At 36.8% G+C, this 60,948-nt stretch overlaps 3 protein-coding genes and 1 gene segment (V, D, J or C); 2 read left to right on the top strand and 2 right to left on the bottom strand.

The window, feature by feature from the left end:
- The first annotated feature begins 2,447 nt into the window (after nt 1-2,447).
- LOC130560346 (solute carrier family 2, facilitated glucose transporter member 1) lies at nt 2,448-7,455 on the top strand. Its single transcript, XM_057344064.1, has 10 exons — nt 2,448-2,570; nt 3,429-3,527; nt 4,074-4,234; nt 4,965-5,205; nt 5,286-5,448; nt 5,560-5,744; nt 6,286-6,390; nt 6,615-6,716; nt 6,813-7,016; nt 7,276-7,455. Exons 1-10 carry the CDS (start codon nt 2,448-2,450, stop codon nt 7,453-7,455), a joined length of 1,563 nt encoding a protein of 520 aa, XP_057200047.1.
- A 7,524-nt stretch (nt 7,456-14,979) lies between these two features.
- LOC130560345 (T cell receptor beta constant 2-like) lies at nt 14,980-17,098 on the bottom strand. The segment is given in 5 exon segments: nt 14,980-15,217; nt 15,467-15,625; nt 15,749-15,754; nt 15,850-16,249; nt 17,088-17,098. Coding segments are annotated over 5 exon segments (612 nt in total).
- Nucleotides 16,083-22,712, bottom strand: LOC130560619 (T cell receptor beta chain MC.7.G5-like). Of its 5 annotated transcripts, XR_008963722.1 has the most exons (6): nt 22,472-22,712; nt 18,063-18,395; nt 17,910-17,930; nt 17,696-17,799; nt 16,489-17,586; nt 16,083-16,196 (listed from the first exon to the last, which is right to left on the bottom strand). XR_008963722.1 is itself a non-coding variant. In XM_057344525.1 (5 exons), exons 1-5 carry the CDS (start codon nt 22,536-22,538, stop codon nt 17,566-17,568), a joined length of 546 nt encoding a protein of 181 aa, XP_057200508.1. In that variant the 5' UTR covers nt 22,539-22,712; the 3' UTR covers nt 16,139-17,565. The 5 variants fall into 5 exon arrangements, 4 of the variants coding, with proteins under 4 accessions (XP_057200508.1, XP_057200510.1, XP_057200511.1 ...); XM_057344525.1 differs by having other exon boundaries at nt 16,139-17,586; XM_057344527.1 differs by lacking the exon at nt 22,472-22,712 and adding an exon at nt 21,980-22,195 and having other exon boundaries at nt 16,139-17,586.
- Nucleotides 22,713-35,243: 12,531 nt separating this feature from the next.
- LOC130560291 (desmoglein-2.1-like) lies at nt 35,244-46,724 on the top strand. Of its 4 annotated transcripts, none has more exons than XM_057343979.1 (15): nt 35,244-35,476; nt 37,291-37,419; nt 37,777-37,938; nt 38,063-38,204; nt 38,360-38,523; nt 38,864-38,995; nt 39,084-39,269; nt 39,414-39,735; nt 41,411-41,579; nt 41,691-41,833; nt 42,633-42,854; nt 42,979-43,215; nt 44,208-44,335; nt 44,421-44,726; nt 44,824-46,724. In XM_057343979.1, the coding sequence occupies exons 1-15, from the start codon at nt 35,423-35,425 to the stop codon at nt 45,790-45,792; spliced, it is 3,465 nt and encodes a 1,154-aa protein (XP_057199962.1). In that variant the 5' UTR covers nt 35,244-35,422; the 3' UTR covers nt 45,793-46,724. The 4 variants fall into 4 exon arrangements, with proteins under 4 accessions (XP_057199962.1, XP_057199966.1, XP_057199965.1 ...); XM_057343983.1 differs by having other exon boundaries at nt 35,245-35,476; nt 39,414-39,636; XM_057343982.1 differs by having other exon boundaries at nt 35,245-35,476; nt 39,414-39,663.
- Nucleotides 46,725-60,948: the final 14,224 nt, after the last annotated feature.

The raw sequence follows: 60,948 nt of genomic DNA, 5'->3' as shown, positions 1-60,948 counted from the left end.
CTGACCGAGGGACGCCTCGGCACGGATGCCCTAGCGCACAGCTGGCCGCGGGACAAGTGGAAGTACGCCTTCCCCCCCAGTGAGCCTCATTGCACAGACCCTGTGCAAGGTCAGGGAAGAGGAGCATCAAGTGTTACTCGTTGCGCCACACTGGCCCAACCGGACTTGGTTCTCAGAGCTAATGCTCTTGACAACAGCTCCCCCCTGGCCGATTCCCCTGAAGAAGGACCTGCTTTCCCCGGGGAAGGGCACGTTATGGCATCCCAGGCCAGATCTCTGGAACCTCCATGTCTGGCCCCTGGATGGGACGAGGAGACCCTGAGCAGTCCACCCCCGGCGGTGGTAGAGACCATATCTCAGGCTAGGGCACCAGCCACTAGGCGACTGTACGCCTACAAGTGGCGCCTCTTCTCGGCCTGGTGCGCTTCTCGAGGAGAAGACCCACTGAGTTGTGCGATCGGTGCAGCGCTCGTTACAATAATACAGTATGTAAACCAAAGATTCAGCCATAGACTGTAAAAAAAGATGTATGATGTGACCTCTTTCACTTCCATTGTAGAAAATTGTCTGAGTCATGGCCATTGACATACTGTCCCGATGACGTTATTTGAAACCAGAGTCTGCGCAGTAGTGAGCGTGATGTGGAGCCACAGTATCAAAGTCCCGCCCATGTTCCCCAATGACTCAATCGTAAACGGAGAAATTATGTTATCACACCCATTTTTATAACATCTTATATCTAACTAAAACCAAACTTTGTAGAAGTAATTATTGAATTGAATACACACCAGATTGATAAGAACTAACTAAAATGACAGTAACCATCTTTGACCAAATTTATTTGAAGTGTAATTGGATTTTTTAGTTTGGCATGATGCCCATTCATTTACACTGAGAGGTTGGGGTGTATGACCTATACTGCAGCCAGCCATCAGGGGGCGATCAAAGACCCTGCAGCTTCACTTTTCAGGATGTGTGAGGCACACCCAGACTCAACAGCTAGCAGGGTTCATTTATGATAGCATGAGTCTTGTGTTTATCGCTAGTTGGCAAATCAGCTTTTACTCCCACCTATACTGAATCGGTGTTGCATAATGACCAAGGTTTAAAATGAACTTTTCCACTCACCAGCCAACTTCGCTACCAAATTTAACAGCCATTCACAATTTACACTAAAAAAGATTAAAAAAGGTCACAGATTACATATAAATCTATATATAAACTTAAAAATCTGGACTTCATATTATTGGCACATAATAGTCATGTAGCCTATTTACTTCCTTCCTCTTTCATACTTCATCCTTCTTACATTTTTTTTTTCTATTAACCATCTTTAATGTACATGCAGACCGTATAGGTTGCAAGATAAATTAATCCTTGTGTCCTGAATGACATGAATTTACCCAGAAAAGAAAATAGTAAACATAAATAATTTAAATTGAATAGAGATGAACAGCCCTACATGCCACATTTGATTTTTATCTGCATTTGGTGGGTTGATGTTAATTTCTTTACCTGAGTAAACTAACATCGATTTATAGTTTTAGGAGTACAGTAAGTATGCTATGCCTATTGTTTCCCGGGATTAGATTAGGCCAGGTTTAGGCCTTTGTTTAATTAGCACATTTAAGAGATTTCACACAAAAAAAACATTACTTTTGTGCATTTATACATAGTAATGGGACTGATGTTTTTAAGATAAGTCTGTGCAAGACTTTCCCAACGCTGATTGCATACAGTAGTTCAAACCCTCGCACATACACAAACTGAACCACGCAGAGACACATATGAGAAGTTTACCTCACTGTTCTTTTGGTTGTCAATTAAACCCAAAAGGTTGCGAAGTGTTGCATGTCCATGTGAAATGCATGAGACCAAGATACTCACTTAGTCACGTGCTGACATGTAATATATGTAAGCATACACTACAAATCTTTTGTCTGAGTGTCTTGCAATGGTTATAGTAGCATGTTAGAAAAGGCCAGATTCTCTTTGGATTAACCGATACGGACATTTCTGTAGGATAGTTTACCTGAAGCTATGAATTACATTACAGGTTTCAATGCAAATAATGTTCATTTTCTTGCACCGACTCATTGTTTTCCTTTAAAAGTACATTTGCGTTCTTACGCCTTACAGGTCAGGAGAAAACTCAGTTTCTTTTACTCAACAATCAAGAAACAATAACAAAACAAATAAAAAATAACTATTTTAAACATAAGGTTTTGTTGAGTAATATATTGACAAAGTTGTGCTCTAAGGGAAAATATCCACTGCAAATGCACTGGTGAGAGCCCAGTCTTTCCTGAGCTCTGAGGGCTCAGCGCTGCCATTCCATCAGATTCAGCTCAAATTCACCAGGACCGTGTGACTTCATCACGGCGTTCAGGACTCTCAGAGACATTGGTGTGACTCCTGGTAGGTGCAGGGGTTTGAGGGACGGCCCAATGTGGGTGGATGGCAGAGGAAAAAGACAAGCCGTGGGAATGGGTGGGGTGCAGCGAGTACCCGGGGTAGATGGACGCCATTCGATGGAGGACCTGTCTTCAATGGTGCTAGTGAACAGTGAGGTGCAATTTCATGGATGAAGTCAAGACATACACAAGAGGTGCCAGGTAACAGTGAGGACATTTTTGAAACACTGTCAGCCATTTCTGAGCAGAGCTGCTGGCGGTATAACTCCTCCTTGCCTGTTACACACAAGTAAGGGATTTGTTGTATTTTTATTGGAAAGAGATTCATTGGGAACCTGTCATTACATTAACAAATATATAGAGTACTGAACTTAACTAGTGTATTTTAGTCATTATTTCACCCTGCATGTGACTGTACAATGGGTAAAAGCAGTTTATGCTAATGATGCTCTTTATTTAAATTGATAAAGCTTTATGTTTCAGCAAACTGACCAATCACAGCCCAATGGCTGAGGTAAGTGTATATCTGTCTCTCCATTTGTCATTTGCGAAATTGCCACTTCATTACAAGCAAGGCTAATTCATGCATATATATAAAATTAAGGTATACAGCATACAGTACATACAGCCATGTCAGGGTAGATGCCAAATGTATTTATTATTTAATTTAAATACAAATAACTGGAAGTGATGGACATTTAGGCATTATAATTTAGCAGATTCAAAAATATAAAAAAGTCCTTCCAAACAATTAAATGAAATGCTTAATGTGTCACAGGCAATGCACCAATTGAATGTTTTTGCACTATAAAGTTACATTTACATCTTACATTTATGCATTTGGCAGACACTTCTATCCAAAGCGACTTACATTGCATTGTATTATACATTTGTTTCTATGTGCAATCCCCTGGGATCGAACCCATGACCTTGGCGTTGCTAGCGCCATGCTGAGCCACAGGAAAGATAGATTTGTTGATTTGTTGATTTACAACAACTCATATTTACATTCAGAATCAGCTGACTGTTACGTTGTTGATCTCCATCATGGCAGCAGTGCTCGGCTCCCTCCAGATAGGATACCACACAGGCAACATCAATGCCCCAGCCCGAGTAAGTTGACTTTGGGGTCCAGCCTCTGGTTAGCATGGTTTCTCAGTTTACATACAAACTTCTCAGAGCGCTCATAAAACACTGAATAAACTTTACCAACTCGCAGAATATTTCTGTTCAGCCAGTCTTGGATTTGGAACGCTCCATATTTGCACACCGGTAGCTATGATGTCTGGTTTGTGTTGATTTATCGCCTGTGTGTGGATATTGTGCAGTTTCCTCTGGTCGGACTCTCGTTGCGAAAACATTGGGACTGTTCTCAAAATATTAGTCATGTCTTTCAACCAAGTGAAATACACTTTCTGAGTAAAGTATTAAAATGACAGGTTCTTCAAACGTTTTGTGTTTTTCGTCGCAACAGCTGTTATCTGTTTGCATTTACTTGTTTCATACATATTTTGTTAAGTTAGTTAGAAAACTACAAGACTCTGTAACTGTACAGGATATATATCATCATGAAAGAACGTGTACGTATGGAAGTGTAATAAGTATCTTGGAAAGGCCTGCCATATGGTTAATACATTTTCTTTGTAAATCTTTATTGAGGTAATTGAGGAGTTTTTCAACACAACATGGAGATCCAGGCACAATCAGTCAATGCCAGAGCAGAGTCTTACTTTCCTGTGGTCCCTCTCTGTTAGCATGAAGGACTTTGGAGCGCTACTTGGTTCACTGGGGGTCAAAGGTCTTGCTGACACTTTCGGGAGGTGAGAAAATATTGTTTTATAAGTGCCCGCCCCGATTTTAGAGGTAATGCCAGTTGTTCTCTGGATTTTCAGGGCAACTACTGTTAACTTCAAGTAAGCATATTTTTCAGTGTGCCTTACTTTCAACTACCAGGATTTTATCTGCCATAGAAATCGTATGGCCCAATGTTCAGATTAGAGGTCAATAAATGTGGTTATTTAGTAGCTGATTTTTGGAACTTTTTAAGAATCATTCAAATTGGGTTTATGCATATAAAATGGGTGGGAGTTGAACGTGAGAACAGAGAAATGCAAAATGATGAACAAAGGACTTAAAATATCATTGCAACACACCACAAAAATTTCAGTCATCATTTTTGCTTTTTTTTTGTTCCATAAAAGAATTAAAATATTTATCTGACAAGGCTTATTTTAGTGTAATATAAATAAGAAAAACTCACCTGTGTTTGAACTATGTAGTCAAGCAGACTAACTGTTATATAATGTCATTTCCAAATATGATAAAACTTATTTTTAAAGAGGGATAAGTCACAGCATAACAGGGTTGAACATAAAGTCATGGGCAAATACAAACTGTCTGCAAGTCTTTGATATTTTAATTACAGTAAAAGCATTTAGCTAATTTTATAAAAAGCAGATATTTAATTCATCAATAAATTACACAATTGCCCACTAACAGAAGATTTCTATTTTAAATTATTCTAACAATCCATTTCATTGTTTCCCACAGGCGTAATGCCATTCTCATAGTGAATGCCTTATCTGTGGTGGGTGCCTTTCTGATGTCTATGAGCAAAGCCACAGGATCATTTGAAATGCTTATTGTGGGTCGGCTGATCTTTGGTTTGTTCTGCGGCCTGGTGATGAGCCTGAACCCACTGTATATTCAGGGCGTCTCCCCCACAAACCTCCGTGGTGCTTTTGCCACTCTGAACCAGGTCTCCTTCGCCTCGGGCATTCTGCTGGGCATGGTGAGACCACACCAGCTCGTAATTACATGTAAATGTAAGCCAAAAATGTGTTAAAAATGTTTGTTTTGTGTATGCGTCAGGTCGTGGGATTGGAAACAGTATTGGGCACAGAGGAAAACTGGTCCCTCATGTTGTCCCTGTCCCTCATACCTGCAACGCTCCAGTATATGAGCCTTCCTTTCTGCCCCGAGAGTCCCCGCTACCTCTTTATTAACAAGGGAAAAGAAATGGAAGCAGAGGCTGGTGAGTTATCTAGATGACCTAAAAGAAGTAACAACTGTTGAAGTTACTCATGTTTAGTACTCACAAAGCAATATCTTGTTGAATGCTGTATTACTATCATTCTTTTGTCAGCTTTGAAAAGACTTCGGGGAAATCCAGAGATGGTGATGAAAGAAATGGAGGAGATGAGAGAGGAAGCTGCTCATAGTGAAACAAGAGTGACTGTCAGAGAATTCCTCAGGAAGCGACGCTACAGGCAGCCAATAATACTTGTGCTTATCATAAACCTGGGAAGCCAGTTATCTGGGTTTAATGCGGTTGGTGTTACAAAGCATTTCTTCAGCTTAAAATTTTAGATCTTGGCACAATCTTTTTTTAAATAGTTTAGGCACGGGACAAAGCTTGCCCCACACTACCTTTCAATATAAATTAAATATAATACATTTTTATATTTTTCTTTATACCTTTAAAAACATAATATTTGTGTACATTTAACATTACACTTTTTATTGATATTACTTTGGTATATTATTGCACAGTGTTAGCACATACAGAATGAGAATAGCAAAGGAAAATGTTTTTGTTAAAATAAACGAACCCTGCTTGATTTATCCAAAATAATTTATATATACTTTTAAAGTCCTGCGGCCTGTTTTGTCCCATTCCCAGTGAGGATATATTACATACAGCAATTAATATCAAAGTCAGTTCATCTAGAGTTCTTTTCATCAGGAATCTGGCCTCAAATTAGAACAAGATGAATGTGGTTTGTCTTGGATATATGATTGCATTATGACCTTTTTAATATTCTTATGCCAGTATCATGATACATTGTCTGTGTTTCCTATTACTTTCCAGATCATAAATTATTCAACTAAAATGTTTGCCCAGTCCAATTTTGATGAAGCCGAATATTTGACGCTAGGAGTAGGGGCAGTTAATGTGGCATTCACCATAGTAGCAGTAAGTATTCTTTATTTTTTTTTGTAACATTTTTTATTTGGTCTTATGTGTATTGGCAATTTCTGTAATTCATCCAATGGATCCTTATAATTGGGACTCTTTTCTCATATTAATGTAAAGATATTGAATTGGATTTCGATAGACACACCAGTTCAATTTTTGACACACCAGACTTTCGGATCTTCTTAAATCTTAATCTTATATATTTCCATTTTCTTGTAAAGTTTTTCCTGGTGGAAAGAGCTGGCCGCAGAAAGTTGTTGCTTGCTGGATTTCTGTCATTAGCCATCTGCAACCTGCTTATGACTATCACATACTCCATTTTGGTGAGGTTTAAGTTCCGGCAAAACTTCCTGGCGTTAAACTCTAGAAAAGAAGTTTAAAAAAATCTCCTCTACTTATTTTCATATGTCTATCCTCAGAACATAGTTCCAGACATCCGAAATATTCAGGTACTGGTGGTTTTCTTCCTGATCTCAGCTTATGAGGTGGGCCCTGGACCAATTTCATGGTTTATTGCTGCTGAGCTTTTTGACCAGTCGGCCCGTCCCATTGCAATGGCCTTCACCAGCATGCTGAACTGGGGAGGGAAGTTTCTATTAGCACTGCTCTTTCCACCTCTGCTGGTAGGTGCATCTTGCATTTTGAGAACATACACGTCTAATATACATGTTGTGAATAAATAAATAAAATTAATGATGAATAAATTGATTTTGCTACGGCAAGCATTTAGATAGCCTTTGTATACTATAAAAATACTAATGCCAATTTTCTTGATCATACAATGTTATTGTCTGTCTGCTGTCTATACGTGATTTGTAAAGTAATGCTTCATGTTTAAAACATTGTACCCAATTATAATAGTAACACCATTCATGTTTGCAGAATATGTGTGGGGCCTATGTTTATCTTCTCTTTATGTGTATGGCCCTGTTCGCCTTCACCTTCAACATGTTTCGTCTTCCTGAAACCAAGGGACGCACTTTCGATGACATTGCGGCTGAGTTTCGTGGAGCAGAGGGCATTCCACTACATAACAAGATGACCTTTAACACATTCACCTGATCACACAAGTTCCCCTGACATCACAGACTCTTATGTAATGTACACACTATTGTAATGAGTAAACACATTTCACAGAGATCAAATATCTAGCAAGGAAAGGGTGACCTTTGACCCATATCCCAAACAGGAGAAGTGTACTTGTAGAAGTTCATCTGTAAGTATGACTCCCTGGAGCTTGGCTCACCTCAAGCAGAAAACCTTTATAACCTTGGTGGGTTTTTATCACGCCGTGAAATCTAACTACTCTCATGCTTGTATACTCCTGCCAGACATCTATGGTAGAGGCTGCAAGCCAAAGATAACAAACCAAGCAACCCAACTACTTGGCTCTGGGCATATTAACAAATGTACTGAAAGTAAAACCTGAATAAGTTTGACCCAGGCTCATCTTAAAGTGATTATCTGATAATCTTTGTAATTATTTGTCATCCATGGTTCGAGTTAGTTAAGCTGTGAACATTCCGTTCTGTTTGACACTGATAGCTGTTTCCATTGTAAACAAAATTCCCTGTCACGTTTAGAATGTGCTTCACACTGATCCTTAGTTTCTTTGACATGAACACATGAACATATTAAAATAAATGATTACAAGCGTTTCTTTTCAACCTGTTGACAACAAAGTAATACACATGGTTGTAATTTGTCTGGAAGCAGGAATGGCAAGCAGGAAACATGTAAGCAACATCATGTATAGTCCTTAAACAATGGCAAGGTAACAGGGAAAATCTTGTGAACCCATTCAAAAACAAAAATTAGAACAAACACGGTTTTCACTGTGGAACAATGAAATGCACTCAAAAGAAGCAACAGTGGTTTAATAGCTCAGTTAAGTAGACCTGTAAAAATAGCTGCATTTCTTAACAGACCAATAATGAGAACCATTTGAAACTGTCAACTTTTGTGAAGAGAGTGATGTGATTACTTGGCAACTTTATAATAAGGTTGTATTTGTTAACATTAATAAATGCATCAACTAACATTAACTAAAAATGAGCAATAGTTTTTCGGCATGTGTTAATTCTTGTTATTTCATGGCTCGTTGGAATGCTTGATTCTGATTGGCCAGTCGCAACATTTGCTGGTTCGTTATTCCCAGATAACAACCTCTCAAAACTAATAACACACGGTAACCCAGATAGAGCAAATCATTTTTGACAGTTTTTTTGACAAATTAAATATAAATATGTCTTTTAATAACATATATGACAATATTTACAAATTATTGAACCAAATTGCCTGTTCGCGACATTTGAACGTCGTTTCTTACCTTAAAACCGAGAGTAAACGGCTTTTCCTCGCGGAAGGTCTGTATTCGGTAAAAATGAGCTAATAAAATATTTCAAATTCACATTTCATGTCCAGTTTTTTCTCATGTGGCAAGTAGCCGTGGATAATGTACAAGTAGCCAGCTGTTATACGTTATATTTAATGTTAGTTATGTTAATGTTACTAAATACCCATATCACCCATTCCAAATTTCTAGTCATTTCGGGTATTACATGCATACAAAATAGAAAACTGCTTACATACAATTAAGTTAAGAATTGTAATATTAAATGAAACCGATTGGGGGAGCACTTTATTTTATTCTGTTTTCATGAAGCAGCATGTTCTATCAGAGATGAGTAATTATCTACTTTGGGTATTAATCTTGGTATTAAACACAATATATTGTTGGTGTAAATGTAAATATTTAGCAGTGTTTCGCTGAAGAGCAAAAATCAACCTCGTAACATCGTCTCCATCTTTTGTTTTGTTTTCAGTACTGAAGTTCAACAAAACTTAGATCTTGCCAAATTTAAATTCTGTGCAGATGTAATGATTCCAGAAGACTAAATTACAATGTAATACTATGGCACATGACCTGGAATTGCTGGTGTATGGTTCAAAGCTGAAAGCATTAATGTATTTGGTTTGACAAATTTCATCTCTTGTTCATCTGCACATGTGCCCTGGGTTTGACTTTATGCCAACTTTTAATACATCTGAACCTCAATAACTGTAAGTGCGGATACAGCAATAGAAGCTAAATTAAGTTACTGTAAACAGAAATAATCTCTCATAAATAAATTACATATGAAAGAAAGACAATCATGTCATTGTGATGTCATTTCCTGTGCTTCCCCAGTTTATGAAAGCGTAAGATTTTCTTCTGTATATACAGTATTTAAGGTTTTCATAGGCTGAAGAATCCATATGTTTACACTGCTCGTTAAACTAATACTTCTGCCAAGTGCTTCAGGTATAGAGTCACAGCATTTTGAATTTTATCTAAAATTCTGTTTTATTTTTAACATTACTTTGCAGGAACCGGTGATGTTACACAGGAGTCAAACATACTGTCGGTTCCACAGGGGGAATTTGCAAATATGGACTGCAGTCATACTAAGGATACAACCTATTTCTACATGTCCTGGTTCCAACAACGGCAGGGAGAACCAATGAAACTCATTGCATTCACAATGCCCAACTAAGAGCCAGACTTTGGTGAATTTAAGGAGCAATATAAGGAGAAATTCTCAGCCAGTAAAACAGATGTTCAGAGTGGATTTACAGTGAAAAAGCTACAGCCAGATGATAGTGGTGTGTATTTTTGTGCAGCGAGCAAGCACAGTGAGACATACTTACACTGCTGAAAAAGGTTAATACAAAAATACAAAAACCTGAAAAAGAAAGATAACAAAAACTTAAGTAATATTATTTCCAAACCATTTTGATACTGGGCCATGTTCAGTATGTTTATCTTGTGCATACAGCAATCTATTAAAAACATAAAAGCATTATAGGTAACTTATTTAAAATATCACCAAAAAAGAACTGAATGTTGTAAATTATTTCGTAATGATCAATTTTCTACAACTCCATCACTTCTGTAGTGGTCTTATTAATCACTTTATACATGTGACTCCCCCCATTTCAAATAGTTAAACATAAAAATATGTTTAAATGCAATTCCAAATAAAACCGATTGGGGGAGCTAATGGTCTTTTTATGCACTTTGTCTACCAGCCTTTATTTTAAAAGTTTCATTGTTTACCCTGTACTGTCTATTATGTCATATCACAAACTAAAAGTTTTGTAGTATTTAAGTGATTTGCACATGGTGCAATGATCAGTTTTCATCTCAGAATTTTCTCAGTCCCTCCTTTCTGGAACAGTACAATGGTACTGAATATGTTAAGAAAATGGTTAATTTCATTACAATCAAAATTGAACTGGAAAAGCTAACAAAAATGGGATTTGTTAACTTTAGAAACAATTGACAATGCAATGCTTTGAACAGCCATAACTCTAAATAAAAATATTTTTATTGACAAATATCACTCATAACTTGTAACCTGGCTTCTCTGACATACAAACAACTGAATCTCAATATTGTTTTCAGTTGATTTGGTTAACTCCTTTAGAATTTTTTTTATGTTTTAATAAAATCTAATCTAAAATCTAAAATCTTTCTGACATTAAATATTAAAACCCAATGATGTCAAAGTGATGTCACATCCTGTCTCTCCCCCTCAAAACACTCCTGATTTTCCCTCTATGGGCATTTGAGGCATTTCTCATCTACCCAGACATTCAATATGATTATACTAAAAATAATTAAACTCATAATTCTGCAATACACTTTAACAAGTACTATTAGTTTATTTTTTAATGATTATTTTGCAGGAGCTAGTGATGTTACACAGAGTCCTAGCATACTGTGGGTTTGGCAGAAAGAATCTGCAGAAATGAACTGCAGTCATTCAAAGGGTGCAAGCTATTTCCACATGTACTGGTTCCGGCAACAGCAGGGAAAACCGATGGAACTTATCGCATTCACAACGCTTAACCAAGAGCCAGACTTTGGTACATTTTCTAAGGAGAAATACTCAGCCACTAAAACTGTTGCTCAGAATGGATCTTTCACAGTGAAAAAGGTGCAGGCAGATGACAGTGGTGTGTATTTATGTGCAGTGAGTGAGCACAGTGAGTCACACTTAATGCACTGCTGTACAAAAACCTAAAGAAATCTGTCAAATTTAAATAACCCTTCTTGTCATACCGCTTCCTTTAACACTGTATGTTCAGACCGCTTGTCCTGTGTGTCCAATAATATAAAAAGCAGAATCTCGCAAAAGAGAACAAAAGCCAGGTTTTGATTCTTAGATTTATCTAAAGACTGGATGGCCAATATGTCCGAAATGGTGCCAAAATCCAGACACAGCATGAATTCAGTAGATGGCACTAAAATACAAGCTAATAATAGAGTAAAGTGGTGGCTCACAGACCTCAAAACCTTCCTAACCTCCCTAAAGAAAACAGATTCACATAAAAGTTGTCTGACCTCATGGAAACTAACTGTACATGCAGCAAGTGCTGTCTGTTTAATTTTAGGTTTTCTTGAAATTCATACAAAACCAGATACCATTTTGATTTTGTAATCCACTTGTGTCCTAACTGAAGAAAGTTTTGAACTAAGAAATTAGTGGTGGGTAGTGATAAATTATAATTAGGCCTATTTGTATTAGTCTAGTTGTGATTATTTGCAAGTTAATGTTCTTTAGGCATCAACTGCCTAACATGAATGTATTTATGTAAAATATTGATGTCATTTACATATGCTGTAAAACATGATGTAAATAGCATATCAGCTGTAAACGTTCTTCTGAGAAATGTGTTGCTAGTTTGCAGACTTCCGTCAGATGTTTTGCAGCAAACAGTACAAGAAAGAGATTATGACCGACTTTGAACAGTTCCTGGTGAATATGGCTAATGCAAGTTTGCCATTTGCTTCCCCCTCTATCAGCATTATCTGACCCAAAGTTCATCTGTTATTATTATTATTGTTGTAGTAGTAGTAATAATAATAATAATAATAAATAGTGGTACCTTTAACAGAACAGTTGACTCAAAAATGAAAATTTTGTCTTGATTTACTCTCCCTCAAGTTGTTCCAAATCTATATAAATGTATTTGTTCTGATGAACACAATAGTATGAAGAAATGTCTTTGTTAATTTCTTGAGGGTGAGTGAAGGATGAATGAATTTTTATTATCGGGTTAACAGTCCCTTTAAGGGTCCCTTTTTGTGCCTTCACAGGTACAAATGATAAAATTGTGTACATTTTTGGGTATATAACTGTACCCTTATATTGTGTACCTTTAAACAGCTGTTGTTTAAACGTTTTGTTCCACTCGATACAAAAATACATTCACACAGTATGCTTTCGGTAGTCATCATTTTAAAGTAGATTAGGTCAGAATGATTCAAGACTTCCTTACACATTCAGAGAAAAAATAAGAGAACGGTACTCCAATGCATTTGTCCCATATGAGTGGATCAGTCATCAGACCTCATGGGGAGGTTTCCAAATGATATGATTTCACTTTATTCACATATTTTACATTATCATCTCAGACACATCTTTGCCCTAATGTTTGTCAGCAAACAGAATGTTATTCCTTAGCTTATGCTTTTATACAAAGGGGTATAATAGGGTATTTACAATCTTCCTACCAGCCCCACCTTTCTTAAACTATAGGCTGCACCAACCAACCCCACTTCTAGGGGCGCATCATACTTTTTAGTTTATTTAAGCTTCAGGACTTCTGATATGTTCATCTATTCAAGATGCATTTCCATTTGATTTTCTTGTTTGGTGCACTCCATTGGCCTGCTACTATATGTATGCTACAATTTGGTTCATACCCAACTTCACAATAACGTAACTTACTGTAAATGTACTTTAGACATTCTGTCAATCTTTTTATCCCCTTTAGGTCTTCACGTAAGTCAAAACCCACAGGAGATCCTTAGATTTTTTTTTTAGATTTTAGATTCAATTTATTGTCATTGCACATGTACAAGTACAAGGCAACGAAACGTGACCTCTGCATTTAACCCATCCAGAGAGTAGTGAAGACACGTACCCCCGGAGCAGTACGTGTTATTCTACCATATTCCCCGCTGAAAGTCACCTGTACCATTACAGGCACTGATAACCCAAACCTGTACTGGTACCATTGGACCCCAACAGATGGGCTGAAGCTGATATTTAGTTCTTTGGGTGTAGGCACGACGGATCCACAAAACGTGGGGGATTTTACATCTAACAGACAAGGACTTCTTCAGATTGATCTGGAGTCCAAGCATGTGACCCAGATTGGTTCTGCTGTTTGGTACTGTGCAGCCAGTCCCCACAGTATGGCAGACTAGTCTGGATGCTGTACAAAAACCCCGATGGACCAAAAAAAAAAATCCTGGCCATACAATTTCTCAAGCTTCCATATTTATTCGCCTTAAATTGGTAAAGCCTTTAAGTTTGGCTAAAATATACATGATGTGCTTTAAAGAAAGACAATATGCATACATGTATACACATGTTTGTATGCACACTCCAACAATATAGCAATCGTTTTGGTCACATACAATGTATGACCTTTCTCATTGCCACATGTGACCAAAATGTTTTCTGTTTTTCTGCCATTTTCCGGTAAAGCAGTGGCATCTATCTTGAACTTGGTGTTTTTTCATTGTCGGAGTGTGTGGGCTTCCTTTTGCATCTTTGTCTATATCTGTCGTTTTCAGCCTACACACCTCTTATTGCACTTTTTGTGACCGCTCTGTGACGTTTTTTAATAAAAACGTAAGCAACAGCATAATTGCAAAACTTGTGCATTACATATCCACAACAGGGTTTTAATTGCTGTTGCTAGATTAACTGCAGACTTAATGCATGTGACTTCAACAGGACTAAGATTAAGCAGTTAATTTATGATGCATGATGTTCCAGAAAAACAACACAGATGGGGGTGTGCGGTGCACTGTTGAAACAAAAGCCTGCAAACATGCTACACAAATGAATCAGCTCTGCACCAGTTTCCATAAAGCATCTCTTTTTTTCATTCTGTGTAAGCGATTGATGAGCTTTTGAGGCTTGTTTGCAGCAGGTGTGTATGTGGTACAAGATCGAACATGAGCATATTGAACACACTCTTACCACATCCTTCACAACATCTCTGTGCTGAAACCACATCCTGCTTTCAGTTTCTTAATCATTAGTCTACAAATCATTTAAACTAGAATTTGTATTTTATTTTATTCACAATTACCCATTAAAATGACAAGCAAATTTATTCTTGTCTTGTTTGTATCTTGTTTGTATCTTCTTTTGTTTTAGAAAAGATGCTGCTTTTTCTTTTAAAAACCTTTCTTTTAGGATGTGTTTGACAAAGTAGACTTACAAAAATAATTGAATAAATGAAGATAACAGTGCTTTAGTTCATAGATGTTTCCATAAAACTTTATGTATGTAGGTTCTTTAATTTTTACTTTATGCCATATGTTTTGTTCCTGGAATTGTAAAACAATAGTAACATTTATGTTTTAGTGGAAAATCATAAATAACTGAGATAACACACCCACAAGTATTTCAGAATGTTTCTTGCAAAGTGGAAAACTTATTCAAAATGCCATAAATACTTGTAGAAAAAAGTTCTGATTTTCCAAAGATACTTCATGAGTATAAGAATTATTAGTCATTTTCACTATTTTGGGACTTTATTTATTTGTAATATAGTATATTTTTTACAATAATGAAAAAGATAACAATGGAATTTGAAGAAAGCACTGTTACAGACAGTATAATTACAAGAAAGAATAAAAAAATTATCAAATAAAAATTACACAAATCTCACAAGTCAGAAAGACTTAGCCTGTTAATGGCCATAAGAATAGAAAAAGTTAGTCCTCTGGTGATAGTTTCTTCTGTTTTGAAGACTGTCAGGGGAAAAACAGCATGATCATTTATTGATTTCAATCTACGAAGCGACAGAACATTTAATCTCACATAATTATACATAATTATAATGCAGAATTGTCACGTCATTATAGGCTGATTTATTTGCAATGGTGCTACAGTATCGTTTGATATTTGTATTTACATTTGATTCATATAGGCCTTAAGGGCCACTGCATATGATTTAATGAACAGCACAGTTGATTTCTGAGAGGATTACTGTACACTACCTTGAGTTTCCACACAAGACCAGCCACGATGAGAGCATACAGCACACTCTTGGCAAGAAACAGGATATAACCAAAGCCAATTGTTTTTAGCATCTTTGGATTAACTAAAAAACATGAAACCAAAACAGTAAATTGCAATGATTGCCTCAATAAACTATACTTTTATTTCCAAGACAATCTTTGCTTTTATCATGAGTATCATTTAATTTTAAAATATACTATATCAATTAAATATAATATAATTAGAAATTTAATAACAGGAGAAAATGATATAATGCTTACCTCGATCTGGAGGAAAAGAACAAAGAAAATAGGTCATTTAAATTTAAAGTCAAATGTATTTAAGTAAACATGTACATTATAGCAATATAACATTCCCATTACAAACCTTTTTGTCCTCTTATGGTTTTTGTGAAATTCAGATACCTCTCTCCATTAAAGAAGCGGACAATACAGGTAAAGCGATTTTCAGGGTTCTTCCAGTCAGTGCCCCTAACTTTTATTCTGCTGCTGATATAGTAAAGTAATGTGCCCTGGTCTTGTTGGGCTGTGGGGTTAGTGGACACCTTGTCCTTTCTCTCCTCATCATTTTCTTTCCAGGACACACTGACATGATCGGGATAAAAACCAGTGGCTAAACAAACCAAAGTTTTATCTTTCTTTTCCTGGTCACAAATCTCTTTTGGAGCAGGTGGTAGGATGTTGACTCTAGGTGTAGTGATGTTTTTAGCTTGAAGAAAAAAGCGAAATAAATATATATTTGTATTATTTTTATTATGTATTTGTAAACTTTTAACTTAAATTATACTTTAAATGTCATTTCAAGGTGTCATTTAAAATACTAAGAATACAAATTATATATTTTTTAGAAATAGAACTAAATATAACTTGCTAAGAGTCTTGTTTAGTGGTGCGTGCACCTTTTACAATATCACCCATCTTACTTGATTCCAGAGATCAAATAATTGCCTTTTCTCAAACCTTTGAAAATTTGATAATTTAAAAAACTAATTCCGACTTACCCAGAACAGTCAGTTTGGTCCCTTCTCCAAATTCTAGTTTGGCGTAGCTAGTACACGATGATATATCTCGTTACCTAAACCTCAACTAACAGCTAATGATGGGCAATAGTACACTGTTTTTTGCGGGCCCCTTTTCAGTTCGAGACCATAAAAGCCATAGTGGCCTCCCAGATGTTGAGAGGCCTCTTGTGAGTAGAAGAAATAGACGACTGAAACATGCTTGTCTTATGTGTATTGTATAATTTTATTTAATTATTATTCATTCTTAATCATTATTTCTAATTATGTGCAATAAAGTATTACACTTAACCATTCTTAGCAATTATTAGCATCTTAGCAAGTGGCATCTGCAAACAAAGGATGCTAGTTATTTTCTTTGCCATTTTTGCAATTTCTATTTTTTTAGAGGATATATGAAGTCATTTCCTCTCAAGTTCAAAAAGGTGTTTTCGCAGAGTAACCACTCAATAGCAATGTTTTATACAAACATTTGCATATTGTCTTTATATTTCCTTTAGAGGAACACATTTAAAAGAATGACAAATTGAGCATATTATCTGAACCTTCACTAGGGGGCACCCCAGAGAACCAAATATTACGTTAAAGACATGCTCTACTGTATGACCAAGAACAGTTCACTTTTATTCTTAGCGTATCATTAGTTGGGTCAAAAAAGTTGTGTGTGTCTAAGCATTGACATCAAAGAAGAAACCCTATAGTACAAATCATTCTGCTCTGCATATTGATTTAGATTCGATCCCTACTGAAGGATTAGCAATAGATATTCTTACATGCAATATTGTTTATTTTTATATTAAACCAGTTCCGTAAAGTGAGCTACAATAATGAAAAACAAATGGAAAAGGTAATAATACATTTTAAAAGGAAAAAAAGAATATAAAAACAAAAGTGAAAAAGTGTATTATAAGAAAGATTTGCCGCTATAGGATGCTAAATAATAATCCTGAGTTAAATCCTCAAAAAGCATGAAGTACATTAGAAAACATGATACAAGAAGTTGAACAACTGTATCCGGATGATAGTTTCCTTGGTAACTTCTTCAGGTGGCTATTCACTTTATTGCTTGCTTGCTGAACCCTGTGTAACATAAAGCACATGTTTTCACAAAGCAAAACACAAAAATTTTCATCATAAAACCTGTTCTTTACAACTTCTATTATATTTAGGCTAAGTTAAGCTGCCTTACCTGTCTCCATATAAAGAGCAAAATGAAAAGTCCATAAAGTCCACTTTTAGCAATAAACACACCATATGCAAGCTTTACTGTCTGTGCTTTTGTCACGTGTTCATCTGAAATGTAACATATTATTCATTATAACACATTTGCGCATGCTGAATCTAAACCCTGATCACAAAATTATTTTGTCTATATAAACACAATGAAAAGAGTGATTACTTACCTCGGTCAAATCCACCTGCACCTAGAAGAGAAAAACATTTTCTTAGGCAAATAATGCTATAATCAAATTATATAAATAATGCATAGTATACATAGGGCCTTACAGTATTGCTTATTATTCTATTTTTTATCTCACATTGTAAGATATACATACCTACAATTCCATTTACTGTGACTGTGAAATCTGTATAAGTATCATTGAAGAATGTTACTATGCAGGTAAATTTGTTTTTTGCCTTGTTCCAGTCTTTTTTATGTACTTTGAGCCTGCTGGAAATGTAGAACTTTTTATTGGATTTCGGGGTAGCATATTGGTCTGTTGCCACTCCTTTAGCAACTTCTTTGCTGCCAATTTTCCACTTTATTGTCACATGGTCTGGATAGAAATTTTCGGCCACACACACAAGAGTCACAGATTTCTTACAGAGCTCCTTTTTTGAGGGTTTTAGAATTTTCACTTCTGGTCTAGAGATTGGAATATCGCGATCTACGAAAAAAATAAAATAAAATACCATTAGTAACAATTTGTACACACCATCTTTTCTATGACATTCAGTTTGCTAATCCTATAATTAAACCAAAGAAATATGGAGGTCTGTGAACATCACATTTATTATTTCCAAAACATTTTTCTAATTATTTTTGCATAAAATCATACTGTGATATTTTTTTCTGCACATAAACCATTCTGGCAAATAGAAACATGTAAAAAAAGTGAAAATAATGTCTCTTTACGTGCACTAGTATGCAGTCAACAGAGAACGGCATGAATTCATTAATCCTCAAAACAGCAACACATAAACAACATTCATCCAGCAATAAAAGCAAGGTGAAGCAAATAGTTACAATACAATATTCTTACCAAGAACAGTTAGCTTGGTTCCCTCACCGAAATAGGCAGGATATGTGCCAGAGCACACTGAACAGTAACAGTTAAAAAACTGACCTAACTCAAATTCTTCTGCGGATACCTCTTCTTTTAAAACTCTGATTCATTTATGGAGTTATGTAAATAACCAATGTTTTTGGGAGGTCTTACTATTTATTTGTCAATTATGTCTATTGGGTTTGATATAATAGACTCTTAGATTTCAATGAAGTCTTTGTGGTTACTGTTTCAGAGTATAACAGTGCATGCAGTCTATTGCAGATGCAGAGTATTTGGTTGCATTTCTGCAGTTTATGTGCTCAATTCCTTTTTAAACAGGAAAACCACTTGACAACCTCATAAAACAATTTTATCTGTACCTTCCACCTTACAGTAAGACTATAAAAACGATATTAAGCTTATATAATCAGACTTTCTTAACATAAACAGAATCGCAGAATTATTAAAATCCATAGAGTGCAGAGATAATTGCAGAAGTTATTATTGAGCAATTATGTGCAACATTTAGCTGCAGAATAGAACAGTTCTGTACATAAATCAAAGACAATGTTTTTAACTACATGTCCTATAAATTCAACTATTAGCATTGGTTCCTCTGACGATGCAATGCAGCTCAATAATTATAAATGAACCTAAAATATTAACAATGTATTCAGATCTTACCCAAAACAGTGAGTTTTGTCCCCTGGCCAAAGTATGCAGGTCTGTTGTTCACACTATTCAACGGCTACCTTAAAACACTCACTATCGCTTTAACATGATTCTTTGTTAACAACATAAATTACACTTAAATATACAAACGAAAAACCATACATAAACAGCCTTAAGTTGACAATAATTTAATTTTGCATTCTAATAAAGATTCTTACCTAAAACTTGTATGATTTTAAGAGGTTTAACTATCACATTTTCTACTCTTAGGCCAAAATGTCAAATAAATTATTTTAAATGACATACTTTTGTTATTTAAACAGGTATATTTGGATTAAGCACAATTGATGATGTGGTAACCAATGGTAAGCATTTACACATATAAATGCATAGAGCATTCTAACTCACAAACTGAGAAACAAACAAAAGACACGCAAACAAAGATAATATATTCTCACCTAACACTGTCAGTTTTGTGCCATTGCCGAAGAATACAGGGTTGATGTTGTTCACACTGATTCTAAGCTACAGTCAAACCTTCAGCTATAGTACGGTTCATATCTTCATTTTCGCTTATCCCACTGTACAGAATCTAACTTTTAGAAACAAGCACATTATTCTAATTTCGCTGAATGTGTAAATAACACCTTAATCAAATTAAACAGCTTCCTACTAACTTAAATATCACATAGAACAGATAGTACTCACCTAGAACTGTAAGTTTAGTGCCATTGCCAAAATATGCTGCATATCCAGAGTTCACACTGTTCCTGTGCTTCAGTTAAACCCCAGATACAGTTGGGATCATACTTACCCCACTATATAATCTAATCTTACTTAAATAAATAAAACCTATAACACCTTTAAGGTTTCTGAGAACTCTACAAACTACTAGTTTAAAGCAATATCAACTTAGTTAATTACCTCCACAGATACAAACAATGTCTCTTTGTTCTTTAATTCACAGATAAATAAAATAGCATGAACAATATGTTTCTTACCAAGTACAGTTAACTTTGTTCCATTGCCAAAGTAAGCCTGGGCAACACCAGTGTCACAGCACATATATGCACTAACATATTTACCCTAGAAGCTTATAACTAAAGCCCTGTGTTACTTTAATGCTTTTGAACAGTTCTCCTCAACTTTGCATTGTGAATAGAAACTTACAATTCACAACTTTAACACTATAATTTAACACTATTGTTAACACGGTTATTTTAATATTAAAATATAAATACAATATTAACCATCATTGTAAGAATAATATTTACAGGATTTCCGGATTGCAAAGTTAACAAAATAATATACAGTCCTAAAAAATTTTTTCTAAACATTACACATTCCAGAAGATACCGATAAGCTATAAAACATCATTCACTTTACTCACCTAGAACTGTAAATTTAGTACCATTTCCAAAGTATGCAGGATTGGCATTGTTCACACTGACTCAATGCAACAGTTAAAACCTCAGCTCTGAATTCAGATCTTGCCATGTATATAATAGAACATAATCAGAACAGTATATATTTTGATGTTTCTTACCTAGAACGGTTAATTTTGTCCCATTGCCGAAGTAAGCTTGAGAAGTACTAGTGGCACAGTGCACATGTGTACTAACAAATATACTTAATGAAACGAAATGCTAAAGCCCTTACAGTCTTACTGGAATACTCTGATAATGTTGCTTAACTATGTCAATCTCAAGATAACTTTTAGTGCAAAGTAACTTGCCCAAATATGACGAGAACATATAGCACTTACTATATATTTTTTTCTGCTTTATTGTAGTCAACAAATACCATCCTTTAAATCAGTTCATATGGTAACCATCCCAAAAAATTACTTAACTCACCTACAACTGTAAGTTTGGTACCACTGCCAAAGTATGCAGGATTGCCGTAGTTCACGCTGACTCAATGCTACAGTTAAAACCTCAGCTACTGTGTAGTCTGAATCATTCAGACCTTGTCATGTCAGACATGGTTAATATACATTTTTATATTTCTTACCTAAAACAGTTAACTTTGTTCCATTGCCGAAGTAAGCTTGAGAGGCACTAGAGCCACAGTGCACATGTGTACTAACATATGTACTCAAGCGAAATGCAAAAGCCTTTACAGTCTTACTGGAATACTCTGAAAGGTCTGAAAACTTTTTTCAGTGCGTAATTTACCCTATTATAATGAGAACATATAACACTTACAATAATATTTTGCTGCTATATTGTAGTCAGCAAATACCATGCTTTCAAACCAGCTCTAATGGTACCAATTCGATAAGAATTGACTTTACTCACCTAGAACTGTAAGTTTAGTACCATTGCCAAAGTATGCAGGATTGCCCATGGTCACATTGATTATAGGCTACAGTTAAAACATGAGCTATATCAAGACCATGCATCGATGTTACTTGTATAATTTAGTTTTTAAGGTGAGATATTTATAAGCTTGCTCTATTTTGTATGTCCGAGATATTCAGAATGCTAGTCAACGTACTGTAACAGCATTAGGATTTTTAATTTTCTTACCTAGAACAGTTAACTTTGTTCCATTGCCAAAGTAAGCTTGATAACCACCAGTGTCACAACGCATATGTGTACTAACAAATTTATTCAAGAAGCGGAATGCTACAGTCTGTTTTTACTTGAGTACCCAATGAAAATGACTTGACTGTCAACCAATTCTAGCTAAGCAATGCTTTTGCTTAAACCCACCAAAATATTGCCAAATATTTTAATGTCCTGTCTCACAGAATGCCCAAAATTACTCACCTAGAACCGTAAGTTTAGTGCCACTGCCAAAGTATGCAGGATCGTATTGATCACATTGATTCTACGCTACAGAGAAAACCTCTACATCAGTCTAAACTATAGCATGTCCAGCAACTACCATTACACTCCTCATTATTATCAAACAATTGGCAAATTATCCTTTTTTATAAATATATAAATATTATATCAAAATATTCAGCAAACAATGTTTTGGTTTAGTACCGTTAGGATTGGTTTTATAGGTCTTACCAAGAACGGTTAACTTTGTTCCATTGCCGAAGTAAGCTTGACCACCTCCACCAGAGTCACAGCACATATGTGCACTAATAAAATCACTCAGACTTTGAGAACTCAGGCATTGTTCTTAAGATTCTCATGATTGAAAAAAAACACTCATTTGTTTTTATTTCTGCTAATAAAGATAATTTTACCCAACCTTTTTTTACCTATCCTTACGTTCAACATTAGAGAAACATTTTCTAGGCAAAATTACGTCAAATTATTTCTTACCTAGGACTGTGAGTTTGGTTCCACTGCCGAAATATGCTGGGTTGTAGTTATTCACACTGATTCTATGCTACAGAGAAAACCTCCCCTACTCTCAATATAATCTTTATCTTTACCCATTCCCCAAATGTATTTTTAACTCAGATACAGAAGAATATCATCTGCATCTAATTTAAATAAAAGTAATCAGGTTTTACCTTCAAAACAAGTTCTCATATAGATTTTGAATAGGCAATATGTTTTAAACAGTATGAAGTATGTTTCTTACCAAGAACTGTTAACTTTGTTCCTTCACCGAAATAAGCCTGAGCAGTATTGACACAGCACACATGTGCACTACTAAAAAAACGATCTAGTTTGTATATCAGGTCTAAACACTGACGAAAGCTGGTACTGAAGAAGCGTTACTTCAGTGACAAATTTTATACACAAATCAAAACAACGTCTTACCTGTCACTGTAAGTTTAGTTCCACTGCCAAAGGCAGCACTGAACTGATTACACTCCACTAAAATAATGTCCGAGAACTACATCCAGACCACTGGAAACTAACTAATGTTACAGGCTCTGTTACTAAAGCAAGATTTCATTTTTTCATTAGAGTATTTGTACACATTTAAGAATATTATGATCATTATTTTTTCTTACCTAAAACAGTGAGTTTGGTGCCATTTCCAAAATATGCTGGCGTGTTTGAGCACAGAGTATCAAAGCATTATCATAAACCTCTTTCTTAAAGTACGGAAACTTGCATCACCTTAAAGAACTGTTATTCAAATGTTTAGTTTTACGCTGCAAAAGCAATTGTTTTATATTTATAAAAACTTACCTAGAACTGTCAACTTTGTACCTCCACCAAAGTGAGCCTGACTGCTACCAAAAGCACAGCATACAGACTAATAAAATTACGACTATGGTTGTTACATTTACTAAATGCCTTTTTTTATGCTTTTCATGTTTTGGTTCTCTCTTATATATATATTACTTTTTATGTTACTTTAGACTGTCAATTCAAAATATACTCGTACAGTTATTTGTGAAATGTTTTACATGTGAAGCTGAAGTATTACTTACCAAGAACTGTTAATTTAGTGCCGCCACCGAAATAAGCTTGATAATTGGCACAGCATTCAATTGTCATGTCAAAAGGGGTCTCAAGCCGAAAAAGGAACTGTTCTAAACATGGTTCAGATGTTTGCGGTATAAAAGCTTAATAAATAATAATAATTTGGCCAAAGCCTGTGTATTTTAATCTAATCTTAATCAACTAATGACCGAAAATCTGATTTTTTGTTATTTTCCTTAACAGTCTTCCATTGTTGGCCTCCATTAACAAGTTATATAGTTAAATATACAAGTCTCTTACCTAGAACTGTTAATTTTGTTCCAGCTCCAAAGTATGCTTGATAAGTGTTGGCACAGTGAGACAGTATGCAGTAATTGTTTCAAACAGTCTACATTCTATATTATTATTATTTTATTTTTTTGGTGTGATTGCCCAAATGTTTCATTTCAGAACAGGTTGCATGCAAAGTTTTATAATTAACAGAATGATGATAGTCATCAGCCTGACACCAATATTCTATTGAATAGAAGGTATTGCTAGAACGAAAACACTTACCTAAAACAGTTAGTTTTGTTCCATTTCCAAAGTTTGCTTGAGAGCCAGTGGCACATTGTGAATAAGCGCTCCAAAATTCGTATTAGAAATCCTAATTTGTCCACTGCCATATACTCATATAAATAATTCCAGAACATATTTTATAGGGTCTTCAGTGTAAAAGTGCATAACTCATAATACAGTTGATATACAGTATGTCCACAGGAAAATGGTTATATTTATATCTCTTAGTTGCACACATTCATTAACTGCCAACATAATGTTATTTAAATTAAATTAAATGTGTAAAATTACATAAAATAGTATCCACCTGTCCAGAAGATCTGTTATATTTCATTGTTAAAAGTCCTGTAAATTCGTGAAGTTTTTGTATTCATAGTCTGAGGCACTGTACATGGAGGGAGGTTTTTGTACAGCGGTTCTATGGGAATGCATCACCGTGGCCCCCTGTCCCCACGGTGTTAAAACATTATACAAAAACAAATGCACTTTCTCTCTCTCCCCCCTCATCCGTCTTTATCTTTATTTTTCATCATGTTCACATGTTCTTTTTTAATGTCTTTCTGCATACAGCCCATGTTGCTATTTCTGTGATTACTAAGAATTTGGGCAGGTGCAAATGGCTCCCAAAAATGTCTCAATGACAGTTTGTCAACCCCTCCCACATCCTCATCTACAGTACTGTAACAAGCATCGAAGTAAGAGAAGATACAGTTGCTGTATCTGGGACAATTTTATGAAAATCATGAAAGTCATGACATTTATGTGTTATCAATGTACCAATATTCACATACGCATGTGAGTGCAGTGCCCAAAAGTCATTAAAGAAAACTATATTTTTGGTGAAAGTATGTAATTTTGAAGACAAAGGAGAAATGCGCTATTATAAAGGATTATTTTGGTAGCAAAGCCAAGGAAGCAAGTTAAACTAGTACAGTGTAAAGTTTTTCAGTAAAAAAATGCATTTTATACAAAAAACATGTGTCACGTGCTTACACGTTGATGACCACAGGACATGAAACAACTTGACTACTGTTTAACAGTATATTTCTTAAATAGGGGTTTTTCAAAGTGTAGGTCTTGTGATTTGCACAGTGGGTGAATCAGTCATTCGGCCGTCACAGTAAATCACACAAAAGTTCAATTAGTTTAATTAATTACTAACAATAACAATGATTTTGATATCTTACTGCAAGGTATCTTGGTGTTTGCACTTAAATGTTATTTAAGTCATACAATGACAAGTAAAAAAATATAAATACACTCTAATAAAAGAAAAAAAATCAGTTTTTTTTTCTATATTTAAATTTTAAAAATATATTACATTGTTTTCATTCGGTTAAAGCTTTTCATACAAGACAGTATTCCTATGTTTATCTGCGTGATCTGGTACTGAAAAAAAATGTATTGATGGTATACTGTATATGCCTGTTGGTTACTGGGATCTTTGAACAATAGATTATTTACTTCCTTTTTTTTGAGAAAAGAAAGTGCTTTTCATAGTGCTCTTTGCTTTCTAATTCATTTTAACCATGTTACTTTAGTCATGTTACTCATAATCATTACTTATTATATGGTATTTAGATTACAGTAGGCAAACATGAACACTTAAATCAGATGATACAAGTATCAGATGATCATGCCCTCTGGTGCTATAAAACATGATTCACATTACTCAAGTTACTCATATTATCCTGCAGAGGTCAGCATATGATCTTTAATTTAAAGTTCATCAAACCATATCAAAGTGCTTTTCTGAGAGTGACAATGATCCAAACGTTTTGTTGAATTGATACTCTGAAAATTGTAACATGCGTTACTTAATCAATTTGTTACTAACCCATATGATTTCTTTCTTCCACAAACTGGGCACAACACTGTACACTCTCTAAAGGATGTGTTAAATATTAACACATTGTTTGTGTTATGCTTTTTAACACAAAATGTGTCATTTTTTACATGTTATGTGCCATTTTGTTTAAAAGGCACACAACTATAAAACCTCACTCACCATTCACTGTAAGTGTGTTATATGGAAAACGATGCAATCAAAGTAAACACTAAAACCCTGTAATGCAAAGTTTTCTCAAGTAATTATACAAATTTCTCATGTGTAGCTCACTGGTAATGTAACACAATAGGTAATGTCATAAGTAAAATGGGTAACACTTTACAATAAGGTGCTATTAGTTAACATGAGTAAATGCATTAGTAAACATCAACTAACAATGAACAACACCGGAATACATCATTACTTAATGTTTGTTCTTGTTAACTTGTACATCTACTAATGAAGAGAGAGAGGGGGGGTTATATTTTAACAGAGCAGACTTTCACCAGTCGCACCACCTGACTTACTAGACATGATTAATGCATGACAATTTCAATCTCCATCTGTTTGGGTGGAGTGCAGGAGGTATTCATTGGTGTTACACAGACAGTCATCGTCAAATTCACACATTCAGCAAATGAAAGAGATATTTGTTATGCATTGAATTACCCTTTCAGCCCATTCACATGAGGCAAGAGATAATAAAGAACTTCCCACCTTGAAAGCACTGGCAGAGTTCTACATAAGCATGTCTTGAAAACCAACTTTATTCACATGGGATTTTGAGAGTGATTGCCAGGCAAAGTGATTGTGTGGTTGTGTATGTCACAGGCTTCTGGTTTGCACTGCCTGTTATCTGGTGCATTATAGGACTTTAGAGAAAATATGTGACCTTTTGACATAAAGATTCACAGAATGCAGCTTGGCCAGAAGGAATCGGGGAGGAAGGGGTTTAACAATTAGAAAACCAGGAAGACAGAACAGGATATGTTACAGTTCAACCAATGTTAAAAGAGTGAGTCTCTAATGAAAAAACACAGAGCTAAATAAATAGAAAAATTTAAAAAAATTTTTTTATAGAAAAAGGAAAGTCTTTAAAAAAACACTACAGGTACTTTATGCATTAGCGGAACAAGCACTTAACATGTGTATGTATTTTTATTGACTTTTTAATGGTGTAATGGTGGAGCTCCAACCATGGTGGAGTAATGGTTATAATAGCTAGCATTAGCATGCTAAAGTTCAGTCAGCTTTAGGAAGCTGTAAGTTTATCCTGTTGAAAAAACCAGCATATACTGGGTTGGGTATGTTTTGATGCTGGTTTGACCAACTTAAACCCAGCTAAGGACCAGCACATGACCAGCTAAGGACCAGCACAAACCAGCAAACCAGCATCAAAACATACCTAACCAGCTGTTTTTTTCAACAGGGTAAACTATATTTGTTTAAGTAAAAATAATTTTAAAATAATTTTAAATAATATTTTAATGTATATTTTTTATATTAATGGACATTATTATAGACACTTTTGTCTTGAGGTGATTATGCATTTGTAATTGTTCCTTTATGGAAACATTGTAGGTAGTTTTCAGACTGAAACACTGATAAGAAATGAGTAAGAGGCAGTGTGAGAGAGACATGGTGAGTAAAAACAAAGGACAAAAAACAGGTAGTGTTTATTCACAGAAAAGTTACATTTCTTGTTGAATTTTTGAGTTATTTATCAGTTTTTAGGGCTCATTTACTGACACGTGTTGGAATTTTAGACCACACCAGCCTGAAGATGAGCATGTTGCAATATGTTGGTGTGTGTGTGTGTGTGTGTGGTGGGGAGTTGTGGAGGATGGGTTTGGAGGAATGGAATTTGGCAGAGTGATGTTAGTGGGGCTTGAATATGATTTTGCACGCAGCAATGCAGCTTAAAGAACAGCAGATGATCTGTTTAATAAACCTATAGGGACATATAGTTTTGAGGCAGAACATACATTCATGTAATGTAATTGAAGGGCAATATTTATCTTTATAAATGGACAGATCATTGCTGTTAATTAATGGGCTGTTTTGGGTATACAATTATTTGTCATCGACTATTATCTATTTATAACAAGTCAATTGCTATAATATTTATCTTTTAATCACTTTTTTAATTACAAACTATTCGCACAAAAGTACGCAGCATTCAGAGAACAAAGGCTAACAGTATGCATCCCCCGAAAGACCAGTAACATGGTTTCAAGAAAAAATGCATTGAAACAACATTAAAGGAATGCTAGCACATGGAGTCCTGTACTGTACTTTTTTAACAGAGCTCATAGCCTGAGGGTGTCCTATCACCAAGGATACAACTTGTACACAGTTCTTACGACACATGTCCTGAATGGCACAGGCTCAGGTGAACTATAGGATGTTTTACCTTATCTATACACCCCCAACCACACCCCCCCCCTTTTTTTCAAAGATGTTTTTCACTTTTGGCCGAAATGCGTACCTGTCATCTGTACCTGTGTTTATGTCAAGACGTAGCTACAATGTCCTGACACAACACTGCATTGTTATGTTGTGTGTCAACCACATGTTGTCAAATTCTGATTAGCCAGATAAACTAAATAAGCGTAAACATTCAGGAGGTTTATAGTCACCCAAAACGCCTTCTGCTATAGTCACTTCACTTTAACCACACATATAATCACATACAGTTTAATGGCCGTCACTGAAACTCCAAATGTGTTATTCAGAACATATAACAACCCTGATTGATCATGACAATTGCTTTGTGATGTTGGAAACCCAACAGCTTCTGCTCACTATGGGTGTGCACCTGCCACACCTGGTCTTGCCTGTGTGATAAATAAAAATCACATAAAGGCCTGTCATTATGTTAAGACTGAATCATGAGAAATATCTGAGTGTGAAAGAGGGTTGGGTAAGACTCAGAATTTAGGATTTGGCACGCTTTCAGTTTGTGGGTTAGGAATAGCTCTGCAATTCATTGCATTTTTAGTTCCAATTCACAATCCACAATTCTACTGTTTACTACATCCAATGCAGTCGCTGAACTGAAATTTAAAGGCGTTCTCAATTACTTCTGATCGGCACGTGAACAAGAGGGAAAGAAGCAGAAAGAGCAGGTGAAAGAGATACCACTAAACCGAGTGTGAGATGGGATGTGATAACATGTACTACTAGTTGTACATCTGTTATTAATAAATGTCGACCACAAACATTCCAGTTGTCTTTTAACCCCCAAAATGAACCACAAACCACCAAATCACGCCACTCCCAAATAGATCTATAAATCTCCAATGTCACTGCATTATGTGTCCCTCTTTTATTTGTGTTAATGTCCCCACAAGCACTGATGCATGCATGTAATTCTACACCCGAGAGGTATAGAGCTTCCTCTGTTCCACCTTTGTTCAGTTTCTAAACCCAGGTATTTGACTCTCTCGCTCTGTCTCGTGTTCTTTGCTCCATTTTGGAAACCTCTGTGTGCATGAAATGAAACATAAAAGTGAGCTGCATACGCTGCACATTGCATATACAGCATAATTCAAAGAAAGAAGTTAAAGTGATAGTTTACCCAAAAATGAAAATTCTGTCATCATTTACTCACCTTGTTGTCCTTTCAAACCTGTATGACTTTCTTCCGCAGAACACAAAAGAAGATATTTTGAAGAATGTCGTTAACTGGCCACCATTCACAATTGTGTTGTGCGGAAGGAAGAAAGTCACAACGGTTTGAAATTTCAAGAGGGTGAGTAAATGATGACAGAATTTTCAGTTTCGGGTGAACTATCACCATAAGATGCAAAAAATAACACAATTCTGTTTTAAACATTGTGCTTTTGTATTTGCTGCCCTTGTTTTAGAAGTTACATTAGGAGATATCATTATTGAAGTCACATGCCCTCTAGGTGTAACAGTTCAGATGACAGGTATGTGACTGATGAAGAATGGGTACATGCTGCACTGAGTCAATGTTACAATACAGACGTTCATTGTCCTTCTGTCTGCACATCAACACACATTAACATTTTTTTAATGCTCTCTGAGTTTCTGGTCACCGAGTTCTTTAAAAACGTTTTTACTTTTTTTACTTTTATACTAATGCGATGTTTTTGGAGACACACTCTATTGTGCATTTATATCGCTCCCATGTAGTGACCCAAGAGCGCTGATCTTTTTTACTGTTTGTATCACTCTTCCTGTGTTCAGGGCATTCCAGGCAGCCAGTATGTTTATCCCTCAGCGACACACTTTGTTTGATCCTGTGTTGGATGTTTTCGGATTTTTTGGCTGGAAAAACCAAAATGAAGAAACTGGCCACACGTGTCTACAATTTAAACTTCAATACATGATACTGAATGTAAAATGTATAAGTCCTGTCACAGCACCAAGCGAAATTGAAGTCTGTTTGATAGCCCAAATGGGCCGGACACAACAACACGGCCAAAACAATGACATGAGTTGGTGAAACCCTTTCAACATGCATTACAATCTGTGAGCATGACTGAGACAGATTGTATTTACAGTAGGCTATGCGCTGTATGTGCGTAGATTGCGTAAAATAATAACAAATATGCCTGTCTCTAATCTATAAAATCCACACAGTCTGTTTGTACGAGGAATAGTAGACCTGGAAGGATATAAATAGTATTTATGTTTATTAAATATGAATATTAGCTTGTTAATTGCATTTAATAAATCTATTTTTATGAGTAATAGTCAAACCACATGTATTGAGAACGTGTGAAACTCAGTCGTCACAGCCGTTGACGTCTATGTGCTGGGAAACATTGTTTACGTGGGACTATCTAGCCACGCCTCCCGACCGTCTGGCCTTATCTCACAGCTCAGGTTTCAGTTCGTTGCCATGGAGCTGTTTTCCTTTCGACTGAGCTCTTAAAGAGACACAAAGAGCCAAAGAGACAGGGAAAAAAGTGCTGTCATACTGAAAGAGGGGAGTCATGTGGAGAAGGAGCCAGAGATAGTGTGAAACTGAGAAAAAGAATAGTAAAGTTTTAAGAATGAGAACAGAATGCAGTTATGAGACTAACTGAGAGAGAAACGGGACAACAGAAGCGAGATCAGCGAAAGATAGTAATTACAGGGATGAAAAGAGCGAGTCATAAGTGCTGTATGTAGTGAAACACAACTCATGGGTGTGTCAAAGGTCACGCATAGATAAACATTCACACCCAGCACAGAAGTATCGGGTCTTCCTTTGATTGTTAAAGTACAACAGGATATTTATTGTTTGTTTGCTTTAGTGCTGAGAGTCTATTGTTCTATTAATATGACATATTTATACATAGATGTGTTACATGATTTTTAACACCAGCAGGTGGCACTGATGTGTATGTAACCCATACTGCTGACTAATACTGCACATTGTTATGCATAGGAGGCAGTTGTGGCCTAATGGTTAGAGAGTCGGACTCGTGACCAGAAGGTTGCCGGTTCGATTCCCAGGGCCGTCAGGTAACAACTGAGGTGCCCTTGAGCCTTGAGCAAGGCACCTTACCCCTACTTGCTCCCCGGGCGCTGCAGTCATAGCTGCTCCGGGGGTACGTGCTCCGGGGGTACGTGTGTTCACCACTTGCTGTGCGTGTGTTCACTACTCTCTGGATGGGTTAAATGCAGAGGTCACATTTCGTTGCCTTGTACTTGTACATGTGCAATGACAATAAATTGAATCTAAATCTAAATCAGCAGACCTGACTCTGCATTCACTTCCTGTTGTGACCATAAACCAATGTCCTTTAACTCTTTCAATCCACATCCCAATGCAAACATAAATCGTAACCAAATAAACTAATTGTAACCTGACAGAACCAAAACATAACAACGATGTCTAGTAAACTACCTAGGTGCAATTCTTGCAATCTTATCCACACTAACCCTAAGCATATACACAAATAAATAATAATGATGATGTTTAATTAATATTGGTCAGATTTCAGTCGAACTAGAGCCAAACCTAACCAAGCTTAAAGCCTAACGCCAAGTCTAACCCATAACCAACCCTAGCCCACATTACACAACCACTTGATGTTATTTCATTCTCTCTTCCAGGGAATATTACCTCAGTCCGAAATAGCACAGTCACACCTACAATTTAGGTGTGAAACATTTGTGCCTCCACGGCCCCAAGATTTAAAATGTGCTCTTGTATAACCTCTCTTCACTGTGGGTTGGACAAAAAAAAGAAAAGGGATTCTATTGCCATGTGAGAGTTGAAGACTAGGGCGTTGGCTGCTTGCGACACACCCTGCATGAGGCAGTCGACACGCCTAAATGTCGGTGTGAGTCATACACCTATTGTGCATGGGGACAAGCATGTGCATGCGCCAGCTACAGATACAGACCTGTGAGTGTTTATCGTCCAAATGCCAGGGAGTTTCCTGCACGACTGGTTTTTAGTTCATTTTAATTTCTCTTTTAATTCGAAAAACAAAATCAACAGGATTCCTATTGTGACAATTAACCTGATGAATAAATGTTTGCGCAGAGTTTGTTGTAACTTGTTTAAGGTGTTTAATAATGTTATTCCTGTAAGAGAGAGAGAGAGAGAGAGAGAGAGAGAGAAAGAGAGAATGTAGAAAGCGTTCACATTCTCTCTTTCACTCTCTCTCTCCCCTCCCTTTCTCCCTTGTTGTTTAGCAGTTGTGTCTGAAACTGAATTTATGGTGGCTCAGACAGTGGAGGGTTCATCTGAATGGAGGTCACATTCAGGATATTCTCTTAATGTATGCAAATGGCTTGCTATTGAGATCGTCTCTATAGGGTCCCCGTAACCATCCTTGAAAACTTTTAATGTTTGTATTGTTCCTCCCTATACGCACATGCTTTTCTTGATAAAAATACATTTGCCTTTTTAACGTTACTTTTTTAGTATTTTGGGAGAACAAAATACGCAGAGTATTCACAGTAACAAAAAATGTTCAAATAACTGTTCGGCATTTGTTTTCTTTTGCAAATATATAAACATAGATATAGGCCTAAACAAAATGCAGTGCATTTATGCTATCTGTTTCAGAGACATATCACTAAATTTAGAAGTTCCAAGGGGAAAATATGTTTTATTCTATTGGCAAATAGAAAGTCAAAGTCAAAAGTAGATTTTATATAAAAATGATATAATTTCTCATTTAAAAAAACATATATATACATTATCATTGTAAAACAATAATAAAATAATTGTATACATTATCATTGTAAAACATAAAATAATTTGTATTAATTTATATATGTATTAATATTACATTTTATTACAATTTTATTGATTTTAACTTAATTATCTTAATTATCTTTAAATTAATTATCTATATTGATTTGTTTAAAACAATATTTAAGTTGTTGTAACTCAATGTAATTTTCCACACTAATTGAGTTAAATATTTCAAGTTCAAACTTAAAGATTTTTTTATCTAAAAACTTGATCTATTAGAGTTTGTGCTACATGAATGATGCTCAGTGTACAGACAAATATACTGAGCATGTGTCCTATGGTGTGACAGCAAAAATGTCTAAAACAAACTGTTAGTATTTTATAATGAACATTTATAGCATACGATAGATTTATCTTCATTGTTAGTTTTTTTTTCTAAATGTTTGCTGTCACAGGACACATGTGCGGTTTATTTGTCAACTACCCATTTAAGCAACACTGCTGAAACTGGACTGAGGATCTCAACATGAGAAAAGCTGGATACTTATTAATTCATTTAGTTATTATTAATTTAATCTTCTGTTCTTTTGGTTTTTAAAAAAGTTTTCATAATGTTGGTGGGTTTTAAGAAGTTCCCATTGTGCGAAGAATATAGCTTCTGCTTAGGATGATGGGAGGCTCGTTGAGAGATACTTCGGGTGTTGTTTTAGTCAGAATTTCACTGGAACTGCTAGAGGCAAGATCAGTTCTTGTTTATAATCTGAGTACAATGAGTGCTGGGAAGTGGAATATTTATTGGTGTTTTCATTTAACCAGTGTCCATGATTGAGTCAAATTTGAAAAATATAGTCAAAAAACTTGTTGGTACAGCTTAATTTTTATTCAACTCGACTTTATAATTTGTAGCATTAACATGATCTTTTACGTAAGTGTTAAATAAAAATGCACTTGATAGAAGAGGAAAGGTCATCTGTATAACTTTTTGTAGTTTGTTGGATGAACTTAATTTCATAAGAAGTTGTCATAACTCAAAAATGATTGATGCAAACTGTTGTGATTATTTTTTATTTGAAATTATGCAAAAAAGAAGCCTATTTGTATACACATCTATCAGAAAAAGTCACACATCTATCAGAAAAAATGTACAATACTGTAGATAGCCTAAATATTTGATAATTAGTCATTTAGCTGAGCAAACCTCAGACACTTTTCAGTTAAGCTGTCTTAAGTATGACCATCTTTTAATAATCGCATGCTTAAGGCGCCTGACACTGATAAATCCATTCACACCAAGTATCATTGATAATGAAATCAGAGAGCATTTACCTTTGATCTTTAATAAACATTAATGCAGCAAATCCAGGTCAATATGGTTTCATCACATTTACATATTTACTTCTTTAAGTTAAAGCTCTGACGGTTATTTTAAAGGATTTAAAATATCTAAAATTTCTAGTGTTATTCGTGGGGTTTGAAAACAACAACATATCAATAATCCTCAAAGTGTGCTTTTACCATCAGGACAATACCAATTATCCATATGATGTATAAAAAGATACATTATATCCTATATATAATGTTGAACTTGTGATTAAGAACTTTTTACATACAGACTTTGTTCATAAAAGTATGTGTAAACGTGTGCAATGTGCATATTATAAGTATTGCTGTTTATAGACAGAATTGGTCTGCTTACTAGTCAAAATGTATCAATAAATCCATCGCCACCCATTATGATACATATTGTAATTATGCAAAGTACTTCTCTCTCTCTCTCTCTCTCTCTCTCTCTCTCTCTCTCTCTCTCTCACACACACACACGCACACGCACACGCACACGCACACCCATCGGGATTTAGATCCTCCTTTAACCCGCAAGGTAAAGGCGTGGGAGAAATGATGATGAAGGAGTTACTCTAAAGCTTTCCTCATCGATCTCATTCTCACTATCGTTCATCATAAAGCATCGCAAACACATCTTGGCTCTTCTGGATACTATAAAGATTTAATAAGCAGGCGGCGATAGCAGCGGATCTCAGGTGAACAGGAAATAACACGAACCCCCCTGGCCATGGCCCGGCGTATGTCGTCCGCTTTCACTTTTCTGTTTTGCTTCTCATTATCGGTAAGTATTTCACGTTTTATCTATTTTAGTATCATTTTTCTTTATGGAAATCATTTCTAATGTTATCATTAAACTTTTTTGATTTCGGGTTTTGTCTGGTGCGTCTTTTTTTAACATCACTTTTCGAGACGTAATATTTGTTATGGGTCTATTGAAACGGCTCATTTGGCATTTCGCCTGTTTTTTTCTACGCTTGTCTTGTAAAGTAGCCTATGTCGTTTATTTATTTGTTAGTTCGCAAGTTTAATGTGAATGCGAGTTCAATTGAAATGTCGGAGGGAGTCGCCTCAACTGTCCAGCAGCCCTTTTTAAATATTTACCGTGTTTACCACATGGCAGGCTAACTTTAGTGATGTTATACAATGTATTAATTACTAAAGCTTATAGGTGCAGTGTGTAGAACTGTTGTAACATCCCATCGGCCAGTGCGTTCATTAAAAAATCCCTTTTTGTGGCTCACGACATTTTAGTGGAAACTTATCATGGTAACGTTTTGTAAGGGGCATTTCAGAACACAGACTCAGAAAAACAGCCGTCAAGCTGGATCTGCGGGTAGACTGTGTGTGTATAGTCTATTCTTAACAGAAGTGTTAAAATCCCCACCCCCTGGCACCGCAAGCTCATGTTTGTTAATTCACTCGACAACTGTAATTAAAAAACAAACTTTCTATCATCATTTAGTCTACTCACTTATGTTGCGGTTCAATATGTGGCAAGGAAATTAATGTTTGATAAGATTTTGTTTCATTCATTTGAAATCTTCTGACTGACTGTATAATGACAGCCTCGGTCTCCACTCACTGTCATTACGCAGTCTCAACATTGCTGATAATTTCTGCTTTTGTGTTGTATTGAACAAAAGTCATATAGCCTACTGGAATGCATGTAGGATGTTGTACATTGAAGTTTGCATTTAAATAAAGATGTAAAATAATGACATATCGATATGTAAATCTCAGTAAACAATATAATACTTTACTGGAGAAAGATGGTGTTCCGGGTAGAGATGTTGCCTTACAGCATTTCTTCTGCCTTGTGTATTCTTGTTGTGAAGGGCTTCATATTTGCATTATGTCGAAGTTTCACTTTTGTACTTTATTTGTGTCAGTTTCATTGTTTTGTTTTTGTTTTTTATATTCCGGTCTGCATACTATTTTACATTGCTCTGTAGCCTATAGAATGGTGTAGCTAAATATTAGGTTAGAATCTTCATTTTGTGCTAAGTATCTCTAAACCCAAAAATGTTTGCGGGTTTTTTAGTACCTTGGCTTGTATTTGACAGAAATTCAAAGGTTGAATTGGCATTGCTTATAAACTATTTATGTGTGATGTTTCCGTGTGTCACTTTAAAAGTCTACAGCAGCAGGTCTGACATTATATGAAAATGCTTAGAATCTTACTTAAATGTAGAAATTAGTTTTACAAAAATTACAGAAATGTTGTTTAAAATAAAATAAAATAATACCCATGTTTTCCTCACTTTCCCTTGAGTCTTGTGGTTTTGTGTGCCAACAGTCACCATGCGGAGAGTGAGAAAAATGCTTAATGAAAATCTAAAAAATGCAGAAAGGTTTGTGTAAGGGCAAGGTTTAGGGTTGGGTTAGAGATAGAAAATACCATTAACTCGCTGTAAAAACAAAACGTCATTGAGTGAGTTAAACACTGAACTACACAGGTTTCAAGCTGCCTGAAAATGTTCAACAAATATAAGAAAATAAAGAAAAGTCCTGTTGTGTATGAGCAAACTAAGAAAGCTGCCTTAATAAGTCTCTTGTCACAACCTGTTGATCAGTTCAATTTCTGTTTCTCCACAGCATGTGTTTCAAACTAAGGCCAATTCTCAACACAACGTGGCCCTCCACAGGCAAAAGAGAGAATGGATCGTCCCTCCCCAAATCCTAGAAGAGAATGTAGATTACACCAAGAAAGATTTTATTGCAAAAGTAAGAAAGCCTGTAATGAACATTTACATTTTCTAGTTTACTTTAGATTTTTTAACTGTGACCTTATATCTTAAAATGATGTCTGAAAGAGAATTGCAAGTTTAGCTTCACTTGTCATTGCTACTTAACATTTATACGTCATAAAGCATTTATGAAGGCCACAATCTTTTAATATCTGCCGAAAAATATGATGTACATTTAAGAAGTAATGTAGCTCACAAGTCACAATTAAAAGAATAAACGCATAGCAATGGTGTGAGGTCAACATTAAAAACAATCCAGGGCCACAGCTAAAATTGACAGGGCCAGAACAAAATGATTAAAACATGTTAACATGCTTTTTTCTGATCAATATAGATTCGCTCAGATAAGGAAGAATATCAAGGAAGGAATGTGAGATACTCGCTGAGGGGTATCGGAGCAGACCGGGAGCCTTTCAACTTATTTGTGGTGAATCCTGAAACCGGATATGTGAGAATAACAGGAATCCTTGACAGAGAGCATATCGCCCAATATAATGTAAGTGACATGGCCATGACGATAAAATAATAATGAAGCGCTGTAGCTTTAACAAATGGGCTTATTCACAATAGAAATCATCACATTTAACAATTTACAATGAATCCCTCCCTCGCCTCTGCAGCTGTCCGGTGTGGCTACTTTCACAGATAACACGATTGCAGAGAATGACATTGGACTGAGGATAAAAGTGAAGGACCAGAATGATAATTCTCCTGTGTTTGGCTCAATGGAATTTGGGTCTATAGATGAGCTCAGCGACGTAGGTAAGTGACCTGACAGCATCTCCAGAGGAGAGCAACAGTTCTTAAAGCTACCGCGGTCGTTGCATTTTAAGCTCAATGAGACTTGAGGTTTGTACTTCAATGTTGTACAAGCAATGTAACGGTTATTAAATGTCTATAATTGTCCAATTCGACAGGTACTTCAGTGATGAAGATTAATTGCCAGGATGCTGATGAGCCTGGAAACCCAAACTCTCAAATCAAGTATGAGATTATTGGTCAGCAACCCGACGGGCCACAAATGTTTACAATTGGCAGTGATGGGGTAGTTCGTGTTAGCAATCCGAACCTGGATAGAGAGGTGAGAGGTCACGATCAGTGCATCTGTCGATAAGCTGAGCGAATGCATTTTTGATACACGATGAATAATGTGGCATAGATATACACCCTTTTGAAAAAATATATATTGGGAATATACTGGAAACAGTAAGAAAGTGTTTATTTCTATACATTGTAACCATGTGCTTATATTTTTCAATATATGAAAAGCAACAATTTCTTATGTATTATTCAATATATAGTGTAATATATTAACAATGTGTTATTCTATGTTTTTTCAAATATATATATTACACGATTTGATATATTGACAGTTAATATACATTAAAATAAAAATTTTGACCCACTGTGTCTCTCCACAGACCATTGATCAGTATGTGCTGTTGGTCAAGGCCTCTGACCTGAACGGAGCTCCAGGTGGCCGTTCATCCACAGGAACAATGACCATCAAGATCAGCGATGTCAACGATAATGTGCCTGTTTTGGAGGGCCCGGTAAGTTCATCTACGCTATTTAGGTGTCTGTGGCATGTTGTTGTTGTTGCAAAGTTATTTTGATGAAATGATTTTCCTCCCTCTGTAGTCTGAAGGCAGCATAGAGGAGAACACATATGGGGTGGAGGTGATGAGATTTAAAGCAAAAGACCTGGATCTTGAGGGGACGGACAACTGGGTGGCAATGTGCGACATTGTATCAGGCAATGAGGCGGGATACTTCAGCATTAAAATGGACCCAAAGACCAATGAGGCCATACTGATGCTTGACAAGGTTTGCAATGTTTTTCCCAAGTCATTTTTGTCATGATCTCTAATGTTCTTTCATTATTCAGACTTTTGCTTAAGTCTCCAGTTTCTCAGATTTTTCTACCTCTCTTTGACCGAAGAATATATTGTTTGTCTGCTTTTCTTGCAGCCTGTTGATTATGAGGATGTCAAAAACATTAACCTTGGCATCGGTGCAGCCAACAAGGCTGAATTCCACCACTCTATTACTGGTGTACAAAGTGGATTGAATGTAAACGTTGGGGGCGGAGGAGGCGGCGGAGGCGGCGGAGGCGGCGGAGGGGGCGGAGGAGGTGGAGGAGGCGGCGGAGGGGGCGGAGGTGGAGCCGGAGGAGGTGGAGCCGGTTCTGAAGGTGGCGCTACATTTTTGTCGTCATCTGGTACGAACTCTGGAGCAGGTGCTGTTTCAGTTGATGGCGTTTCATTTTTGTCGTCGTCTGGTACGAACTCTGGTATGAAGACTGAAGAAAATTATACGTCAGACAGACTCAGCTAATTTTACTAATTGTACTAACTTTAACAAACTCTAAACTCTCAAATTATATTTATCCTTCAGTGTAAACCTTTATAATTTAAAATTAATCAAAAATTTACCTTTACACAAAGCAAAACGACCTTTTCATTTTGGAATAACCCAACACATAGATCCATCCTAGTATAGTTATGAATAAATTACATTTGTTACAGGCAGCTCAGGTGGGTCAATGCAATGTGTTAGGTTAGGTTAAATGAATTTACTGTAGTATGATTTACTTCATTTCATTTGTTAAAGAAAATGTTTCTTGTTGGATAACATTGAGCTTCATTTTTTTGAACAATGTTCAATGTTATCATATAAAACAACAAACATAGCACTTATCAATATAATGCCTTCTAAGCAACGTTTCAGATAATTATATTGAGTTGACTTCTCCTAAGCAAATGCTGTACTCCTGTACACCATTTGTTTAATAAATGCTTTTATGCAATAAAAAGCAGGGGCGCTGTAAGGTGGTGAAGTTAGAAGGATTCTAAGGGCCCCACGCGTTTACGGACCGACGTAAACAGACCTCCCTACTGGAACGTGATTACGAACAAGGATCCTCGTCCAGAACGTGACTACGATGGGATGGAAGGGCCCAGAGTACAAATTAGAGAGGGGGCTCAGAAACCGCAGTGGCGCCCCTGATAAAAAGCATTTATTTTGACATTTACCAGTCCCATGCAAAGCATACTGGGAAATGGAAATCACCAGTTACTAAAACTCAACACAAATCATTCACGCAGTCCTAACTCGAATGAATTAAAGGGATACTTTACCCAATAAAAAAATCTGTCATTATTTACTCACCTTCAAGATGTTCCAAACCTGTATATATTTATTCTCATGAACACAGAGAAAGATATTTTGAAAAATACTTGTAACCAAACAGTTCTTGGACCCCATTGACTATCATAGTAGGAAAAATGACTTTATATTTTATTTTGTTCTGTTGAACACAAAAGAAGATATTTTGAAAAATGTAGAACAGCAAATAGTTCTGGAGCACTTTTGACTACCATTGTAATTTTTCCTACTATGGTAGTCAATGGGGTCCAAGAACTGTTTGGTTACAAGCATTCATCCAGATATCTTTCTCTGTGCATCTGTACAGGTTTGGAACAACTAGAGAGTGAGTAATTCATGACAGAGTTTTCATTTTTTGGGTGAACCATCCCTTTAAGTTGATTGAACATGTTTTAATCTCATCACTATTTTCATGTCACATATAATTATTACACTTTTTCAACTTGCAAATTAGATTTTTAAAATGAATTTTTTTTTCTTTGTACTTACAGGTGCAAATAGCTCATATGTTAAGTGTAGTGTCATTTAACTGTAAAAATATTTTGTAGTCTTACATTTTTAATTGTAATCAAATTGTCTGTTCAAGTTATTTCAACTTATTATTTCTATAATTGTGTCTCGTGATGACTAGCTCTATTTCACATTAGTGACCAAATCTGATGATATGTGGTCATGTGACATGAAAAACCTCTATGGCCAATCAAAAACGCTACTGTTTCTTAAAAAAAATTCAAAGTGTAAAGTGATATTATCCAAATAATTTGTTAACAAAAGTTAAACATTATAACAATGTTTTTCAGCGTACAATGTAAACATAAAAGTGAAAAACCAACCAGAGGGACCCAAGTTCATTCCCGGAACAAAGGCCATTCCTATCTCAGAGGATGGCAGTGCATTTGACAGGACTAAAATCATTGCAAGATACCCTGCCACTGATTCAGACACGGGAAAAGAAGCTACGAATGTAAGGTAAGTACACAGGGAATCATCTTGGTCAAAAGATGTTCAAAGCGCAATTGTTTTCACTCTTTATTCTTTCAAATAAAGATAGCTTGAACTAACCATGTCGTCTTTTTATAGGTATGCTAAAGGATATGACCCAGATAACTGGCTGACAATCGATGAGAATACAGGTGCTATTAGAATGAATAAGGCTCCTGATCGGGAGTCCAAGCATCTAGTTAATGGAACTTATCATGCTTACATTTACAGCATTACTCAAGGTAAGTTTTTGTATTTTTCAATCCTTTTTCGGTTCTGTGTGTTAGCATTTTAAAAACTGAACAAAAGAGTACTTACTGTCAAAATGTGTAATCACAAAATGAATCGAGTTTTGATGCTAAATGAGTTTTGATGCTAAAAACTAATTTGACATTCACAACAAATGTTTATTCAATTACTAAAAACACTATTCGTACATAAAACCAATTTTAATATAGTAACAGAGTATAAAATAGTGAAAACAGGTCATTGCAGGTACACAACCTGTCCTGCAGGTGGCGACACCACATATATCAATAGACCAATTTTTTGTTTGCAAACAGTGTGACGCGATTCTGTGGGCGGAGCCGAACTGGTGGCAGAAAGCATCTAAATTATCGTTCTTAACTAACGTTGCATAATTTATTTTGCATTTGTTTGTGATAAACAGTATAGAAAACCTTACCTGAAATAAAATAAACACAGAGAAACGAGTATTCCGGATGATTTCTTCAGTCCAGCCTGTTCGTTTAATGGCATGTTTAGCTTAAAATGTCATATTCAACGACGGTATTCCATAGGAAATAACACCATAATTTTTTCCATTCCTATTCTGACATTCAATAACACAAAAACACATTTTTGAAGGAATTGTCTCCTACGTTTCATTCATTGCTACTTTGTTTCCGCTGACTTTTCTGCCACTAGTATGCGCGCGCAACTGGCAGTGACGTAACCGTGACGACGACTCCAAATTGGTCTATAGTCACTAAAACACTGAATTTGTACAAATTTTTTAAAATGTCATCTCTTCTCTCATAGACATGCCTTCTAAGACGGCAACAGGCACCATTGCCATCCAAGTCGAGGATTTTAATGATCATTGCCCCACTTTGACAAGCAAAGTCCAGACGATTTGCACTGAAAAGCAAGCAGTCCTGGTTACTGCAGTGGACGAGGATGCAGAACCCAATGGAGCTCCTTTTACTTTCAATGTCGTCCCAGAAACATCTAAGGGAAAGTGGGTGGTTGAGCATTTGAATGGTATGTGTCCAAATTGTTTGCTGGTCCACACCATGACTTTAGAAATTAAAATGAGAAAAAATGATAGATCTGTTGAACATGTCACCATTGACACTGCTGGTAAACTTGTTTGTGTTCTCATCAGACACCACTGCTATCTTGAGGGCCCACGAGAAGCTGTGGCCAGGAGAGTATGAGGTGACGGTGGAGGTCAAGGACCAGCAAGGACTCGGATGTCCAGCACCAGAGAAGCTGAAGGTGGACGTGTGCACCTGTACAGATCAGGGCACTTGTTCCAGATCAGGCACCGGAGCAGCTAAGGGCTCCAGGTTAGGACCTGCTGGAATCGGGTTGCTCTTTCTTGGTCTCCTCGCTTTGTTGCGTAAGTTACCAAAGTCATTCCGTTTTCACCAGCATGTTAAGAAGGGTCATGCTTCAGTTAGTACAATGTTTATAATATGTTTTTTTTTCTTAAAAATAAATAGGCCAATTTTGCTGCTGCACTGTACAGTTAACTCTTTCCACAACAAAACTTTTTCAACCATCGTTTTTTTTGGGGGGGGGCGGCAGATTGGCAGTGCCAGAATTTTTGATCATTTTCACAAAACACTTGATGGTCACAGAATAATTTTTCTGTATGAACATACACCCTATTAAATATGACATATACTGTATAGAAGTATAACAAGCTTTGTGTACATTTTGTACAAAAGCAGAGCTTTCAGTTTGGTTTACAGTTTTATTGTAGTTTAATATTTAGTGTTTTATGTTAATGAGATACATTTTTAGTCATTTTAAATGTGCTTTCGCCATTTTAGTATTTATTTGTTTATTTTTTAAATTGCCATATGAGCTATGTTGATTTTGATTTCAGTTTTAGTTTAGTTTTATTTGCTTCAGTTAACAGTTTTAGTGCAGTAACAAACGTATTTTAGTTAATTGCTAAGGCGACATTTCAAAAAAATTGTTTTTCGAATAATATGTATAACAGATTGCGACAGAGCAAATGCCATTTTTGGCGTTTAAAAGCTACAGTCTGGATATACTGAAGACATGCAGTGAATGCATTAATTTGCGCTGCTCTTGGTAGATTGCGTCGGTCATAATGGGAATGAGATATTGCGCCTGTGTTTTTTAATGTGAGCTTGTAAGTAATTCACCCACAGAAATTTCCACTCCCATCCGCGGTTTTTGAAAATGCACTCTCGCGCTAATTTGCCCTGTTTAGTAAATCTGGCCTTTATTCTGCTATTTTATTGGATTTCAATTAACAGAAATGTTTTATTAGTTTAATATAATTATAATTATTATATTATTAATTATAACATATTATAATTGTTGGGTGCTGAAATATTTGGTATTTCTCTTCTACAGTAATACCCCTCCTGCTGCTGCTCTGTCAGTGTGGATCTGGTGTCATTGCAGGACCGTTTGCAGAAATGCCCTATGACACTAAAGAGCATCTCATCTCTTACCATACAGAGGGCCAGGGAGAGGACAGAGTAAGAGCTGATTTCTATCCCAATATCAGAATTTCCATTAAACTGGAAATCATTATGATTAAATAAACCCTCTCTCCTCTGATAGGATGTTCCTGTACTGATTGACGATGAGCGTGATTTTGGCTACTCAAAAAAAAGCGTGGGTGGTGTATATGCCCCCCCTGGCATGGGGGCGAGGACGGGGATAGGGATGGGAATTGGTGGAATGGGCGGGACGGGCGGAGGCTACATGGAGTCAACTTCTACAATAGGTGGGCGTGCTTACAATGGACTGGAAATGCACAGCATTAACTCGATAAAAAACAGTAGCGCCTGGGCGGGGAGAGAAATGGCCGGAGATTTCGATGGGATGGCTGCGCCTGAAATGTTCTTAAATGAGTACTATTCACAGGTTTGTGTGTTTACCTATATACGTACACAGCAAACCAATGTATTTGTTTGTATATTCACAGTTTCTCAAACTACAGATGTTTTACTCTTTCTTACAGAAAAGCCGAGGGATAGATGATGGATTTGCTAAGAGCAACATGATGATATACCAGAATGAAGGGATGGGCTCACCTGCTGGCTCCGTAGGCTGCTGTAGTATACTCGAGGATGACAACGATTTAGCGTTTCTCAATGACCTCGGGCCAAAGTTTAACACTCTCGCTGAGATATGTGGAGGTAAAAAGTCCACAGTTGAGCACCATGTACCTCTTCCTTCCCCTCCTAAACCGGTGGAACGCGAGAACATTTCCATCAACAGAGCTGTGTCTTCATCAAACACAGTAAACGTGTCTTCCAACGCTGCCTCCACCACTCGTGTGGAGAACATGCTAGTGGCGGAGAATCGGCCTACTGTGATCGCCAGCATGCAGCCCGCTCCGACACTCCTTGTGCAACAGCAGCCCATGTACTACATGGTTGAGCCTCAGCCGAGCACCCTGCTGATGACCGAAAGACCGGCTGTACAGAATATGTATGTGCTGAACAGCGCCCCCATGGGAGAAGAAGTGGTCTTCCAGGGCAGCAACGTAACGGCGGGTCACGGCGAGAGAATGGTGTTCCTGGAGAGGGGCGGGTCTACCCAGGCTCTCAACACTGGGATGATACGTACAGGAACTCTGTCCGGATCGCAGGTTCTGCTGGTGGACGGGGGTGCCCAGAGCGGTCACATCCTTCAAGGGACCCTACCGAAGGGGGCTACGAGATCTCAGAACGTGATGATTGTGGAAGGAGGACAAGGGGGCGTGGTTCAGGGGTCCTTCAAAACAGGCATCTCCGCTCAGGGAGTATCTCAAGGTGTAGTTTACGGAGGATCGGGGGTCGTCCAGGGGTCCCATCAAAAGGCGGCTTTTACTGCAGGGTCAATTAATGGCAACATGGGATTGAGCGGGTCGACTCTTCGAAATCCAACATCGCACAAGGTTGTAATCCAAGAGAATAAGGTTGTGACATCAAAAACTATCAAGTAACAACGCAACACTGACACGTATACTATTATAGCAGTGTTCCAGAGTTTAGATATAATTTGAATGAAAAAGTTTGTCAGAAAATGTTTTTATGAGTATTTGAGCTCATGCCTGCCATTCTTAACATCATCTTCTCATCAAAACTTAAATTGTTGAAAATATGCAAATGAATGCTTGTTTTTAATGCCCTTAAGTTTTCCTTTCTGTTTGTGTAGTACATACTATACTATACATACATCAACATTGAAATTTCTATTTTTTGCATATAGATGGGATGTGATTCCGTATGTATGTGTGTGTTTTCTCACTTCTGTGTGTTCTGTTAAGGTTATTTGCAGAAATAATATATGAATGCGACAGTTCCGGCAGTCCTGAGGCCATTTGTGGGAAGTTTATGCAAATCAGCCTGAGCCCAAAGCTATTTTAATACCTTATTAAGGACATTAACATAAGTAGAAATCAGTAAAGCAGCACTGGAACAGCAGATCAGTTGGTACTTAGTATCCAGAAAAGTAAAGTTACTGTAAATTAAGATTTATGAATCACATTTGCTATCAAATCAAGTACAATATGGTTCGGGAATTTGCCATAAGATCAGTGTACTTCATTGACTAGCACTGGTAACGTTTTTTATGTGTTATATGAATTTATTAGTTTTCTTGGTCAACACTTGGTGCTGTTTTTAAACACATGATGTAGAAAGTAGGTGTAGATGCTTGGGGTGTTCTTTTGCACTACGCTAGCCTTTAATTCAATACAGAGACCAAACATCCATTCCAAGCAATAATGCTAATATGTATTAAATGAGTGTTTTCTAAAAGAATAATAATCTCGTTTTTAGTAAATTATTATTTTTTTCATACTGCTTGTAATTAATAGCACAATAGCTGCATTGCATTCTGTTTCTTCTAGGAAGTAAATGGCAAAATAATAGAGTTGTGGTGCTGGTCTATTTTTTGTGGTTTTGTTTTGGATTGGCATTGGGGTTCAACTTTTCCATCATGCAGAAGAGTATGAGATGTCTTTAGTTTTTTTTTTAAGAAGCATTATATATATGTAACACCCTCCTTTGATTTCTTGTACACACCATTATAAAAAATCTACTAAAAGGAGTTAAATACATCGTAAGCATAAGGAGGAGATTCTTTTTTGAATGTTTGTTTTATAAATGTTTCATATATTTTGCTGATTGTGGAAAAGGACAATAAAGACTGTTTAAAAAAATATTTGTAAATGTTGCATAACTGTTTATTTGTCTGCAAGTGTCAACCAAACCTGGAATCTGAGAGTCATCAATTCCTGAAACAATTAATAAATGTTTTCGGAAGTTCTTAATTTTGTTCAAACACAAAAACAAATTCCTCTAATATAATAACACTTGAACAGTTTTAGGTTACATTTTTTTGTGTATTCAAGGTACAGGTGATTAGTTTATAATTTTCCTGATAATCAAACCCACTGTGCATGTAACCAAGAAAAATATACACATATTTTCAAATCAAATCCCTTTATTGTCACTCAACCATATACACAAGTGCAACAGTAGGTGAAAAACTTGGGTGCAGTTCCGACCAACATGGCAGTATGACAGATAACAACTAACAAAGAATTACAATACTTTACAGTAGACATTTCTCGTTCACATTTACACAGTAAACATTTCTGTACAAGTGTCAGACCATAATATAACGAATGACACATAATTTACATGTAACTATACAGCAGCAAATGTACACAATGTGCGTAGTGTACACATAATAATGACACATAATTTACATATAACTACACAGCAGCAAATGTACACACAATGTGCATAGTGTACAGTGATTGGTGCGTATTGTTCTGTGTTAGAGTTCTTATTGGTTGTGCATGCTAGTGGGGGGTAAAGTACAGTGCTAATGAGTAGATTGTGGGTGTCAAGAGTTTAAGAGTATGACTGCTTGGGGAAAGAAGCTGTCATGTAGTCTGCTGGTGCAGGTTCTGATGCTGCGGTATCTCTTTCCTGATGGAAGGAGTGAGAACAGACCGTGACTAGGGTGGCTAGTGTCTCTAGTAATCCTCCTCGCTTTTTTCACACACCTCCGACGGTGTGCCTGGCAGTTCGTACCACTCTCTGCAGGGCTTTACAGTTGAGAACTGTTACCGTACCAAGCAGTGATGCAGCCAGTTAGGATACTCTCTATTGTGCCGGTGTAGAATCGAGTGAGGATGTGGTGATTCAGGCCAGACTTCCTCAGCCGTCTCAGGAAGAGACGTTGGTGAGCCTTCTTCAATACGGCTTCGGTGTGAGTGGTCCATGTGAGCTCCTCTGTGATATTGACACCAAGGAACTTGAAACTGTTGACTCTCTCCACTGGTGCTCCATTGATGGTGTCTTTCCTCCTAAAGTCCACCACCAGCTCCTTGGTCTTACTGACGTTGAGAGAGAGGTTGTGTTCTTCACACCAACGTGACAGAGTGTGCACCTCTTCTCTGTAGGCTGTTTCATCAGCGTCAGTGATCAGACCTACCACCGTCGTGTCGTCAGGCAAACTTTATGATGGCGTTGGAGCTGCGTGTTGCCACGCAGTTGTGTGTGTACAGGGTGTACAGGAGTGGGCTGAGAACACATCCTTGTGGCACTCCAGTGTTTAGGGTCAGTGATGAGGAGGTATTGTTGCCAATTCTGACTACCTGGCGTCTGCTAGACAGGAAGTCCAGGATCCAGCTGCACAGCAAGCTGTTTAAGCCCAGCGCCCAGGGGTTTCACATCTAGTTTGGAGGACACAATGGTGTTGAATGCAAAGCTGTAGACTATAAACAGCATTCTTACATATGTGTTCTTTTTTCCAGGTGGGAGAGAGCACAATAAGCATTTTAAGCATTATTTAACATTTCTAGATGTATTGAGGCCAGTGCAGTGACTGTTGAAATTCAACAAAATCAAACATCAGAAGTGACAAAGTCATCCAACAGCAATGTGAAAGACGAAGAAAATATGAAAACTCTGATAAAAATCCAGGTTATCACTTAAATTTTTTTTAATCTTTTCCTAAACATGAATAAATATTATTGCTGTTTTGCTTAAAAGTGAATGTGAACTTGTTTTCTTTGCAGTATTTGTGATCTGAAAAAACACAGAGCATATTTTCTGTTATTTTGACCCGTTTCTCTAGTTTTCCTTTTCTGCAAATGAATGCAGATAGAAACAATATTTTTTTATCAGTATAATATATATTTCTATCTTTAAAATAATATAACAATATTATTTTAAAATTGGGGGAAATATTGTTAGTGGTTCACAAAATGAAGGTGATCATTTTATCTAAATATACACCTATAAATAGTAAATTCAGAAAAACTGAAAATAATTTTGAAAACAGCTGTGGGTCAAAGACAAAAACGGGTTTAAGCATAAAAACAATAAGTTGAATACTGCTTTAAATTGTTGTTGTTGAAAAAAAAGTTTTCTGTTTAATTTAATAGCATTTTTGTTTATTTATTTTCTGAGCAAAAAAGAAATATCATATATTTTTCCCTGATTTACAAAATACGCCCACTAACATTCAGTGTAACAATCTTGTCAGGCATATTTACAACAAAAATCAATTCACGAGTTCGCCTAAGCAAATAATAATAATGGTGGCAGGATAATGCTGATAGCAGGGGCAGGTAAGATATGCGTATTTGGCGAGCTGTCCAGGGGGCGGGTTCCGAGCTCGCCGATTCCTTCCGACCCCGGAACACTCTCCCCCTGATGGGGGCTAGTGCGCCGAGCTCGGAAATGGCCCGAACCCAGAGCTCACCCCCCGGGGTCCTGCTGTGGAAAGCGAGTTCGGGGAGATCGGCCGGGGAGGTGGAGGGATGTAGCATTACTGTAGAGAAGGTGCAGGTAAGAATTCTGGTCTTATTTATGCGGAGGCTCGCTTGAGCTGATAGGGTGAAAATCGTGATTGCTGGTAGCGAACCAGCCGAGTTTGATTATGAGCTCCGGCTTCACCTGAACTTTGTTAACGAAACTCGTTTGGATAGATGACGTGGTTGCCAATGGTGAACCGGCCGAGTTTGATTATGTGCTCCGGCTTCTCCCGAACTTTGTTAATAAAACATCATTTTATGACATATTAAAAGACTAATTACTTTCACCCCAATGCTAATTAGTTTTTATAATATTAGTTTTAAATGAGCCAGCCCATTTGTCAATAGGAATTTTTTACTAATTTAAAGCACAATAAAATGTAATGTGCTCCCTTATTCTTTTATATATTTTAATATGTACAGTCAGAATAAGCATGTTGTTTGAATTTGTACATAAATATTGTGTTACACCGAATGACAATGTAACATTATTTCAACCAAATTTTGACATTTTATTCTCCAAAAACTTAGTTGAAACCATAAAGTAGACATTTTGCTTTCTATGCACTTTCACTTTTCTAAATTTCTTTTGATGGGGACATCTTAAGTCTTTGACCCATATACCAATTTGGCATTGTCATAAAGCGCGGAGGTAGGTATGAGCCTAAATCTGCTGAATAAAATTATTTTTACAGCCACTATCACTTAATAATGCTGATAATACAGTGCGCTTGACAGAGAATCAGAGATGCATTTATTTTTAGTTATATTGGTAGGCTTGTGTGTTTGCATTTCTTTGCTGTCTTCATGTTGTTTAAGCAATCGAACGTTCTGTACAGCATATCAGTAGCCTGAGAAGATGGATCAATTTGTTTACAGTTTTTACTGGATTTACTTTCTTTAATCACTGTTTCCTAATTTGTGGCACTTTTCCTACATTCTAAAAAAGATGGGTTACTTTCAACCCAGAGTTGAGTCAAAGATAGACCAACCCAGCTGTTGGGTAACGCAGAAAATGTTTATACAGTATATTTGACCCAACAATGGGTTAAAATTGCCCAGCATTTTGGGTTGAAACAACACAGCATAGGTTACAAACCAACAGTTGGAATTGTCCCTTTTTGACCAAAAACTGAGCCACCACAATTTTTAGACTGTATGAACTTCATTTCCAATGCAACAGTGTCATGGTACGTGTCAGGATGTCAAAATCTCAACATGACATGTCATTACTTTTGCATAAGTCAAGTTTTAACCTACTCAATACCCTTTACAAAAGCATACCAGGTGGATATTTTGTTAACTTTAACTACTCTTTTGTGTTCTTTTGGATGACATAAAGGTAAATAAATGATGACAGAATTATTTTAGGGTGAACTACCCCCTTAATATGCAGTGATGTTGTTCTTACTGCATAGTACGCAAATTTAAAGTCCGGGTAAAGTGAATTCTGAGAATTGTTTCTGTCTGTTAAGGATTTTTTGGGAGGGGCTAAAATGTGGGATCGATGACGAAACGGAGCGTCTAGCATCAGGGGTGCTTCTCACATCTTATTTGTGCATCCTCGTTTTCTTTCGCGAGGTCTTAGCTCCACCCCTTCAGGATGCGAGGGATGGGAGCAAGGAAAGGAAAGAAGGAATTAAATCAAGTGAAATGGCATATCCTCGGTCCCTTTAGCATCATTTCAAAGCGTCGTCAATTAATGATGACTTTACACATTGAAAATATAAAAAATAAAGTTAAATACATATTTTATCATAGTGGAGATTGACATACCCTAACCCTGCCTAAAGTAAGTTAAAACATGCTTAAAATTAGTCAGTAATGTATACAAGATATGTCAAATACATGTTATACATAAACATTAACTATATTAATGCATTAACTATATGAATATTAACTATACTGTCTGAAATAGGTCTACATTTACAATAATATAATGCTTAATTATCACATTTATGCGTGTTTGAATATGATCTAAATATGTGATGATTTGCAGGGGGAGGGAGGAGAATAATGCGCACGTCAGATTTAGTTGAAAACACTGCCACAAAAGAAACACCTGTGTATCCTCGCTCATGACTCCTCAGAGAACAACACATCCTCACTCCCGACACATAGGGTGCGTTTATATTTGGCATTAACATGCGATCTGTATCTGGATGTTGTCCACATACACATTGAAAAGACAAGTGTAAACGCGCTTCTGATCGGAATGTCATCCGATCATCGTGTCCTGATCCAAAGGTAGTCGGGGACGCATTGTGATCGGATCTCAGTGTAATGTAAACGCAATCCAGACAGTTTATCTACATTTACCGGGACAATTTCACAGAAAACCCCGCCCGGTATCATTATTCTCTCGTCTGTCCGAAGCCTCTCATACTGCGGAGCAGCTGACAAATGCAGCGGAAGGTTTACTCTGGCTCCCGAGCGTTGCACAGTCGTTCATTTTCCCACGAAATTATCATGGATACTTTAACCTACAGGATTTATGTCAAATCACACGAGATGTTTTACTTGACCACTTCAGCTGTATCATCACAGTATGTGTGACTGCCATGAATGTCGACTCGCACACACAGCGCCAGCTGTGTTTTAAAACGCATCATTTGTTTATTTTCATGTCACAGACACGAATGGCAACACTATACCAGCTTGTTTCTAACATAGGCCTACGTGTGTGTGTTTACTGTAGCCTATACGGCGTAATCAACTCTCCGGTTCCCCGAGGGCTGCTGCCGCTTGTGTCTCGTACGGCTCTCACTAAACCTTGAGTTTCGAGTCTGACGTCATCACCCAAACGTGTTTTTTCATCGATTTTAACAATCATAGGTAGTTTAGATGGTTAGAGTAAGGTTAGGGTTAGGGTGTGGGTGTGGGTTAGGGTAAAGGTTTCGTAAGACTTGAAACACCAAAGATTTAGTCAAAACCAACAAGCCACGCCCACAGATCTGACTCGAAAGTACCGTCCCCGGAAGACAGATTAAGCGGCAGACGGGCAGCTTGAAACGGAGCTCTGAATACACCATATATCATTTACACACAGAAACAAGATTGTATAGTGTTGCTAATAGCTGATGTCAGTAAGCACGATATTTGGGGCGCAGACCAAAGAAACGACGCGCTGTCACTTTCAGCCGAACCAACCCAAACGAGAACGATGTAAGTGGTCGCTTTTGATCATACGAACTTCGGCCTGCGTGCGTGTGCGCGCGAGTGAAACCCGCCACAGCTCAAGTACAAAAGCTTGTGTGATTTTACAAACGTCCTCTGCTTCTTATACTTTCACATAAGATCATTAATCGCTTTAACCATGGTTTACTTCCCACCGCTGCCTCGAGTTCAACATGGCTGCGTATCAAATGTGTAACATGCTCATCCTCCCCGTTATACGTGTTGTGTGAAATCTCCCCGCACCGGGGCTATTTTTAAATTGCAGGCTTATTAAAATAATGGGCGGGAAACTATAGAGATCCGATCACATTATCCAGATGTGGAAACCACTTGATGACAAGTGTAAACGCGCTGTGCCCTGATTGTCTGAAGATCCGATCCGCTTGTTCCCCATATAGCCTTCGGCGTCACTTTTGAACGCGCAGGGTACCCCTTTTGGCGTCGTTTTTCGACGTGAAGGGCACGCGAATTTTACCGTCATTATGAAAATGTATATTAGATATAATTTGCAATGATGATGTTTCGGGGTTTCATTTAAGTTTAATGGCCAGGATAATTGTGTTTACATGACACTATTCAGACAGTTTGAGCAAGTAATGTAACAGTTTATTTATCGTAATATAAAACACATAATACAAACAGTCACAATGTCGTTCAAAAATACAGATATTCCAAGGGTACCAAAACGCGAAACGATCGATTTGTATGAGGAACAGATCCAAAACCGATCACCGTCCGCCGTGAATCTCAAATCCAGTGAAGAACGACGTTCAAATATTAGGCTTGTTTGAGATGCACCTTGCCTCGCCTGAAAAAAGACGAGAGTAGGCGGCTGCAGTAAGGGGAGGAGTGAAAAGAGCGCAGGCAAGACGGACACTTCCCAAATCGCGCTGTCGAGTCGACTGGAAACGTCAGCAATGGAATAGATCGCGTTAACGTTTTTTATCGCATTTTTCTTGGGCCAATTGAGTTTAAAAGTGAGAAATGTTCTAAATCGTATATTAGACAAACTCTCAACCATGTCAAGGCTGAACGAAAGAATTTAGACATGTTCTTTGACAAACGAATGCTTAAACTTAGAACCTCCTATTTCAAGTTTACAGTTTATCTCCCCCCAAAAAATACATTTCAAAATTGTATGTGATATTTATCCTTCTGGGGAGTTCCTATATTGTGTAAATTCTGTGTAAATTCTATTGTGTATTGTATTGTGTAAATTCTGTAACTCATTTCCAGAAAACACAGACCCTACTTTTCCCTATAATTCCTGGACAAAGTGCAATAATTGTGGTTAAATGAGTAAAATGTTGTGAATTTAACATGTCGTTTATAAAAAATTTAATATGTGAAAAAGGAGGATAATTTTTTTTTATATTAATAACTTTTGTTAGCTAAGAATTTAATTCCCAAATGTAATTTTTTTAATTGTTGGAGTATTTAAGAATTATTTGGGACAATATTTAAAAATGCTGTCAAAAGCAAATAATAAAAAGCTGGAATTTTGTTAGACTTATTCGATAATATAAATTATATTTCTTGTTTTGAATTTATTAATATGGATGGATTGAACATTTTGATTTTTTTTCTTTCTTTTTTGTCTTTGTTGTTTTGTTTGTATTATCTTTTATTATTTTTTCTCGTCTGTTTTTTAATGTAAACTGTATACCATCTTATTTTGTAATGTTTTTGTTATACTTTAATAAAAAAGCGCATTAACCTACTTCAGTTAATGGACTTATTAATGGAACACTTAAGAAAAAAGATATCAGCTGACATTCTCGCCCAATGAGCATTTAAGCTGTGTCGTGAGCAAGTTGTTTCCCATCATGCTTTTCATCAGCGCAGTCGGTGGAGAGCAACTGCGCCCGACTGAAGAATCCGATACAGCTAGTGGTGGCGAGATGAAGCCTCATGAAGCTTTGAAGCTTTTTAGCCACAAAAGGGTTCATTTCTCGAGGCTTCATTTGCTCACAATACCATCTGGTGGCCAAAAAGGGTAAAACAAGCAGATACATTACAGATGTGCCAGGTGTGGTCTGTGATACACTGTATTTTGCGCCAGTTAAGGCTAAGAAACAATGGTGAAGAAAAAAAAACAATTTCCCCATAGACTAATCTATTTATATGAATATAATGTGTATTTTCTGGTGGTATATAATATTATTGCATAACAACTGTGTAAATAACGTATTGGATTGAAAAAAAATGTGTGTAAATCAATTATTTGGTCATGATCGGCAGAAGGGGCAATATTATTATTCTAAAACTGTAAAGTGTCTGGGTTTAACTGGGCAGAGGGCAGTGAATGTGATTGTGGTACTTGGTTTATATAGCTGTCAAAATGTCGCGGCAAGATTCGAACCGCTTACTGAACCACTCAGGCGGAAGCGAGGCTTCAGACGTCATCTATGATGTCATTGGTCTAAAGCGATACAAGCCTCGATACGCTGTTCACTGAAAGCTTCCAGGATTTCTCGACACACACTCCGAAGCCTCGGCTCAGATCGTAACATCACATCACTAGATACAGCCGCCTGGCCGTCGCGAGAGTTTTTTGACACACGTCAGCATGACATCAGAGCAAGGCGGACGTAACTCGGACACATTTCTTACCGGCATGCATCTCGCGCTGATCACCGGTGATCGGTTCTGCGCAGAATTTGGCCATCTCAAACGAGCCAATTGCCGCCAGAGGAAGTTATGTCAGCTTCGATGCCATTGGGGTCCGTGTATCATCTGATCATTTGATTATTCCATTCAATATAACAAACGGAAAAAGAAAAAAAAACAGTCGATATTTCGTTTTTCCGTTTGCACAAAAATAAAAAACGATATTTTTCTTCTTATTTCAGCTTTAAAAGGGAAATCCAATAAATAAATAAACCAAAACGAAATAACGACCCTAATTATAGTTTTTTCATTTTTGGGTGATTTCCCAGGGTCTTCTGCGCGCGTACGCTTTGCGCATGCGCAATGAACAGCGGTTTACCGGGATCAAGTGCATGCGAACTTGCGAAGCTCGAAATGGAAATGAATGCATTTGCAGATGCTTTGTTTGTACTTTTCACTCGCACTAAAAGAGTCACACTGAGAGAGGACATGACGGTGGAAAATATTTCAAAAATATACTGTATATTGAACAATGCCTAACGTTCACATACAATACTTTCCAGAGCTTACAGTCGAAGTTTGTTAGCATTATTGCTTTTAATATGTGACATTTAAGTGAACAGTTAAGTAGCCACAGCTCGTTGGCAGCAGCAAAGGTGTAAATCCATAAATTACTTCTGTAATTTAGAAGTTATGGGATGCGAACAGCCCCTCCCCCCGTGACCTCACTCAACCGACTTCATTAGGTTCCCCCAGATAAAACTACTGTCCTGCTATAGAGTAATTCATAAAAGATGTTCAGTTTCTGTTGAAACTGTGTGGTTTTTGTGTAGGCTAGTCATTTGCACTATTACATCAGTTTTAGCTAAATTAACCAAGTAAACTGCCAAATGATTGTAGTCGTGTGCCTATGTCTATCTAGGGAATAATTTCCATTATGCAGATTTTTTTGCATTAGCTGTTTTTAGGTAACATGCCAGAGCCTGTACCACAAGGAGGGACCATTGCAGTGTTCCCCAGAGAGCATGGCCTCTTTTCCGACATCTCGTGATATGTCATATTATTAATAAACATTTGATGAATATGAAACATGTACAGCTCGAGTGAAGCCATTGTAAATGATAACTGATCGATCGCGAGATTCGTGAAGAGCTCTAGGCGCGCTGCCGCGCTCACACAGTGCGCCTGCGCGCGCAGAAATCCGTGCAAAATCACCCAAAAATGAGAAAAACAGTAATTAGGGTCGCTATTTCGTTTTGGTTTATTTATTTATTGGATTTCCCGTTTCAAGCTGAAATAAGAAGGAAAACATCGTTTTTTTATTTTTGTGCATACAGAAAAACGGAAACGAAATATCGACTGTTTTTTTTCTTTTTCCGTTTGTTATATTGAATGGAATAATCAAATGATCAGATGATACACGGACCCATTGGCTCTCCCGTGTCCGATTGCGTCATTTCGTTGGCTTTTAACGTGAAACGGTATTGGCTCCCGCGACCGACTGCATCTAGAATGGGAGCTGACTTCATGTATTCACGGAAACGCACGGCATCTTCATGTAAAGTTATCGTACGGCTTTGGTGCAAAAAGGTCTTCGAAACGAGTTGTTTGTTATATTTTGTAATGCTTTTGGTCAGTTTGTGCAATAAATACCTGTGACTGTACTTTTATTCGCGTTTTGTGTTTTAAATGGCTGAGAAGTGGTTAGGGTTAGGGGGAGGTTGGGGTTAGGTGCTACAAAATATTAAAACCATAAAGAATTATGAAATGCTAACAATTGCACGCATCTCGGTCTGGAGCATTTAGCAAGCAGCAACGCCAAAGGGGTACCCCTGCGCGTTCAAAAGTGACGCCGAGAGGCACTGACCGAGCATAAATATGTGACGAGTCGGGAGTGAGTGACGAAAGTGGGAGTGGCTTCAGCGACAACAGCGGACACGCCCCCAGCGTTTGAGAGCAGAGAGTTCTGCTTATTTTTTCAAGATTTTGATAACTTATTTTATTTACTTGGATGTTCTTTTATCCATTCAATTTTGGCTGGGTTGTTAATAACACACTTTTCTGTTATGTGACAAACTCAGAACACATATTTTTAGTGTCACTTTACTCAGACTTTAACTTAAAAAAAATCTCACTTCACATTGAACCTTATCAGTAAACAAACTATTCTGTCAGCTAATTTACCCTTTTACTTGATTTTTGTAAAAAAAATATTTCAGATGACATACTGATGAATATGAAAGGTAAAAGACCGATTACTGGTTCCATAAGCACCTGCACCTATGATGAGTCACACGATGACTTGGGTTCAAGGTTTCACACCTTGGCAGAGGTGTGTGGATGTAGACAGACTCCCTCTGCTGGGTATCGGCTTACTCAAATGTTATTGTTTGTACTGTCATGACAACACCAGCCACCTCCCAGTAGACTCTCATTACTGAGGGAACTTCGTCCATACTGTCATTAAGTCACCACGAGACTACAGTAAGGCATGCCTAATGCTGTAAAAAATGATTCTGTGTCATAGTAGATTTCATGAAATTAATTGAGTAAACTTTACTTAATACCATTGTGCTCTTGTTTTTTTAATCAAAACTCGGAATTCTAAATGCACGAATTATTGAGTGAATTCAACTTTATTTTATCATGTTCAACCCACTTAAACTTGTTTAGAGGATCTTTACTTAATTATTTTGTGGTGGGACTACATGAATTCTTTAAGTTAATTGCAGTGAATTTAGAGTTCCCAGCATGCTGTGCATGCGACAGCATTAGGAGAGTCATTTTTGTGAAAAAGTGCTATTTTATGTGCTTAAAATGAAAGACTTGATAGTGTTTATTGTTCAGTTGTCTTTAAGATTTAGAAGAGATTCTGTTTGTATTTTTGAGTTTCATGGTTACCATCGTTCAGAAGAGTGGCGCTTGTGCTTGTGTTCATGATGTGTGTTTTTTTTCACTCAGTGAACAGTAATGGTGCTAATGCCAGTAATGAGATAACTCTCAGCTTACTTGTACGTCATATATGTTGTAAACAATAATAAATGTTAAACTGAAGTTAAAAAAGATAAAGAAGTTAACTCCAATGCTCAAATGAGAATTTCTTCTTGAAGTTTATCATGTGAAATGTGCTTAAATAATGCAGGTAATTATCCTTGATTTATTCATGGAATATTGTGTAAAAATATGCTTTAAAGTACTTAAAACTATTTTGTGTAATATTGTTACCATATATTTTTTAAGTAAATATCTGTGTCCTTTTTTACAGTGTTGTCATGCAGAAGCCTATGTACAACACAATGTTGTATTGTCAGAGAATCAGTCAGTTGGGCATAGACAAAGTGTGTTCACACATAATTTATTGTTTTTCAGAAGCTGATGGACTTTTGACCCAAGCTAACAAGCAAGTACATATAGGAAGCGGACAGCATGTGCTTCTGTTTAAATAGTTCTCTGCCACCCAATCTTGCATTCACAAACTGTACCTTATAGCTGTTATGACTGGATTAAACTTAAATGGAGAGAATTCTGCCCTCGACCACTTTACCAATAAAAATTCAGTGCTGAGAGGCCTGGTGTTGTAAATATAGAACAAAAAGCGATAGCTCCTCTTTCAGTAGGCTATCTGTGAAAGGTGGACAGCACTAGATGTTTCAGTCACCTTAGTAAATGATCTCAATGGTCCAGAAGATTGTACCAGGGAAGGTGAACAAATTAAAATAATTATGAAGTGCTTCTTCTGTCCTAGAAGGCTTAGTCAGCGTAAGTACCATATTGATCACAGGTCCAATCCAGAGCCTGCTTGTTAGTTTTTAATGAACAACTCATGTGAGTGCCTTCATAAAGTTTTTGCTATATTACTTTCAATAAAGATGTTTAATATACAACATGATAACAATTTGATGTAGTTAAAATGAATATTCCTCTCAGTAGCAATGTTTTTCTTGGGATTTTGCTTGTAGAGTTTGAATCGTATGCTTACAATTATAAATATGTGATGCTATGTTGTTACTATTAATGAATATTTATTTAGTTTTTGGGACTTTTTCATTACAGGCCTATGACCTGCATTTTATAGAATTCATCAAGCCATATTAACTCACTTAAAGACACACTGGATATAGCCTTTACATCTGTGCTTCAATTTTTTTATATACATTTTTAATGAAGTCTATATTTTTTATCTGAATTATTGATTAAAATAAAAACTTTAATACGCAACACATAGAGTACTGTATGTACTTGTATGGTATTTCTCTTGCACTATTTTGAACCCATTTAAAACCTTTTTGACCTTGTCTTTGGGATTTGCACCATCAAGTGGTGTGAAAAGGTTTAAAGATTTCAGTACACTGCATTTGGGTATGCGCTAGGGGGTGTGGTGGTTGGCTTTGGTCCGCCCCACGAGCCAGCTGTGGGCGGGTCTCCTCCTGAGAATCAAGTGATTGATTTCACCTGAGGGAGAGAACATAAGAGAACTGATGTGAGAGACAATGCGAACCGGGGAATAGATGCAAAATCATTCAGGAATGGGATAAACAGAGATGACTGATTAAATTACGTTTTATTTTAAATTATGAATGACATAGAAATTCACAGTGCGGATGATTTCCCCCACGTTAATTCTGCCATCGTTATACTGGTAGTAGCCTACACCGACAGCTGCAGTGCGCATTGCAATGCAAACGCTGCGCACCTTGAAACTCCACTCCACGCTGAGTGTGCGGCGCAAACTAGCTGCTTACCCATGCAGTATCGGGGAAACAGATTAGATTTTATCGAATGCCAAAATCGGAATTTAGCACTTTGGTACATAAAGACAATAAAACGGCTGGCTTGCAGCAGACCAAATCAGTCCCCAGTCACCGGGATTGTCCACCCCAGTCCGTGCACGCTGTTATCAAGCAGGGCTCTAGACTAACTTTTTGCACTGGTTGCACTGGTGCGCCTAACTTTTTTTCTTAGGTGCACCAGCACAAAAGTTAGGTGCACCCAAATTTTCGACCGCATCGCATTTAACACCACAGTTTTACAAGTTCACTTTTTTTTAAATCGCTGTCCATATAGGCAATATTGACTTGTAAATGATTAACTAACAATCTGGTCAACATAAAGTTCTTTATTTGAAGCACAATTCTACAAGAAAGCAGGGCTCTAGACTAACACTTGAGAGAGGTGGCACTGGCGCTACCAAGTTATTCAGTTGGTGGCACCATCCCTTAATTTGATAGCACCAGAGTCGTGGGGTGAGGTAAGAAAAAATAATCACTAAAACTTAATTAAAATGTGTTTAATACATTAATAAATCAATTAGAAATTAATACAAATCATTGTTTATGATTGAATTATTTTTAGTGTATATGTAAACTCTCTTTCAACACTTTACCATATTTAAAGCACATCTTTCTTAAAGCTACTTTCTTCCTTTATTTGTTGTGAACGACTCCTATAAGAGAACACAATTCCTTTAATATCTTTATTATGCTGCTGCCCCTTTAAGAGCTCGCGCAATATACTGGAACACGTGTTTTGTTTCCC

This window comes from Triplophysa rosa, linkage group LG10 (genome assembly GCF_024868665.1).
Source record: "Triplophysa rosa linkage group LG10, Trosa_1v2, whole genome shotgun sequence".
NCBI classification, from domain to species: Eukaryota; Metazoa; Chordata; class Actinopteri; order Cypriniformes; family Nemacheilidae; genus Triplophysa; species Triplophysa rosa.
The sequence above is the reverse complement of the archived record's forward strand: the minus strand, read 5'-3'. Positions and strand labels throughout refer to the sequence as shown.

Excerpts from the sequence above, each read along its gene's own strand:
- LOC130560346 (XM_057344064.1), top strand. The coding sequence starts at position 2,448 with ATGTGGGTGGATGGCAGAGGAAAAAGACAAGCCGTGGGAATGGGTGGG. Across the intron at positions 6,391-6,614 it reads TGGCATTCACCATAGTAGCA|TTTTTCCTGGTGGAAAGAGC; the intron begins GTAAGTATTCTT and ends TTTCTTGTAAAG. Across the intron at positions 7,017-7,275 it reads TGCTCTTTCCACCTCTGCTG|AATATGTGTGGGGCCTATGT; the intron begins GTAGGTGCATCT and ends TCATGTTTGCAG.
- LOC130560619 (XM_057344525.1), bottom strand. The coding sequence starts at position 22,538 with ATGTGCTGTGACTCTGGTGGAGGTGGTCAAGCTTACTTCGGCAATGGA. Across the intron at positions 18,396-22,471 it reads AACAAAGTTAACCGTTCTTG|ATCGCGATATTCCAATCTCT; the intron begins GTAAGACCTATA and ends TTTTTTTCGTAG. Across the intron at positions 17,800-17,909 it reads TGCAGGTGGATTTGACCGAG|ATGAACACGTGACAAAAGCA; the intron begins GTAAGTAATCAC and ends GTTACATTTCAG.
- LOC130560291 (XM_057343979.1), top strand. The coding sequence starts at position 35,423 with ATGGCCCGGCGTATGTCGTCCGCTTTCACTTTTCTGTTTTGCTTCTCA. Across the intron at positions 39,270-39,413 it reads CCATACTGATGCTTGACAAG|CCTGTTGATTATGAGGATGT; the intron begins GTTTGCAATGTT and ends CTTTTCTTGCAG. Across the intron at positions 44,727-44,823 it reads TAAATGAGTACTATTCACAG|AAAAGCCGAGGGATAGATGA; the intron begins GTTTGTGTGTTT and ends TCTTTCTTACAG.